General features: G+C 43.0%; 3 protein-coding genes across 7 annotated transcripts; 1 reads left to right on the top strand and 2 right to left on the bottom strand.

Annotated features, from left to right (window-relative positions):
• Positions 1 to 43,856: 43,856 nt before the first annotated feature.
• Positions 43,857 to 48,904, top strand: LOC127323153 (uncharacterized). 2 transcript variants are annotated; one of them, XM_051351341.1, is made up of 9 exons: positions 43,857 to 44,206; positions 44,304 to 44,413; positions 45,236 to 45,354; positions 45,444 to 45,541; positions 47,361 to 47,448; positions 47,527 to 47,661; positions 47,755 to 47,845; positions 48,096 to 48,199; positions 48,640 to 48,904. In XM_051351341.1, exons 1-9 carry the CDS (start codon positions 44,148 to 44,150, stop codon positions 48,685 to 48,687), a joined length of 852 nt encoding a protein of 283 aa, XP_051207301.1. In that variant the 5' UTR covers positions 43,857 to 44,147; the 3' UTR covers positions 48,688 to 48,904. The 2 variants fall into 2 exon arrangements, with proteins under 2 accessions (XP_051207301.1, XP_051207300.1); XM_051351340.1 differs by having other exon boundaries at positions 43,859 to 44,206; positions 48,087 to 48,199.
• A 1,904-nt stretch (positions 48,905 to 50,808) lies between these two features.
• On the bottom strand, positions 50,809 to 53,790 carry LOC127323152 (ubiquitin carboxyl-terminal hydrolase 21). Of its 4 annotated transcripts, none has more exons than XR_007865420.2 (8): positions 53,117 to 53,790; positions 52,900 to 53,020; positions 52,701 to 52,811; positions 52,441 to 52,613; positions 51,989 to 52,324; positions 51,797 to 51,913; positions 51,503 to 51,717; positions 50,809 to 51,382 (listed from the first exon to the last, which is right to left on the bottom strand). XR_007865420.2 is itself a non-coding variant. In XM_051351338.2 (8 exons), exons 2-8 carry the CDS (start codon positions 53,315 to 53,317, stop codon positions 51,574 to 51,576), a joined length of 1,203 nt encoding a protein of 400 aa, XP_051207298.1. In that variant the 5' UTR covers positions 53,318 to 53,508; positions 53,600 to 53,790; the 3' UTR covers positions 50,809 to 51,573. The 4 variants fall into 4 exon arrangements, 1 of the variants encoding a protein (XP_051207298.1); XR_007865419.2 differs by having other exon boundaries at positions 50,809 to 51,379; XR_007865421.2 differs by having other exon boundaries at positions 50,809 to 51,344.
• LOC139830135 (uncharacterized) lies at positions 53,790 to 56,586 on the bottom strand. The gene is made up of 4 exons (XM_071822621.1): positions 55,845 to 56,586; positions 55,445 to 55,529; positions 55,209 to 55,348; positions 53,790 to 55,124 (listed from the first exon to the last, which is right to left on the bottom strand). The coding sequence occupies exons 1-4, from the start codon at positions 55,942 to 55,944 to the stop codon at positions 54,595 to 54,597; spliced, it is 855 nt and encodes a 284-aa protein (XP_071678722.1). The 5' UTR covers positions 55,945 to 56,586; the 3' UTR covers positions 53,790 to 54,594.
• Between the last annotated feature and the right edge of the window lie 15,503 nt (positions 56,587 to 72,089).

The following is a 72,089-nucleotide window of genomic DNA, read 5'->3' as shown; positions in this document are numbered from 1 at the left end:
TAGCATTACTAGTAGTGGTAATAGTCCAAACTTTAGCTATATTATCTTCTTTTTCATTTTCTTCTCTTTCCCACCTAGCACGCAATTCGGCCATCAATCTTATATTCTCATTAATTCTAACTTGGATGGCATTTGCTGTAGTAACAATTTTATTATTATGATTTTCATGAGGCATAACTTTCGATTTCAAAAGATCAACATCAGCAGCAAGACTATCGACTTTAGAAGCAAGTATATCAATTTTCCCAAGCTTTTCTTCAACAGATTTGTTAAAAGCAGTTTGTGTACTAATAAATTCTTTAAGCGTAGCTTCAAGTCCAGGGGGTGTGTTACTATTATTGTTATAAGAATTCCCATAAGAATTACCATAGCTGTTGCCATTATTATAAGGATATGGCCTATAGTTGTTACTAGAATTGTTCCGGTAAGCATTGTTGTTGAAATTATTATTTTAATGAAGTTTACATCAACATGTTCTTCTTGAGCAACCAATGAAGCTAACGGAACATTATTAGGATCAATATTTGTCCTATCATTCACAAGCATAGACATAATAGCATCAATCTTATCACTCAAGGAAGAGGTTTCTTCGACAGAATTTACCTTCTTACCTTGTGGAGCTCTTTCCGTGTGCCATTCAGAGTAATTAATCATCATATTATCGAGAAGCTTTGTTGCTTCACCAAGAGTGATGGACATAAAGGTACCTCCAGCAGCTGAATCCAATAGGTTCCGCGAAGAAAAATTCAGTCCTGCATAAAAGGTTTGGATGATCATCCAAGTAGTCAGTCCATGGGTTGGGCAATTTTTAACCAAAGATTTCATTCTTTCCCATGCTTGTGCAACATGCTCATTATCCAATTGTTTAAAATTCATTATGATACTCCTCAAAGATATAATTTTAGCAGGGGGATAATATCTACCAATAAAAGCATCCTTGCATTTAGTTCATGAATCAATACTATTCTTAGGCAGAGATAGCAACCAATCTTTAGCTCTTCCTCTTAATGAGAAAGGGAACAATTTTAATTTTATAATGTCACCATCTACATCTTTATACTTTTGCATTTCACATAGTTCAACAAAATTATTAAGATGGGCAGCAGCATCATCAGAACTAACACCAGAAAATTGCTCTCGCATAACAAGATTTAGTAAAGCAGGTTTAATTTCAAAGAATTCTGCTGTAGTAGCAGGTGGAGCAATAGGTGTGCATAAGAAGTCATTATTATTTGTGGTTGTGAAGTCACACAACTTAGTATTTTCAGGAGTACCCATTTTAGCAATAGTAAATAAAACAAACTAGATAAAGTAAATGCAAGTAACTAATTTTTTGTGTGTTTTTGATATAGCAAACAAGATAGCAAATAAAGTAAAACTAGCAACTAATTTTTTTGTGTTTTGATTTAGTGCAGCAAACAAAGTAGTAAATAAAACTAAGCAAGACAAAAACAAAGTAAAGAGATTGGGATGTGGAGACTCCCCTTGCAGCGTGTCTTGATCTCCCCGGCAACGGCGCCAGAAAAAGAGCTTGATACGCGTACAACACGCGTCCGTTGGGAACCCCAAGAGGAAGGTGTGATGCGTACAACGACAAGTTTTCCCTCAGTATGAAAGCAAGGTTTATCGAACCAGTAGGAGCCAAGAAGCACGTTGAAGGTTGATGGCGGCGAGATGTAGTGCGGCGCAACACCAGGGATTCCGGCGCCAACGTGGAACCTGCACAACACAAACCAAGTACTTTGCCCCAACGAAACAGCGAGGTTGTCAATCTCACCGGCTTGCTGTAACAAAGGATTAGATGTATAGTGTGGAAGATGATTGTTTGCAGAAAACAGTAGAACAGTATTGCAGTCGATTGTATTTCAGTATAGAGAATTGGACCGGGGTCCACAGTTCACTAGAGGTGTCTCTCCCATAAGATAAACAGCATGTTGGGTGAACAAATTACAGTTGGGCAATTGACAAATAGAGAGGGCATGACCATGCACATACATATTATGATGAGTATTGTGAGATTTAATTGGGCATTACGACAAAGTACATAGACCGCTATCCAGCATGCATCTATGCCTAAAAAGTCCACCTTCAGGTTATCATCCGAACCCCCTCCAGTATTAACTAGCTAACAACAGACAATTGCATTAAGTATTGCGCGGACTGTAATCAATAACTCCATCCACGGATATAGCATCAATGTTTGATCCCTAGTGGCAACAAGCACATCCATAACCTTAGAGGTTTCTGTCACTCCCTGCATTCACGGAGACATGAACCCACTATCGAGCATAAATACCCCCTCTTGGAGTTACTAGCAAAAACTTGGCCAGAGCCTCTACTAATAACGGAGAGCATGCAAGATCATAAACAACACATAGACATGAATTGATAATCAACATAACATAGTATTCTCTATTCATCGGATCCCAACAAACACAACATATAGAATTACAGATAGATGATCTTGATCATGTTAGGCAGCTCACAAGATCCGACAATGAAGCATAATGAGGAGAAGACAACCATCTAGCTACTGTTATGGACCCATAGTCCAGGGGTGAACTACTCACACATCACTCCGGAGGCGACCATGGCGGCGTAGAGTCCTCCGGGAGATGATTCCCCTCTCCGGCAGGGTGCCGGAGGCGATCTCCTGAATCCCCCAAGATGGGATTGGCGGCGGCGGCATCTCTGGAAGGTTTTTCGTATCGTGGCTCTCGGTACTGGGGGTTTCGCGACGAAGGCTATTTGTAGGCGGAAGGGTAGGTCAGGGGGCGTCGCGAGGGGCCCAGGAGACAGGTCGGCGCGGCCAGGGCTTGGGCCGCGCCGCCCTACCTCCTGGCCACCTCGTGTCCCCACTTCGTTGACTCTTCGGTCTTCTGGAAGCTTCGTGGCAAAATAGGCCCCTGGGCGTTGATTTCGTCCAATTCCGAGAATATTTCCTTACTAGGATTTCTGAAACCAAAAACAACAGAAAACAGCAACTGGCTCTTCGGCATATTGTTAATAGGTTAGTTCCAGAAAATGCATAAATATGACATAAAGTATGCATAAAACATGTAGATATCATCAATAATGTGGCATGGAACATAAGAAATTATCGATACGTCGGAGACGTATCATGCATATGTGTGAAGCAATTTTTTTTTGAGAACTTGTAAAGATTCAAATTTATCAGTGCTAATGGAAACTAGTGCACATTAGAGGACCACCTCTTACACGTGTTGGCCATCTATGTATAGTTTGAATCCAAATAATGTTCATACATGATAGGCTATATGTGAATCAATTTTTTCTTCCAAGAACTTGTCAAGATTCAAATTTATCGGTGCTAATGGAGACTAGTGCGCACTAGACGAGCCCCTTGCATAAGTGCTGGCCATTACATATAGTTTAAAACTCAAGAATGTTCATACATGATAGGCCATATGTGCAAAGGAATTTTTTCCCCGTGAACTTGTCAAAATTCAAGTTTATCGGTGCAAATGGAAACTAGTCCAAAAAATTACATAGAGGTCCAAGAGAACTAGACAATAACTAATAGGACCTGCAACTTTACAAAAAGGACCCCAAAACATATAGAAGAAAATCAATCGAGTCCTTCTGGACCGCACATCAGATCTCTGCTCCGCATCCTTTCCAGCAACTCCGTCGCCGGGGACGTACCACTTGGGACGGTGTCGCCGGTAGTCGCCAGGACGAAGGAGAAGAAGGGCCTCAGCAACAGCACATTGGCTCTGAGAAGGGCCGCTGAAAGGCCAAGATGTTCACGGGCAAGACGGATGACGCTGTCGTATGCCCCGAGCTTGTGAACGTTAGCAGCTTGACTTCCCCATTGACCAGATCTGAAGCACTGACCAAAGCAAGCCTCACCGTTAGCGCCATCACCTTGATGGCACCAGATCGGGGTTTGGCCGGCAAGATCCGCCAGATTCACCGTAGGCCAGATCTGAAGCCGATGACGAGATCCCCGACTCCATTGCGCCATTCTGCTCATGGGAAACACTGGATCTAAGCTTACAACAACATGAACTCCCTCGGATCCAAATTAACTGACTCAACTTTGCTTATCTAAATATGGATGTATCCACACATGTTTTTACTCGAGATACATACACGTCTAAGGAAAGTTGAATCAATTAATTTAGTTCGGAGGGTGTACGATATACAGAGAGAAGTCGGCCTCGTCTCCGGCCGGCGAGGCTGCCGGAGAGAAGGGGGAGAGGAGCCAGGGGAGTGGGAGAGACTCGGGAGAGAAAGAGAAGAGGAAGAAATGAGAGCTCCCTGGGGAAGAACATTATTTTTGTCGTTCTGCTCGTAGCTTGAAACTGAAAATTTCGGCCGCACGCCAAATCATCCCGCCGCATCCATTCGAAAATCCCGTGACCAGTTTTACCCTTTTAACCCTGGTCCAGAAGCTACAACCCACCGACCATGGAGGGCTCATTCGGTAACAATGAAATATCTTGCCTAGATCCCGAACCCTCCCCACAGGCCCACACCCACCCACCAACCATTCGCCCCATTAGCTCAAAAATACTCTCACACGCCTAAGCTCGACTCTCTACGGTACTAGATCTCGCCGCCGCCGGCATACTCCTCCACAGCGTAGCCTTGATCATGTTGGCTGTCCACCCACCTGATCCACTCCCCCGCCACCCTCGCCACCGACGGATCTGCTTCACCGCCGACCTCGCCACCGACGGATCTGCTTCACCGCCGACCTCATCCACAGCGTAGCAATCAACGCCTTTCCTGTCGGCCTTGCGGATCCTCTCCAACGGAACCGTGTCTACTTCACCGCGCCCCCCCTCCACAGAAGCCGATCTATTCCACCGACTACCTCGGTGCAGCGGCTGTATCAACTTCACCGAATCCCTTGCCAGCCAACCAGATCTGCTTCACTAACGCCCGCTTCTACTAAAACAGGGTCGACTCATCGTCTCCCGCGTTCGCCGCCGCTGGAATGCAAGTTGCCGCCCCCGTCCACCCCGTCGCAGCTTGGTTAGTACGCTGGCCCGTTAGATCACGGTGTTTCTTTAGCCATGTTTTGTGTAGTTATTTGCAGATCTCATATGCCATTAAATTTCTTGATGTGTTACTTCGCATGAAGTTCGTTTAACTATTGTACAGTACCAAAGCATTATCCGGTCGCTACCATCCTGTTCATTCTACTGACACCTGTGTGCATCCACATATTTATAGGGGACCCATTCATTTGCTGCCAACTGTTTTTGTACTGCATGCTATTCCTTTTATAGTCATGCTATGGGCATTTCCAATCTGGTTGTTCTTATACCACGTCATTAGCTCACCGCTAGCCGCTAGCTGTTTTCTCGTGTCTGCTATTCTTTTACTGCTTTTATAATCATGCTATGTGCATTTCCAATCTGCTTGCTCTTATACCTCGTCTTTAGCTTATAGCTATTTTTTCCATGAATGCTCCTGTCGCACAGCTTGTATAGTTATTCTTTGCGTGCATGTCTGGTCTTTGTATTATCGTAGACTAACTTGTCAATGTTATTTTTCCTAGGGATTGATCATGCGAACCACTTATTAGAATATCCAACATTAACAGCGGGGACGCTAGGGAAGGTTGGAATCTGAGTTCTTGGTTGGTAACTTTGGCAGTTTACTTCCGTTATTATCTATAACCTATATGCATTGTTCCTTATGCAAGAGATAAACACTTGGAACCCTGCCATAGCAATGCCATCCATGCTTTACTATGTTTCTGCCTATTTGATATGCTTGTCTTGGAGCAACTGCGAAGGTGATTTGAACCTAACATTTGGTCATTCTTAATGCCAGTTTACTTTATGTGGAAAACCTTGGCATTACCCTACTCTAAATCTGAATGTCTGAAATTCGTATCTCATGCAAAGCAACATCTAGTTGGTTTTAATCTGATATCCGGTAAATATTGGCTTATTCATTTGGCAGCTCAAGTTTTTTGTTATTTGAAACCAGCTGACTTGGTCTTAAATGTGATATCTAAACACAGATTAAGGACAATGGAGCAGGAGGATTAGCATTTCACTTGATGGCTGAACCTAAAATGACAGCATGTCGACCACGACTAGTGCACGCAAGAGAAGGACCTGCAGCGAGCCGATATGTTACGCTACATGCTTTGTTATCTGATCTCTACATTGCGTAATACATGTTTGAATAGTTAATTGTTGTAACTATTTTTGCAATATTACCGAATGCGGTTTAGTGAAGCAGTCATCATTAGAAGATAGTCGCCAAAGCGACCTGTGCAACATTATGATGTAAAATGCTTAGTACAAGTTCCATACATTGTCTTATTTATGCAACTTGTTATTATCTTATATCTACATTGCATAATAAATATTTGAATAGTTCACTGTTGTAACTATGTTTGCAATATTACTAGAATGCAGTTGTAATGAAGAAGTCCTTAGTAGAAGATAGAGCACAAAAAAGGTTCCGGCGTGAGCCTATGCAACGATATAATGTAAGTCTGCGCTTAGTACTTGTGACTATCTCATATCGACAATGCTTAATACATGTTTGCATAGTTCATCGTTTAACTCTTTTTGCATTATTATCAGAATGCGGTTACGATGAAGCAATCTTCATTAGAAGAGAGGCCCACAAAAAGTTCGACCTTTGTTCGATGCATCCTCTCATAGCTAGTCAACCTAGACCATTCTTTTCATCAAACATTGAACATCTCAAGGTCGTACTTTATAAAAGACATGGTATTGCTTTGCTTTAAGATGCATGTAGCTGATATGTTGACCAAGAGTACACAAGATTCAATCAAGGCGATTGCCAAATGTCAACATGTTATGGATGATGCTAATAGAAGTCCTCAATGATTCTATGTAATTTTTTTTATTTGGGCACATTAATTGCCTTGTAATTTTCCTAGTTATTTTATTTGTGTATGTAATTGTGTGTATCATTGATATCAGATTTTAGGCTCATGTAATTTAATGCAAGTTGACTAGTCAAACAACCAGGACCCTATAACAGATTGGGCCGGCCCATTAACAGTAGTGTGGGACCCACTTTCATTTTGGGCCGCTCACTTACTTACCTTGGTAGGCCCGTTAACGAGAAAGTGGGACCCACTGTGCTTTTGGCCGACCTTTGTCTTGTTGGGCCGGCCCACTTGCTACATGACGGACCCCACATACTAAATGGGCCGGCCCTTTAAGAGGAAAGTGGGACCCACCTGCGTTTTTGGCCCGGCCCACTAGCTTGTTGGGCCGCCCCACTTGCTATATTGTGGACCCCACATACTAAATGGGCCGGCCCTTTAAGCGAAAGTGGGATCCACCTGTGCTTTTGGCCGGCACACTAGCTTGTTGGGCGGCCCACTTGCTATATGGTGGACCCCACATACTAAATGGGTCGGCCCTTTAAGCTGGAAAGTGGGACCCACTGTGTTTTTGGCCCGACCCACTATCTTGTTGGGCGACCCACTTGCTATATGGTGGACCCCACATACTAAATGGGTGGCCCATTAACGGGAAAGTGGGATCCACACTGTGCTTTTGGCCGACCCCGGCTTGGTGGGCGGCCCATTTGATCTAATGTGGACCCCACGCACTAAATTGGCTAGCCAGTTTAGCAGTATAGTGGTACCCACGTGCTTATTGGGCCGGCCCACTTGCTTGAAGGTGGACCCCACTTGGTAAATGGGCCGGCCCGATAACATGAAAGTGGGTCCCACATGTATTGTGGCCCGGCCATTGTGACTCTTGAATGGTCAAATCAGTGCATTCGGCCGGCCCACATGCTTAGTGGGCGGCCCATTAATGTTTTGACCGGTCAACCTTAGAGGTTAGGCCGGCCCACGTAACTAATGGACCAGCCCGGCTATATAGTTGACCGGTCAAACTAAGTCGGTGGCCCGGCGCAAACTTAATGGGCGGCCCGCTTAAGACGTGGCGAGCCTCGTGTGGGCCTACCATCTACCACGGGTTTCGGCGGTTAACGCCGTGCTTCACGATTAACGGCGTACGCCACGTGTCGGTTGCATGACGTCGGCGATCAACAGGCTCCCGGAAACACTTCTGCAACGGTCCGATTTTCTGTGGCGGAAGGGCACCCAAGCGCGACGGACCGGAAAAAACGTGGTAGGACTTTGCCTGGCGCAGTTTCGACAACAGAACCCATATCGTCGGGTTAGGCCCATAGGCGACGAAAAACACCCCTTAGCGGACGATTTTGGGACGTTGCCTATCAGAACTTTTCTTGTAGTGAACAACAACAAAAATAAACAAACATTCGATATGAACAATCATAGACATGCATGCATGCTATGCACCAATTTATTTCACAAGAGAGGTAGTGTGTATGTGTTGTATTGTGTGTTCTCTGATATGTGCAATAATAATAAAGCTTCCTAGGTATTTAATTTGGTTTAGAAAAACAATAATTGAGTATCTACTTAACATACACAACCTTATTAATTAGCTACCGCAAGATTTATGTTTAGTAAAAATATAAACTTGACTTCCCTGGATAGGTTACAGTAGTACAAGATTAGACCAATTGGAATTATTCAAAAATGAATTATAGAATTTAAATTATCATCAAATTACTGACTTGTATAGATTTTACTAAAGCAAGTTTGTGCACGTGTCAAAGTTGTACAACTCCTATATCATGTTGAAGTACATGACTTGAGAATTCCAGAAAGTACAAAAACATAAGATTTGGCCCAGTAGATTATTTTATACAAATTTTATAGTATGAAAGGCTTAACTTAACTATTTGAATTATGACGCAAAATCTAACACAAAACCTGATGTCTACGGGAGCTTCTATTCTTGTAGACAGTGTTGGGCCTCCAAGAGCAGAGGTTTGTAGAACAGCAGCAAGTTTCCCTTAAGTGGATCACCCAAGGTTTATCGATCTCAGGGAGGAAGAGGTCAAAGATATCCCTCTCATGCAACCCTGCAACCACAAAGCAAGAAGTCTCTTGTGTCCCCAACACACCTAATAGGTGCACTAGTTCGGCGAAGAGATAGTGAAATACAGGTGGTATGAATAAGTATGAGCAGTAGCAACGGCACCAGAAAAGTGCTTATTTGGCGTGTGGTTGATGGTGGTAATATTGCGGCGATAGAGATGCGATGAAAACGATAAACAAGCGACGATAGCGATATTTAGGAACAAGGCCTAGGGATTATACTTTCACTAGTGGACACTCTCAACATTGATCACATAACAGAATAAATAAATAGATGCTAGACTCTACACTCTCTTGTTGGATGATGAACACCACTAACTGTGTAGGATTACACGAACCCTCAATGCCGGAGTTAACAAGCTCCACAATATTCGATGTTCATATTTAAATAACCTTAGAGTGCATGATAGATCAACACAACCAAACCAAGTACTAACATAGCATGCACACTGTCACCTTCACGCTACGAAAGGAGGCATAGATCACATCAATACCATCATAGCAATAGTTAACTTCATAATCTACAAGAGATCACAATCATAATCTACGCCAAGTACTAACACGATGCACACACTGTCACCATTACACCGTGCAGGAGGAATAAACTACTTTAATAACATCACTAGAGTACCACATAGATAAATTGTGATACAAAACACATTGCAATCATAAAGAGATATAAATAAGCACTTCACTATGCCATTCATAACAGTGAATAAGTATTCTGTGAAATATAGCCTAAGAGACCCACACGGTGCACACACTGTCACCTTTACACACGTGGGACAAGGAGTCTCCGGAGATCACATAAGTAAAATCCACTTGACTAGCATAATGACATCTAGATTACAAGCATCATCATATGAATCCCAATCATGTAAGGCAGCTCATGAGATTATTGTATTGAAGTACATAGGAGAGAGATGAACCACATAGCTACCGGTACAGCCCCGAGCCTCGATGGAGAACTACTCCCTCCTCATGGGAGACAGCAGCGGTGGTGTCGATGGAGAAGCCTTCCGGGGGCACTTCCCCATCCCGGCGGCGTGCCGGAACAGAGAGTCCTGTCCCCCAGATCTTGGCTTCGCGATGGCGGCGGCTCTGGAAGGTTTCTCGTACCGTGGCTTTTTCGTATCGAAGTTTTAGGTCAGGGACCTTAAATAGGCGAAGAGGCGGCGTCGGAGGGTCGAAGAGGCGGTGTCACCATAAGGCGGCGCGGCCAGGGCCTGGGTCGCACCGGCCTACCTCCTGGGCCCCCTGTGGGTCCACTCTGGCGACTCTCGGGTGTTCTGGATGCTTCCGGGGATTCTAAGATGCTGGGCGTTGATTTCGTCCGATTCCGAGAATATTTCCTTACTAGGATTTCTGAAACCAAAAACAGCAGAAAACAGCAACTGGCCCTTCGGCATCTCGTCAATAGGTTAGTTCCGGAAAACGCATAAATATGACATAAAGTATGCATAAAACATGTAGATATCATCAGTAATGTGGCATGGAACATAAGAAATTATCGATACGTCGGAGACGTATCAGCATCCCCAAGCTTAGTTTCTGCTCGTCCCGAGCAGGTAAACGATAACAAAGATAATTTCTGGAGTGACATACCATCATAACCTTGATCATACTATTGTAAGCATATGTAATGAATGCAGCGATCCAAAACAATGGTAAATGACATGAGTAAACAAATGAATCGTATAGCAAAGACTTTTCATGAATAGTACTTTCAAGACAAGCATCAATAAGTCTTGCATAAGAGTTAACTCATAAAGCAATAATTCAAAGTAAAGGTATTGAAGCAACACAAAGGAAGATTAAGTTTCAGCGGTTGCTTTCAACTTGTAACATGTATATCTCATGGATATTGTCAACATAGAGTAATATAACAAGTGCAATATGCAAGTATGTAGGAATCAATGCACAGTTCACACAAGTGTTTGCTTCTTGAGGTGGAGAGAGATAAGTGAACTGACTCAACATAAAAGTAAAAGAATGGCCCTTCGCAGAGGAAAGCATCGATTGCTATATTTGTGCTAGAGCTTTGATTTTGAAAACAAGAAACAATTTTGTCAACGGTAGTAATAAAGCATATGTGTTATGTAAATTATATCCTACAAGTTGCAAGCCTCATGCATAGTATACTAATAGTGCCCGCACGTTGTCCTAATTAGCTCGGATTACCTGGATTATCATTGCAATGCACATGTTTTAACCAAGTGTCACAAAGGGGTACCTCTATGCCGCCTGTACAAAGGTCTAAGGAGAAAGCTCGCATCGGATTTCTCGCTATTGATTATTCTCAACTTAGACATCCATACCGGGACAACATAGACAACGGATAATGGACTCCTCTTTTATGCATAAGCATTCAACAACAATTAATTTTCTCATATGAGATTGAGGATGTTTGTCCAAAACTGAAACTTCCACCATGGATCATGGCTTTAGTTAGCGGCCCAATGTTCTTCTCTAACATTATGCATGCTCTAACCATTCTAGCGGTAAATCTCCCTTACTTCAGACAAGACGAACATGCATAGCAACTCACATGATATTCAACAAAGAGTAGTTGATGGCGTCCCCAGGAACATGGTTATCGCACAACAAGCAACTTAATAAGAGATAAAGTGCATAAGTACATATTCAATACCACAATAGTTTTTAGGCTATTTGTCCCATGAGCTATATATTGCAAAGGTGAAGGATAGAAATTTAAAGGCAGCACTCAAGCAATTTACTTTGGAATGGCGGAGAAATACCATGTAGTAGGTAGGTATGGTGGACACAAATGGCATAGTGGTTGGCTCAAGTATTTTGGATGCATGAGAAGTATTCCCTCTCGATACAAGGCTTAGGCTAGCAAGGTTTATTTGAAACAAACACAAGGATGAACCGGTGCAGTGATACGTCTCCGACGTATCGATAATTTCTTATGTTCCATGCCACATTATTGATGTTATCTACATGTTTTATGCACACTTTATGTCATATTCGTGCATTTTCTGGAACTAACCTATTAACAAGATGCCGAAGTGCCGATTCTTTGTTTTCTTGCTGTTTTTGGTTTCAGAAATCCTAGTAAGGAAATATTCTCGGAATTGGACGAAATCAAAGCCCAGGGGCCTATTTTCTCACGAAGCTTCCAGAAGTCCGAAGGAGAGACGAAGAGGGGCCACGGAGGGGCCACACCATAGGGCGGCGCGGCCCCCCTTGGCCGCGCGGCCCTGTGGTGTGGGGCCCCCGTGCCGCCTCTTGACCTGCCCTTCCGCCTATAAAAAGTCTCCGTGACGAAACCCCAGTGCGAGAACCACGATACGGAAAACCTTCCAGAGACGCCGCCGCCGCCGATCCCATCTCGGGGGATCCAGGAGATCGCCTCCGGCACCCTGCCGGAGAGGGGAATCATCTCCCGGAGGACTCTACGCCGCCATGGTCGCCTCCGGTGTGATGTGTGAGTAGTCTACCCCTGGACTATGGGTCCATAGCAGTAGCTAGATGGTTGTCTTCTCCCCATTGTGCTATCATTGTCGGATCTTGTGAGCTGCCTAACATGATCAAGATCATCTATCTGTAATTCTATATGTTGCGTTTGTTGGGATCCGATGAATAGAGAATACTTGTTATGTTGATTATCAAAGTTATGCTTATGTGTTGTTTATGATCTTGCATGCTCTCCGTTACTAGTAGATGCTCTGGCCAAGTAGATGCTTGTAACTCCAAGAGGGAGTACTTATGCTCGATAGTGGGTTCATGCCTGCATTGACACCTGGGACAGTGACAGAAAGTTCTAAGGTTGTGTTGTGCTGTTGCCACTAGGGATAAAACATTAGTGCTATGTTCAAGGATGTAGTCACTAGTTACATTACGCACCATACTTAATGCAATTGTCTGTTGTTTGCAACTTAATACTGGAGGGGGTTCGGATGATAACCTGAAGGTGGACTTTTTAGGCATAGATGCAGTTGGATGACGGTCTATGTACTTTGTCGTAATGCCCAATTAAATCTCACAATACTCATCATGATATGTATGTGCATGGTCATGCCCTCTTTATTTGTCAATTGCCCAACTGTAATTTGTTCACCCAACATGCTGTTCGTCTTATGGGAGAGACACCTCTAGTGAACTGTGGACCCCGGTCCAATTCTCTTTACTGAAATACAATCTACTGCAATACTTGTTCTACTATTTTCTGCAAACAATCATCTTCCACACAATACGGTTAACTCTTTGTTACAGCAAGCCGGTGAGATTGACAACCTCACTGTTTCGTTGGGGCAAAGTACTTTGGTTGTGTTGTGCAGGTTCCACGTTGGCGCCGGAATCCCTGGTGTTGCGCCGCACTACATCCCGCCGCCATCAACCTTCAACGTGCTTCTTGGCTCCTCCTGGTTCGATAAACCTTGGTTTCTTTCTGAGGGAAAACTTGCTGCTGTGCGCATCATACCTTCCTCTTGGGGTTGCCCAACGAACGTGTGAAATACACGCCATCAAGCATAGATTTCTGGCGCCGTTGCCGGGGAGATCAAGACACGCTGCAAGGGGAGTCTCCACTTCTCAATCTCTTTACTTTGTTTTTGTCTTGCTTAGTTTTATTTACTACTTTGTTTGCTGCACTAAATCAAAATACAAAAAAATTAGTTGCTAGTTTTACTTTATTTGCTATCTTGTTTGCTATATCTAAAACACAAAAAAATTAGTTTACTTGCATTTACTTTATCTAGTTTGCTTTATTTACTGTTGCTAAAATGGCCAACCCTGAAAATACTAAGTTGTGTGACTTCACAACCACAAATAATAATGATTTCTTATGCACACCTATTGCTCCACCTGCTACTACAGCAGAATTCTTTGAAATTAAACACTGCTTTACTGAATCTTGTTATGCGAGAGCAATTTTCTGGTGTTAGTTCTGATGATGCTGCTGCCCATCTTAATAATTTTGTTGAATTATGTGAAATGCAAAAATATAAAGATGTAGATGGTGATATTATTAAACTAAAATTGTTCCCTTTCTCATTAAGAGGAAGAGCTAAAGATTGGTTGCTATCTCTGCCTAAGAATAGTATTGATTCATGGACTAAATGCAAGGATGCTTTTATTGGTAGATATTATCCCCCTGCTAAAATTATATCTTTGAGGAGTAGCATAATGAATTTTAAACAATTAGATACTGAACATGTTGCTCAAGCTTGGGAAAGAATGAAATCTCTGGTTAAAAATTGCCCAACCCATGGACTGACTACTTGGATGATCATCCAAACCTTCTATGCAGGACTAAATTTTTCTTCACGGAATTTATTGGATTCAGCTGCTGGAGGTACCTTTATGTCCATCACTCTTGGTGAAGCAACAAAGCTTCTTGATAATATGATGATCAACTACTCTGAATGGCACACGGAAAGGGCTCCACAAGGTAAGAAGGTAAATTCTGTCGAAGAAACCTCTTCCTTGAGTGATAAGATTGATGCTATTATGTCTATGCTTGTGAATGATAGGACTAATATTGATCCTAATAATGTTCCGTTAGCTTCATTGGTTGCACAAGAAGAACATGTTGATGTAAACTTCATTAAAAATAATAATTTCAACAACAATGCTTACCGGAATAATTCTAGTAACAACTATAGACCATATCCTTATAATAATGGCAACGGCTATGGTAATTCTTATGGGAATTCTTACAACAATAATAGGAATTCACCCCCTGGACTTGAAGCCATGCTTAAAGAATTTATTAGTACACAAACCGCTTTTAACAAATCTGTTGAAGAAAAGCTTGGGAAAATTGATATACTTGCTTCTAAAGTCGATAGTCTTGCTGCTGATGTTGATCTTTTGAAATCAAAAGTTTTGCCTAATGAGAATCATCATAATAAAATTACTACTACAGCAAATGCCATTCAAGTTAGAATTAATGAGAATATAAGATTAATGGCTGAACTGCGTGCTAGGTGGGATAGAGAAGAAAATGAAAAACTAGCTAAAGAAAAGAATATAGTTAAAGTTTGGACTATTACCACCACTAGTAATGCTAATGCTACACATGTTGCTGCACCTCCCACTAATACTAATAAAAGAATTGGTGTTAGCAATGTTTCCACTTCTAATGCAAAGCGCGAAAAACTGCCTGAAACTGCTAAAACTGCTGAAACTGCCTGTGATAAAGCTGCTGAAATTTTTTCCAACATTGGGGATGATGATCCCATTGCTTTAGATTATAATGGTTTGAATTTTGATGATTGCCACATCTCTGAAGTTATAAAGTTTTTGCAAAAACTTGCTAAAAGTCCTAATGCTAGTGCTATAAATTTGGCTTTCACGCATCATATTACAAATGCTCTCATAAAAGCTAGAGAAGAGAAATTAGAGCGCGAAGCCTCTATTCCTAAAAAGCTAGAGGATGGTTGGGAGCCCATCATTAAGATGAAGGTTAAAGATTTTGATTGTAATGCTTTATGTGATCTTGGTGCAAGTATTTCTGTTATGCCTAAGAAAATTTATAATATGCTTGACTTGCCACCGCTGAAAAATTATTATTTGGATGTTAATCTTGCTGATCATTCTACAAAGAAACCTTTGGGTAAAGTTGATAATGTTCGCATTACCGTTAACAATAACCTTGTTCCCGTTGATTTTGTTGTCTTGGATATTGAATGCAATGCATCTTGTCCCATTATATTGGGAAGACCTTTTCTTCGAACTGTTGGTGCTGTTATTGATATGAAGGAAGGTAATATAAAATATCAATTTCCTCTCAAGAAAGGTATGGAACACTTCCCTAGAAAGAGAATGAAGGTACCTTTTGACTCTATTATGAGAACAAATTATGATGTTGACACTTCGTCTCTTGATAATACTTGATACACACTTTAGCGCCTAGCTGAAAGGCGTTAAAGAAAAGCGCTTATGGGAGACAACCCATGTTTTTACCTACAGTACTTTGTTTTTATTTTGTGTCTTGGAAGTTGTTTACTACTGTAGCAACCTCTCCTTATCTTAGTTTTGTGTTTTGTTGTGCCAAGTTAAGCCGTTGATAGAAAAGTAAGTACTAGATTTGGATTACTGCACAGTTCCAGATTTCTTTGCTGTCACGAATCTAGGTCCACCTCCCTGTAGGTAGCTCAGAAAATTAAGCCAATTTACGTGCATGATCCTCAGATATGTACGCAACTTTCATTCAATTTGAGCATTTTCATTTGAGCAAGTCTGGTGCCATTTTAAAATTCGTCAATACGAACTGTTCTGTTTTGACAGATTCTGCCTTTTATTTCGCATTGCCTCTTTCGCTATGTTGGATGAATTTCTTTGATCCATTAATGTCCAGTAGCATTATGCAATGTTCAGAAGTGTTAAGAATGATTGTGTCACCTCTGAATATGTCAATTTATATTGTGCACTAACCCTCTAATGAGTTGTTTCGAGTTTGGTGTGGAGGAAGTTTTCAAGGATCAAGAGAGGAGTATGATGCAACATGATCAAGGAGAGTGAAAGCTCTAAGCTTGGGGATGCACCCGGTGGTTCACCCCTGCATATATCAAGAAGACTCAAGCGTCTAAGCTTGGGGATGCCCAAGGCATCCCCTTCTTCATCGACAACATTATCAGGTTCCTCCCCTGAAACTATATTTTTATTCCATCACATCTTATGTGCTTTTTCTTGGAGCGTCGGTTTGTTTTTGTTTTTTGTTTTGTTTGAATAAAATGGATCCTAGCATTCACTTTATGGGAGAGAGACACGCTCCGCTGTAGCATATGGACAAGTATGTCCTTGGTTTCTACTCATAGTATTCATGGCGAAGTTTCTCCTTCGTTAAATTGTTATATGGTTGGAATTGGAAAATGATACATGTAGTAATTGCTATAAATGTCTTGGGTAATGTGATACTTGGCAATTGTTGTGCTCATGTTTAAGCTCTTGCATCATATGCTTTGCACCCATTAATGAAGAAATACATAGAGCATGCTAAAATTTGGTTTGCATATTTGGTTTCTCTAAGGTCTAGATAATTTCTAGTATTGAGTTTGAACAACAAGGAAGACGGTGTAGAGTCTTATAATGTTTTCGATATGTCTTTTATGTGAGTTTTGCTGCACCGGTTCATCCTTGTGTTTGTTTCAAATAAGCCTTGCTAGCCTAAACCTTGTATCGAGAGGGAATACTTCTCATGCATCCAAAATACTTGAGCCAACCACTATGCCATTTGTGTCCACCATACCTACCTATACTACATGGTATTTTCCGCCATTCCAAAGTAAATTGCTTGAGTGCTACCTTTAAAATTCCATCATTCACCTTTGCAATATATAGCTCATGGGACAAATAGCTTAAAAACTATTGTGGTATTGAATATGTGATTATGCACTTTATCTCTTATTAAGTTGCTTGTTGTGCGATAACCATGTTCACTGGGGACGCCATCAACTTTTCATTGTTGAATTTCATGTGAGTTGCTATGCATGTTCGTCTTGTCTGAAGTAAGAGAGATCTACCACCATATGGTTAAGCATGCATATGTTAGAGAAGAACATTGGGCCACTAACTAAAGCCATGATCCATGGTGGAAGTTTTGATTTTGGACAACAATCCTCAAATCTCAAATGAGAAAATTATTAATTGTTGTTATATGCTTATGCATAAAAGAGGAGTCCATTATCTGTTGTCTATGTTGTCCCAGTATGGATGTCTAAGTTGAAGAATAATCAATAGCGAGAAATCCAATGCGAGCTTTCTCCTTAGACCTTTGTACAGGCGGCATAGAGGTACCCCTTTGTGACACTTGGTAAAAACAATGCATTGTGATGACCCGGTAGTCCAAGCTAATTAGGACAAGGTGCGGGCACTATTAGTACGCTATGCATGAGGCTTGCAACTTATAAGATATAATTTACATGATGCATATGCTTTATTACTACCGTTGACAAAATTGTTTCATGTTTTTAAAATCAAAGCTCTAGCACAAATATAGCAATCGATGCTTTTCCTCTATGGAGGACCATTCTTTTACTTTCAATGTTGAGTCAGTTCACCTATTTCTCTCCACCTCAAGAAGCAAACACTTGTGTGAATTGTGCATTGATTCCTACATATTTGCTTATTGCACTTATTATATTACTCTATGTTGACAATGTCCATGAGATATACATGTTACAAGTTGAAAGCAACCGCTGAAACTTAATCTTCTTTTGTGTTGCTTCAATATCTTTACTTTGAATTATTGCTTTATGAGTTAACTCTTATGCAAGACTTATTGATGCTTGTCTTGAAGTGCCATTCATGAAAAGTCTTTGCTATATGATTCACTTGTTTACTCATGTCATATACATTGTTTTGATCGCTGCATTCACTACATATGCTTTACAAATAGTATGATCAAGATTATGATGGCATGTCACTCCAGAAATTATCTGTGTTATCGTTTTACCTGCTCGGGACGAGCAGAACTAAGCAGGGATGCTGATACGTCTCAGACGTATCGATAATTTCTTATGTTCCATGCCACATTATTGATGTTATCTACATGTTTTATGCACACTTTATGTCATATTCGTGCATTTTACGGAACTAACCTATTAACAAGATGCCGAAGTGCCGATTCTTTGTTCTGCTGTTTTTGGTTTCGTAAATCCTAGTAAGGAAATATTCTCGGAATTGGACGAAATCAAAGCCCAGGGGCCTATTTTCTCACGAAGCTTCCGAAGTCCGAAGGAGAGACGAAGAGGGGCCACGGAGGGGCCACACCATAGGGCGGCGCGGCCCCTTGGCCGCGCGGCCCTGTGGTGTGGGGCCCCGTGCCGCCTCTTGACCTGCCCTTCCGCCTATAAAAAGTCTCCGTGACGAAACCCCCGATCTGAGAACCACGATACGGAAAACCTTCCAGAGACGCCGCCGCCGATCCCATCTCGGGGGATCCCGGAGATCGCCTCCGGCACCCGGCCGGAGAGGGGACTCATCTCCCGGCGGCCTCTACGCCGCCATGGTCGCCTCCGGTGTGATGTGTGAGTAGTCTACCCCTGGACTATGGGTCCATAGCAGTAGCTAGATGGTTGTCTTCTCCCCATTGTGCTATCATTGTCGGATCTTGTGAGCTGCCTAACATGATCAAGATCATCTGATAGGGCAAAGGTGTCCGATCTTTCGATGAGATGGGGATAATTCGATTTGTTGGTGGAGTTCGTGCTTGACGATCCGACTACACGTGCAAAGCTCGTGCGCCAATGCAATCGCTAGGACAATCTCCGGAAGTTACTGATCTTGCGGGAGCACGATCAGCCTGACCAGCGAGGGTCTTAATTCCTACCTGAAATCGAGAACAAGTAAGAACTAATATTGCAATCAGAATATTGCGGATATAGATGAAAGCTTTATTGAAAAGGTGGGATTCCGAATAGTCGGTCTTGTTCTGGGCGTTGGCCTCAAAAGAAGTACACGAGAGTTGCAGCAATGGCTAACTTTTAGTCTAATCAAAATCCAAGTTCTAATGACGGCTACAGAGGGATATATATGGGGGAAGTGAAGGGATTTTCGTCCAACCAGCTAGGGTTGGCCAAAAACACCCCTAAATGGGCCTTCCTCCACTTATATGGCCTCTTAAAATTCCCTAAAATACCTAATCCGAAAATACATGGGCCTAGCCCATTAAATAAGGTGACGCAGCACCATAAATAACTCTTTGGACGAATTTTATGATGTAGTAACTTGTATAATTCATCCAAGCATCATTGCTTCACTATGGTGGCTTCAATGTTCTGAAATCCTCGCTTGCAACGCCATCCTGAATCCTTGCAGGTCTGATGCCATCTCCATGCACGTTCCTAATCCAATGCTTGGCGTCCATGCTAGATCCATTCCTAAATAATATAAATACATTTGATTTAGGCAGCATCATATTCGCATATTTATCAGGAAAGATTCCTAGTAACGACTCTACCTGAAATGTGGCTGTAGGAGTATTGGTTGTATCTATCATAGAGATGTCCTCATCATCCTCCCCTACTTGAATTGAAGTCGTCCTCGACGTAGTCTCATCTTTTTCACCAAGATATGCCTTCAAATCGGAGGTTGGGATGTCCTCATCATCATCTATCTGTAATTCTATATGTTGCGTTTGTTGGGATCCGATGAATAGAGAATACTTGTTATGTTGATTATCAAAGTTATGCTTATGTGTTGTTTATGATCTTGCATGCTCTCCGTTACTAGTAGATGCTCTGGCCAAGTAGATGCTTGTAACTCCAAGAGGGAGTACTTATGCTCGATAGTGGGTTCATGCACATTGACACAGGACAGTGACAGAAAGTTCTAAGGTTGTGTTGTGCTGTTGCCACTAGGGATAAAACATTAGTGCTATGTTCAAGGATGTAGTCACTAGTTACATTACGCACCATACTTAATGCAATTGTTTGTTGTTTGCAACTTAATACTGGAGGGGGTTCGGATGATAACCTGAAGGTGGACTTTTTAGGCATAGATGCAGTTGGATGACGGTCTATGTACTTTGTCGTAATGCCCAATTAAATCTCACAATACTCATCATGATATGTATGTGCATGGTCATGCCCTCTTTATTTGTCAATTGCCCAACTGTAATTTGTTCACCCAACATGCTGTTCGTCTTATGGGAGAGACACCTCTAGTGAACTGTGGACCCCGGTCCAATTCTCTTTACTGAAATACAATCTCTTGCAATCTTTGTTCTACTGTTTTCTGCAAACAATCATCTTCCACACAATACGGTTAACTCTTTGTTACAGCAAGCCGGTGAGATTGACAACCTCACTGTTTCGTTGGGGCAAAGTACTTTGGTTGTGTTGTGCAGGTTCCACGTTGGCGCCGGAATCCCTGGTGTTGCGCCGCACTACATCCCGCCGCCATCAACCTTCAACGTGCTTCTTGGCTCCTCCTGGTTCGATAAACCTTGGTTTCTTTCTGAGGGAAAACTTGCTGCTGTGCGCATCATACCTTCCTCTTGGGGTTGCCCAACGAACGTGTGAAATACACGCCATCATGCAGCAAGACTCACATAAAAGACATATTGTAAACATTATAAGACTCTACACCGTCTTCCTTGTTGTTCAAACTCAATACTAGAAATTATCTAGACCTTAGAGAGACCAATTATGCAAACCAAATTTTAGCAAGCTCTATGTATTTCTTCACTAATAGGTGCAAAGTATATGATGCAAGAGCTTAAACATGAGCATAACAATTGCCAAGTATCAAATTATCCAAGACATTTTACCAATTACTACATGTAGCATTTCCCGTTTCCAACCATATAACAATTAACGAAGCAGTTTCAACCTTCGCCATGAAAATTAAAAGCTAAGAACACATGTGTTCATATGAACCAGCGGAGCGTGTCTCTCTCCCACACAAGCATTTATTCAAACAAAAACAAAAACAAACAGACGCTCCAAGTAAAGTACATAAGATGTGACCGAATAAAAATATAGTTTCAAGGGAGGAACCTGATAATGTTGTCGATGAAGAAGGGGATGCCTTGGGCATCCCCAAGCTTAGATGCTTGAGTCTTCTTGAAATATGCAGGGATGAACCACCGGGGCATCCCCAAGCTTAGAGCTTTCACTCTCCTTGATCATAGTATATCATCCTCCTCTCTTGACCCTTGAAAACTTCCTCCACACCAAACTCGAAACAAACTCATTAGAGGGTTAGTGCATAATCAAAATTCACATGTTCAGAGGTGGCACAATCATTCTTAACACTTTTGGACATTGCCCAAAGCTACTGGAAGTTAATGGAACAAAGAAATCCATCCCACATAGCAAAAGAGGCAATGCGAAATAAAAGGCAGAATCTGTCAAAACAGAACAGTCCGTAAATACGAATTTTAAAGAGGCACCAGACTTGCTCAAATGAAAATGCTCAAATTGAATGAAAGTTGAGTACATATTTGAGGATCACTCACGTAAATTGGCATAATTTTTTGAGTTACCTACAGAGAATTTTGCCCAGATTCGTGACAGCAAAGAAATCTGTTTCTGCGCAGTAATCCAAATCTAGTATGAACCTTACTATCAACGACTTTACTTGGCACAACAATGCACAAAACTAAGATAAGGAGAGGTTGCTACAGTAGTAACAACTTCCAAGACTCAAATATAAAACAAAATTACTGTAGCAAAATAAACACATGGGTTATCTCCCAAGAAGTTCTTTCTTTATAGCCATTAAGATGGGCTCAGCAGTTTTAATGATGCACTCGCAAGAAATAGTATTTGAAGCAAAAGAGAGCATCAAGAAGCAAGTACGAAACAAATTTAAACCTAACATGCTTCCTATGAAATGGAATCTTGTAAATAAACAAGTTCATGAAGAGCAAAGTAACAAGCATAGGAAGATAAAACAAGTGTAGCTTCAAAAATTTCAGCACATAGAGAGGTGTTTTAGTAACATGAAAATTTCTACAACCATATTTTCCTCTCTCATAATAACTTTCAGTAGCATCATGAGCAAACTCAACAATATAACTATCACATAAAGCATTCTTATCATGAGTCTCATGCATAAAATTATTACTACTCCCAACATAAGCATAATCAATTTTATTAGTTGTAGTGGGAGCAAATTCGACAAAGTAGCTATCATTATTATTCTCATCATCAAATATAGGAGGCATATTGTAATCATAATCAAATTCATCCTCCATTACAGGCGGTACCAAAAGGCTACTATCATTATAATCATCATAAATAGGAGGCAAAGTATCATCAAAGTAAATTTTCTCCTCAATGCTTGGGGGACTAAAAAGATCATGCTCATCAAAACCAGCTTCCCCAAGCTTAGAATTTTCCATAGCATTGGCAACAATAGTGTTCAAAGCATTCATATTAATAACATTCCCATTAGCATGCATATAAAGTTCCATGGGTTTTTTAATTCTCTCTTCAAACACATCATGTCCTAATTCAAGATAAAGTTCATAAAGATCTCTCATATTTTTGTTGTTTTCCATTATGCCTAGCTAGTGTAAACAAGAAACAAAAAGATGCAATTGCAGGATCTAAAGGAAATAGCTTCGAGCACAAACACAATGGCGCCAGAAAAGTACTGTTACCTGGAACCGAAGTATGAGTGCCTTTTACCTTTCCTCCCCGGCAACGGCGCCAGAAAAGTGCTTGATGTCTACGGGAGCTTCTATTCTTGTAGACAGTGTTGGGCCTCAAAGAGCAGAGGTTTGTAGAACAGCAGCAAATTTCCCTTAAGTGGATCACCCAAGGTTTATCGATCTCAGGGAGGAAGAGGTCAAAGATATCCCTCTCATGCAACCCTGCAACCACAAAGCAAGAAGTCTCTTGTGTCCCCAACACACCTAATAGGTGCACTAGTTCGGCGAAGAGATAGTGAAATACAGGTGGTATGAATAAGTATGAGCAGTAGCAACGGCACCAGAAAAGTGCTTGCTGGCGTGTGGTTAATGGTGGTAATATTGCAGGCAGTAGAGATGCAGTAAAACAGTAAACAAGCAGCGATAGCAGTATTTAGGAACAAGGCCTAGGGATTATACTTTCACTAGTGGACACTCTCAATATTGATCACATAACAGAATAAATAAATAGATGCTAGACTCTACACTCTCTTGTTGGATGATGAACACCACTAACTGTGTAGGATTACACGAACCCTCAATGCCGGAGTTAACAAGCTCCACAATATTCGATGTTCATATTTAAATAACCTTAGAGTGCATGATAGATCAACACAACCAAACCAAGTACTAACATAGCATGCACACTGTCACCTTCACGCTATGAAAGGAGGCATAGATCACATCAATACCATCATAGCAATAGTTAACTTCATAATCTACAAGAGATCACAATCATAATCTACGCCAAGTACTAACACGATGCACACACTGTCACCATTACACCGTGCAGGAGGAATAAACTACTTTAATAACATCACTAGAGTACCACATAGATAAATTGTGATACAAAACACATTGCAATCATAAAGAGATATAAATATGCACTTCACTATGCCATTCATAACAGTGAATAAGTATTCTGTGAAATAAAGCCTAAGAGACCCACACGGTGCACACACTGTCACCTTTACACACGTGGGACAAGCATCATCATATGATGCACACACCGTCACCTTTACTTCACTATGCCATTCATAACAGTGAATAAGTATTCTGTGAAATATAGCCTAAGAGACCCACACGGTGCACACACTGTCACCTTTACACACGTGGGACAAGGAGTCTCCGGAGATCACATAAGTAAAATCCACTTGACTAGCATAATGACATCTAGATTACAAGCATCATCATATGAATCTCAATCATGTAAGGCAGCTCATGAGATTATTGTATTGAAGTACATAGGAGAGAGATGAACCACATAGCTACCGGTACAGCCCTGAGCCTCGATGGAGAACTACTCCCTCCTCATGGGAGACAACAGCGGTGATGAAGATGGCGGTGGTGTCGATGGAGAAGCCTTCCGGGGGCACTTCCCCGTCCCGGCGGCGTGCCGGAACAGAGAGTCATGTCCCTCAGATCTTGGCTTCGCGATGGCGGCGGCTCTGGAAGGTTTCTCGTACCGTGGCTTTTTCGTATCGAAGTTTTAGGTCAGGGACCTTAAATAGGCGAAGAGGCGGCGTCGGAGGGTCGAAGAGGCGGTGTCACCATAAGGCGGCGCGGCCAGGGCCTGGGACGCGCCGGCCTATCTCCTAGGCCCCCTGTGGGTCCACTCTAGCGACTCTCGGGTGTTCTGGATGCTTCCGGGGATTCTAAGATGCTGGGCGTTGATTTCGTCCGATTCCGAGAATATTTCCTTACTAGGATTTCTGAAACCAAAAACAGCAGAAAACAGCAACTGGCCCTTCGGCATCTCGTCAATAGGTTAGTTCCGGAAAACGCATAAATATGACATAAAGTATGCATAAAACATGTAGATATCATCAATAATGTGGCATGGAACATAAGAAATTATCGATACGTCGGAGACGTATCAAAACCTATACAGTATCATTTCATATTTGGATTCTACAGCTTATAAGCTTTCCAACGATATAAAATTTGCAAATTTTGGACCTCTGGATGATTTTATAATGAATTTCTAAATTGGACATATAATCTGATATTTAAAATTAAATTTAAAACGAGTTTGACCAAGTTTGACTGAGACGCTGATCAGATCTTGCTGATCTTCATTATCTGCTGATCTTTCTTGACTGTAGTTTGACTTTGACCAGACTGAGTTGACTATGCTCATGTCATGATGATGTCATAAATGTTGACAGAAAAAGTTGCTCAGATGGAAAAACTTTGTACATCAAAGTTGTATAGAATTAATAGATCTATTTAACGAACAAATTACTTTTCACAATGGTACAATTAGTTTGACAAGATCTGGGTTATACCTTATAAAATCTGAATCTTGTAACACGTTTTTCTCCTTGCTCGGTGAACGAAACAAGGTGAGACTCGCGGCAATGGAAAGATCTTGACGAGAGGAACAACTTCCGTGTTGAAGTCATGACGATTCGAGATAGTTTTGAAACTCGATTTGGCTCCAGTTGACTCGAAATGGATCTGTAGATGAGCGATAAATCCGTAAATCAAATCCAAAAACTTTCAACATGAAAGTTGTAGAGGATGATCAGATCTACATACTCACCAAAGGAATTTGGATTTCGTGGAACGAGCACGAACTAATTGAAGATTCCCTTTGTCAGACCTGACGCCTTGCGATGCGAAATTATCCGTGTATGGTGGACGAAAAGAGATGCGATTGGTCGGGATTGAAAGACCTTGACGAGATCTACAACTTTCGTGTAGAGCCCGAAGCGATTTGAGGTGGTTCTGGTGGTCAAAACAACGAGTTGAGATTTCGTTGATCTAGGTTTCGAGAGGAGAAAAGGGAAAACAAAACTGCGACGTGGTGGTGGCTTTATATAGAGTATAGGTCGGTGGAAAAGGTGGGCCTCGAAGTTAGGAACGCGTGGAAACAAACGGATCTAAATTTGGAGTTGCGTAGAAGGAGATTTTCGTATTTAAGTGAAGGTAAGTTCGGAAAAGGAAAATGGTGCCTGGCACGTACCTGGGCACGACCGACTTGGGTCTCGTCCGGCTGGTGCGGTCGGCTGCCGCTGGGCCGGTCGGTCCGGCTGGCCGGCCCACTTGTTTTTTTTTTCTTTTTTTTTCTTTTTATCTGTTACTTGTTTCTTTGATAAAATGAGTTTCGTAACTCCGATTTGAGTGAAACGAAATTCTACGAGTTTGTAAAATTATTTTGCTCAACATAGGACAATAAAAGGATTTAAATTTTATAAATTGTTATTTTATATTATTTTATTACTACTATACCATTATGGCTATGTGTGAATAGTTTTAACATACGCATACCAAACAAGTTTATAAAAATTTGTAAAAATCAAAATATGTTTGATTTTGAAAATACTTGAAACCAAAAGTATTTGGAAAACAATAGTTTGGAAAATGCATTTAAATAACTCCAAAAAGTTTTAATTCTTTGTGGATTTTCAATCAAGTTCAACCAATCAAGCATTAAATTTATTTTTATTTGACATTCCAAAATTTAGAAAAATTTCGGGATGTGACACGATTGCTCTGTCGACAGATACGTCTTCGGCAGCGTTTAGGAGCATGGTGAATCTCCCGATGTATACGCGCATCGATTCCTTCTGCTTTTGCTGGCAATGCCGTAGCTCCTCAATCCCGACGGGCCTTTTGTGCGTTGCTTGGAAATTGGCAACGAAGGCGTCTACTAGATCGTCCCATGATTTGATGGAACCCTTCGGCAGACCTCTTAACCAGGCTCGCGCTGAATCCTTTAGGTAAAGCTGCAAGCATTGCATTGCTGCTATTTGATTCCCCTTGTGCAGAATCACAGTCTGCAAGTAGTCGTCTATCCAGGACCTTGGCTCCTGCTGCCCATCATATTTGGCGGCGTCATTAGGGGTGGGTTTGAACTTTCTGGGTGGCATCGCCTCACGGATTTTGTAGCTTAAACAATCAGCTCCCCTTAGCTCGCCGTCGTTCTCCTGACTCTCATCCGAAGAGTCACTGTCATATTCCTCCCTAGCGGCGCGTCGTCGCCTTGCTTTGTCGATCCTGCTCTGGGTGATTTCATCCCGAGCGTCTCTCGCATGATGCTTTGAGCCACTAGCCTGCAACGTGGTCTTTTCCTTCCGCGGGACCAGATTGTCTCCCAGTATTGCGAGACTTTCTAGGGTACCTCGGTGGGCTTGGGCCATGGAACCTTCAGGGCGCTGATTGATGAGGTATGCAGCGTGGTTGGCGGTCGCTCCTGCGACGGTTTTTGGCCGCGGCATGCCTGCGGTGTCCGTGGTCATAAAGGACTTGGTCAGATTCGACGTCATTTCCCTGGCGTCGTCTTCCGAGAGCCTGGATAATCCTGATCGGTGCTTGCCTGCCCCTTGAGTGCTTCGAGAGGCGCTTACTTGCGAGCCTCTTCGTCGTTCACTGGATCGGTCTGCCGCGGATATGCGTCTCTCGAGGGTGGCTTGTTCTTTGGATATTCGTTCCAGGTTTTTCTCCAATATGGAGCGGCAAGCGTTGAGGGTGCCAACCCTGGTCCCTGCAGGGAGCGGTGTGTTGTTAAGCACGGCTGCCTTGGCTGCTTCCCACTCCTCCTCTGCGATGGTGTAATCGCTGTTGTTGTTACTGGCACTGTTTTCAAAACTTGCTCGCCTGCTGGAACGGGGGGTGCGATCTCCGTCTCCCCTATTCCTCGTGTTGTTGGTGACATAAACCTGGTGGTGCGCTGTTCCTCGGGTGACACTTCGAACGATGTTGTCGATACTGTCCTCTCCCGATGAGTACTGGGCATTGCAGATGAACGGTGTGTCGCTTGATCCTAGCCCGTGCTTGGTGTCGCAGTTTAGGTAGTAGTACGAAGTCATCTCCGAAGATGTGGGACTGTCGGATCCAACCGACATGGAAGACGTCGAACGAGGAGTCGATGGCGCGGGCGAGCTCGTTGAGCCTGTCAGACCAGCCGAAAGGTCGACTGATGACTACGTGCTTGGACCCGTCGATCCGGAGGTGGGTGATTCCAGTAGCTGAAGGACTCCTTCCGAGTTAACGTTGTAGTGGACGCTGCCGAAGGTCATCTCCATGTTTCCTTGTAGATCGGAAAAGGTCGAGCGAGACGAGTCGCTGTGCGGGGTGAATTCGTAGGAGCCGAAGCGAATCGGGCTTCCCAGATTTGGCGATGACGGTGTCTATGAAGCTGCTGATGACATGACTGGTTCTGCCGATGACCGATCTTGTGCCGACAGGGTTCCCACAGACGGCGCCAATTGTCGAGGGTACTCCTCGGCAATGCCCTCCGATTGGGGCTTAGGGTTGATGGAATCCTGTAAGCTGACTGGAGACATCGGTTCACAGACAAGCGGGGAGAGCGATTTACCCAGGTTCGGGGCCCTCGATGAGGTAAAACCCTTACATCCTGCCTGTCTGATCTTGATTATGAAGATATTGGGTTACAATGGGGTGCCGAATAGTTCGGCTGAGATCTCGTCGAGAGGCTAAGCGCTACGGTGAACTAGCTCTAGACTTTTGGTGGCTAAGATTGCTAAGATTGATTGTGTCCCTCGGCAGCCCCTCTCCTGGCCTTTATATAGGGGGCCAGGTCTCGAGAGGTCTAACCGAGTACGACTAGGTTTACAGTAGTTTTAAATCTAAACTTTCCTTGTTCGGCTGCTTCCTTGTCTTGCCCGCCAAGGAATCCTCTGGTGCGCCATCCAAGTGGCCCGCCTTGCCTTCAAGTGCCTTCATGGGCCTCCAACTAGATTACACAGGATAGGGCAATGTCGGTTACCCGAAGGGTAATGCCCACGTCAAAGTGACTATTGGAGGCGAGCTATGATGTTATGACTAACTCATATCTACTACATAACACCATTGCATCCGGGTAACAAGTATCAATCCCCTCATGCATGCTATCTTGTATCCAACCATGGGGTTATCCTTGGTATTTCATTTGGTGATACTTGTTTGCCTCTCTCAAAGCATCTCTACTATCTCCTTCTCTTGGTGATTCTTGTGATGTCTTTGAGGTGTTTTTGGCCGAAGTTGTTCAATGTACAATGAGATGAATATGAGCGTTTGGCCGTGCTATAAAGCAAATATCTCATTGGTATATTGTATTACTTCACCTTGGATATCTCGCTCTTATTCTCTTGTATCTATCTTGTGTGTGCAAGTTTCTTGATGGAGGAATATCTTTGTGATGTTGTCCACTTAGAGAAACTTATATACATGAGAGATGTTACATTCTCTTTTGATATCCATCTTTGTTGGAGTCCATTCCTTTATTATTGTTCATATCTTTGGTGGCTCCACAAATAATTTTATGAGTGCTCATTTTATCCTATTTGCATCTTCACGCACTCATACTTGTTTTTAGCACAAGCTTTGTTTTTTACTTGCTTCTTATTAAGCTTGTGTTTCTTTTTGGTTCGTGGATTGCTTGCTTCATTTGTCGAAACTTCCTCCCCTTCTTATCCTTTTGCAATCTTTGATCCTCAATATAGTTGGATTCCCTCCCGGTATTCGTCATTGAATACGTGCATTTGATTTCACTCACATTATGAGAAATGCACACCTTATGGAGGAATGCTCACTATATTGGCCTTCTAAACCTTTCGTCCATTTTGGCAATCGATGCCAATGGGGGAGAAGTTTGGAGGGTTTAAGGGAATTGCTTTTGGTTGGTTCTTAAGCATTTGCCTTTCATGCCTAGCATTTGTTGCTTTGCATGGTTGAATATTTAGAGGATACTCCGCTAGGCTTTAATTGCCGGTATATGCAATGAAATTCAAGTTCATTCACACATGCATATATTATGGGGGAGTTTGTTCTAAATATTCAACTTGGGTTGTTCGCTAAATTCCATATTTAAACCCTCTCAAAGACAATCCCTATGGACTAACGGTTGCATTGAGAATCAATCTTAGGACATGTCCATAGCCATATGATGGTCTCAAGGTTGCTAGATGGAGAAGATCGAGGACAATGAAGAAGACGAATGAAGATGGTGTTGAAGATGAAGAGAGATGAAGACGGCGTAGAAGATGGATGAAGACGGTGGCGTGCGTACAAGATCGAAGAAGACGGCGGCGTGTAAGTTGGAGGAAGACGGTGGCACGTACAATGATGAAGAGGGTGAAGACGGAGCTTGCTGACTCGAGAGGAAGAGGAACGCGCAAGGATAAGGTTTGTGCTCGATAGGATAGTAGGACGCATCATCGGAGAGAGCTCAAATCTTGCATGCATTGCATCGTGTTTCTTAGTTCTACTTGGTTCTTATCCATGAGATAAGTTAGAGCTTGTGTTCATTCTCATGACAAGCTCTAGCTCATCGGAAACGGATTCCGGATGCATCGCATGTTGCATGTGCAAGGGTGATGATTTTCCCGATATACCATATTGAGAGGTTACACCTCTATGACCATGAGAAAATCATCACTCACTCTTTTGCATGTTTTCACCTTGTGTAGTGGTAGCTCTCGTCGTCCTATTTCCGGCAAAATTGGTTTCACCTCAATCGGAGTTTCCTAGCTCGAGATATTGCCGTTTTCGTATCGCAGTTTAAATAAAAAGGGAAGGGCGGTAGTACCGGTCAGGTACCAGTTTGGTCTCTGTGAGACAATGGATCTGGTCCGGTATTGACCCGTTACCGACCCGGTAGTACCGCTCGAGCGGTAGTACCGCTTGTGGTACCGCTTTGGGCTGATTTTTGACCGTTTTCTGCACAGTTTTGCGCGCGAGCGGTAGTACCGCTCGGGCGCGAATCTGACCGTGTTTCTGCCTCCAACAGCTATATTTTGGGCCCCCTATTTATACCTCTCTTCCACCTCCGACCCAAACACTTATTCCCCTCCATTCTCTCTCCTCCATTGTTGACCTTGAGTTGTTTCTTCCTCCTCTTGATCCCCCCACTATTTCTTGCATATTTTTGGGGAAAAGGAGAGAGAAGATCTAGATCTAGAGATTCACCAATTGAATCCCTCTTGAAGTGAGGGGATCTTGCTAGATCTTGATCTTGGAGTTATTTGGTGTTTCTCCACATATTTGTTCTTCCTCCCTTATTCCCCCAATAGCTTTTGTAGCTTTGTTGGAATTTGGGAGAGAAGAACTTGGGCATCCTAGTAGTGTTCTTAGCCATTGCATTAGGTGCATCGGTTTGGGTTCTCTCCGGGGTTTCGATCTCGTAGAGGGCGTGTTTGACCTTAGTGATGTTGTTGCCTTAGTGGCCTTGTTGCCTTTGTGGTGTTCTTGCCTTTGTGGCCTTGTAGCCTTTGTGGCCTTGTCATCTTTGTGGCGTTGTAGCATTTGTGGCATTGTTGCCTTTGTGGAGTGTGGTAGCCTTTGTGGTTTTGGAGCCGGTTGTGGCGCGTTGGTGTCTTGGTGACTTTGTTGCCGGTGTGGCGTGTTGTATCCTCTTGTGGCCTTGTACTTGAGAGCCTCCGTGTTGTGGAGTCGCCTTAAGCTTGATACTTGGGAGTTTGTCCAAGCTTGTACGGGTTCGATGACCACCCTCAAGGGTCCCTTAGTGGATCGAGGTTTTCCTCCTTGGAGGAAAGACTCGAGGAGAATACGGTGGCCCTAGTGGCTCATTGGAGTGCCTCGTGCCTCCACACCGCTCCAACGGAGACGTAGCACCCTTGGATGTGAACTTCGGGATACATCGTCGTCTCCTCGTGCACCGGTTACTTCTCAACCCGAGCTCCTTTACCTATGCGCTTTACATTGTGATATATATCATGCTTGATGCTATACCTATCTTGTTATCACCTTGTTGCTTATCATGCTAGCATAGGTTGTTGGAGCACTTAGGCAAACCCCTAGTTGATAGGTTTTGAGCTAAACTAGTAAACACATGTGTAGTTTTATTCCGCCTAGTTTAGCTCTCAAGTAGAAGTTTTTATACACCGCTGATGACCCACAAGTATAGGGGGTGTATCGTAGTATCTTCGATAAGTAAGAATGTCGATCCCAACGAGGAGCAGAAGGTGTTGACAAGCAGTTTCGATGAAGGATTCACTGTAAATGCTCACAGACAAGTATTCAGGGGGCTTTGATGTAACAGTTGAATAAAGTACGAGTATGTAAAGTGCGAGAGTAACAATTGCAGCGAGTGGCCCAATCCTTTTTAGCACAAAGGACAAGCCGGTTTGTTTACTTATAATGACCAAACGTTCTCGAGGACACACGGGATTTTAGTCTAGTGCTTTCGCTACATACGGCTAAATAATCTTCATTGTTATGATAAGTGTTGTGTGGGTGAACCTATGCTAATGTACCACCCTTCCTAGGACTAATACATACTTGTGATTATACCCCTTGCAAGCATCCGCAACTACAAGAAAGTAATTAAGAATTAATTCTAACCACAGCCTTAAACTCTGAGATCCTGCGATCCCTCCTGCATCGATATACCAACGGGGGTTTAGGTTTCTGTCACTCCGGCAACCCCGCAATTGGCAAACGAGTACAAGATGCATTCCCCTAGGCCCATAAATGGTGAAGTGTCATGTAGTCGACGTTCACATGACACCACTAGAAGAATAACACCACAACTTAAATATCACACCATTGAATATTACTCAACCATAATTCACTACTAACATTTAGACTTCACCCATGTCCTCAAGAACTAAACGAACTACTCACGAGACATCATACGGAACATGATCAGAGGTGATATGATGATGAATAACAATCTGAACATAAACTTGGTTCAATGGTTTCACTCAATAGCATCAACAACAAGTAGAAATCGATACCGGGAGAGTTTCCCCTATCAAACAATCAAGATCAAACCCAAATTGCTACGGCGGTGACGGTGTCCAGCGGTGATGACGGCGGTGATGATGGTGGAGATGATGATGATGGTGATGGCGATGATGTCCAGCTCGATGACGGTGACGATGGCGTCGATTTCCCCCTCCGGAGGGAATTTCCCGGCCGGATTCCTGCCCGCCGGAGAGCTCTTTTCTCTCTGGTGTTCTCCGCCCCGCAGAGGCGGCTGTAACTCTTCGCGAGGTACCCTCTGTGGCTTAGGTCTTCGGGACGAAGGGTTTGGCGAAGAAAAGGAGGCGAAAGGGGCCGTGGGCCCTCCACACCACATGGCGGTGCGGCCAGGGCCTAGGCCGCGCCGCCCTAGGGTGTGGGCCCACCCTGGCTCCTCCTGGCTCCTCCTTCTGGCTTCCTTCGTCATCTTGAAAAATAGGATTTTTGGTATAATTTCCTCCCACAGTTGATCTTCCGAAATATTGCGTTCTGACGGTGCTTTTTCCAGCAGAATCCTGGCTCCGGTGCTTGATCCTCCAATAATGATGAAACATGCAAAATAGATGAAATAACATAAGTATTGTGTCCCAATATGAAATATATCAATGAATAACAGCAAATTATGATATAAAATAGTGATGCAAATTGGACGTATCAACTCCCCCCAAGCTTAGACTTCGCTTGTCCCCAAGCGAAACTGAGCTCGATAGACATGACCACATGTTTATGGAGTGAAGAGTCGATGAATAAGATACGGACAAGAAGCATCATATTCATTCACACAGGACATTATAGTAAACAACCTCTTATAACTCATATTGAAGCAAGTATAAGGTAATCACAAGTAAAGGTGCATGAGAAATCATGATTGGTGATGGCAAACTTCGTTCTTGGTCAGAGAACAATTAACAGATTATATTTATCTCATTGAGCAGCGCTCTCATGTTAAAGTTTATAAGACACAACTTGCATACTCAATCATAATGGTCTTCTCATGATCATTGATAACTTGCAAAGCTATATTCATTCAGATAAAACTTGTACTAAACAAAGAAGAATAAAAGACATGATGTAGCAAATCACAATATAATGGTTTGATCACAACTACTCAAATGCTTGCTTGAGATGGAGAGAAATAGGTTTACTGACTCAACATAAAGTAAAAGACAGGCCCTTCGCAGAGGGAAGCAGGGATTAAATCATGTGCTAGAGCTTTTTCAGTTTTGCAATCATATAAAGAGAATAAAAGTAACATTTTGAGAGGTGTTTGTTGTTGTCAACGACTGGTAGCGGATACTCTAACCCCCTTGCCAGACAACCTCCTAAGAGTGGCTCCCATATTATTTTCATTTTGTGTGGCACTCCTTCCAACCTTTCTTTCACAAACCATGGCTAACCGAATCCTCGGGTGCCTGCCAACAATCTCATACCATGAAGGAGTGCCTTTTTATTTTAGTTTTATTATGATGATGACACTCCCCCCAACCTTTGCTTACACAAGCCATGGCTAACCGAATCCTTCGGGTGCCGTCCATCAATCACATACCATGGAGGAGTGTCTATTTAGTTTAATTAATTTGGGACTGGGAATCCCATTGCCAGCTCTTTTTGCAAAGTTATTGGATAAGCGGATGAAGCCACTAGTCCATTGGTGGAAGTTGCCCAACAAGATTGAAAGATAAAACACCACATACTTCCTCATGAGCTATGAAACATTAACACAAATAAGAGATACTAAGTTTTGAATTGTTTAAAGGTAGCACATGAAGTATTTACTTGGAATGGCAGAAAATACCATGTAGTAGGTAGGTATGGTGGACACAGATGGCATAGGTTTGGGTTAAGGTTTGGATGCACGAGAAGTATTCCCTCTCAGTACAGGTCTTTGGCTAGCAAGGTTAATTAGCAAGCATGAGAGTCGAGGGAAACAAACAAACATACATATGATAGAAACAATCATGCATCTTCCTTGTAAGCACAAATAATCTTAACTTCAGAATAATAAGCTATGAGCTAACAAGAAAGACAATGAAACATCTACATGAATTTCTCTTTTCTATTTAAACCTCAAAGTGTTGTTGCTATTGACCAATGCTAAGTTTGCCAAAACCAAATAGATTTATTCAATGCTCCCAAAGTGATACCAATACTAACAACAAGGTGAATCATATAGTAGAGATTGCAAACTAAAATAAGATGTGCAATATGTAAATGATAAGACTTCTCATTAATATTCCATAACGATAACTCACACCAAGGGATACATAGATAACCAACTAAAGGAGAGATACTTCCAAACGCAACCCATCTTATATGATAACTTCCCTACTCATGATATGACACTACTTGACAATAAAAAGTAAAAGGTAGTGATAATGTGATACCGCGGCACTCCCCCAAGCTTGGAACAAACCAAGGGGATGCCAATACCGATGATGAATTACTCCTGCGGTGATGGTGGTGATGAACTCCCGTCATCAAACTTCCAAGGAAGAAGCTCTCCATCAAGAAACGACATCTTGGTCTCGGGAATCCTGAAACTAGCAGCACGGCTTATGTATTTAAACCTGTTTTCATACTCACAGTTCTGATTCTGAACGTCATAGAGTTGTGCTTGGAGCTTGTTGGTGGTGTCGTGAAGTGAGAGGATGTCGCTCCAAAGCTTTGCAGTTTCCTTCTCATGTTCAACAATGAGTTCAGACACAATCCTGTGGAAGATATCCACCTCGCGCTCAGCCATCTTCTTGTACTTGAAAACCTCTTGTTCTAGCTTCTCCATCCTGTCTTCCAGGCTTCCTTCTCCTTTAGGACCCTGGACATCCTTGACCTGCAGTTCTCCTTCAACGAGCAGCAACTCCTTGGGGTGCATCCTCAGCTCCTCCATGCACAAGTTGCCAACATCCTTGCTGGAGCTGCCCTTCGGAGTTTCCGACGAAGACATGATGGCTCTAGATCCGAAGCAAATCCTGGCAGAAAACAGCTCGAAACAAAACACGTCGAAAACACGATATACGGACCTCCAGGGGTCCGGGGGATTATATAGCAAAATTTTTCACGACAAACGGAAAGTACCAGATCGAACCAGAGTCGGAAAGGGGCGACGGGGCGGCCAGACCATAGGTCGGCGCGGGCCCAGGTCAGGCCGCGCCGGCCTATGGTGGCGCCCCCTCGTGCGTCCTTTCCACTCCGTTTCGAACTCGTAATTTTTCATATTTTCCAAAAACAGCAAAAATATTATTCGGAAAGTAAATTGCGTACTTTTCATTACCAATACTGTTACCTATTCAAAGTTGAGTTCTGGCGGACTGTCAATTTGCCCTTTGATGAAAGCCTCCGGTGTTTCCATTTGAATAATATCAACATCAACATTATAAGAATCACCCGAGATATAATGCTTGAGTCTTTGTCCATTCACCACTTGCGTAGCATTGCCTTGGAGAGAGCTAATTTTGATTGCTCCTGAACGATACACCTCCTCGACAACGTATGGTCCTTCCCATTTCGAGAGTAATTTCCCTGCAAAGAATTTGAGACGAGACCGATACAATAGGACTTTATCCCCAATATTAAATTCTCTTTTGATAATCCTTCTATCATGCCATTTTTTAACTTTCTCTTTAAAGAGTTTAGCATTTTCATAAGCTTCACTTCTCCATTCATCTAGAGAACTTAATTGCAACAACCTCTTATCACCGGCAAGTTTAGGATCTTTATTTAATTCTCTAACAGCCCAATAAGCTTTGTGCTCTAGTTCTAAAGGTAAATGACAAGCTTTCCCATAAACCATTTTATAAGGTGACATTCCCATGGGATTTTTATAAGCAGTTCTATAAGCCCATAGTGCATCCTTCAATTTACTAGCCCAATTCTTTCTAGTTTTATTAACAGTCTTTTGCAAGATAGATTTAATCTCTCTATTTGATAATTCTACTTGACCACTAGTTTGAGGATGATAAGCGGAAGCAATTCTATGATTAATACCATACTTAGCAAGAGTTTTTCTAAAACCTCCATGAATAAAATGAGAACCTCCATCAGTCATAATATATCTAGGTACTCCAAATCTAGGGAAAATAATATCTAAGAGCATTCTTAAAGAGGTCTCACCATCAGCACTTTTTGTAGGTATAGCTTCCACCCATTTAGTAACATAATCAACAGCAACAAGTATATGAGTGTTACCTTCCGAAGACGGAAAAGGTCCCATGAAGTCAAATCCCCAACAATCAAACGGTTCAATAACAAGAGTATAATTCATTGGCATTTCATTACGTCTGGAGATATTACCAACCCTTTGGCATTCATCACAAGATAAAATAAACTTTCTCGCATCTTTGAAGAGAGTTGGCCAATAAAAACCTGATTGTAGAACCTTTTGCGCGGTTCTTTCTCCGGCGTGATGTCCTCCATAAGCACTACCATGACATTTACTCAATATCTCCTGTTGTTCATATTCGGGGACACATCTTCGCATAATACCATCCACTCCTTCTTTATATAAGTGTGGGTCATCCCAGAAATAATGCCTCAAATCATAAAAGAATTTCCTCCTTTCTTGAGCTGAAAAGGTTGGAGGCAAGTACTTGGAAACAATAAAGTTAGCATAATCAGCATACCAAGGACTGTCTCGCGAGCTCACCTTTATTACAGCCAATTGTTCATTTGGAAAACTATCATTAACAGGAACAGGGTCATAAGCAATATTTTCCAATCTAGACAAATTATCGGCAACAGGATTATCAGCACCTTTCCTATCTACAATATGTAAATCAAATTCTTGCAAAAGAAGTACCCATCTAATAAGCCTCGGCTTAGCATCTTTCTTTGTCATTAGGTATCTAATTGCAGCATGATTAGTATGAATAGTAACTTTTGAATCAACAATATAAGATCTAAATTTATCACAAGCAAAGACTACAGCTAATAATTCTTTTTCAGTTGTAGCATAATTTCTTTGAGCAGCATCAAGAGTTTTACTAGCATAATGAATAACATTCAGTTTTTTATCTACTCGCTGTCCAAGAACAGCGCCTACAGCAAAATCACTAGCATCACACATAATTTCAAAGGGTAAATTCCAATCAGGGGGTTCAACTATAGGAGCAGTTGTTAAGGCTTTCTTAAGAGTATCAAAAGCTTCCTTACAATCATCATCAAAAACAAATGGTACATCTTTTTGAAGAAGATTAGTAAGAGGCTTTGAAATCTTGGAGAAATCTTTAATAAATCTCCTATAAAACCCAGCATGACCAAGAACACTACGAATACCTTTTACATCCCTCGGATAGGGCATCTTCTCGATTGCTTCAACTTTAGCTCTATCAACTTCAATACCTCTCTCAGAAATTTTATGTCCCAATACAATTCCTTCATTAACCATAAAGTGGCATTTCTCCCAATTAAGAACAAGGTTAGTTTCTTCACATCTCTGCAAAACTTTATCAAGGTTTCGCAAGCAACTATCAAAAGAATTCCCATAGACGGAAAAATCATCCATGAATACCTCTACAATGCTTTCACAAAAACCATGAAAAATAGCAGACATGCATCTTTGAAAAGTAGCAGGAGCATTACATAAACCAAAAGGCATGCGTCTATAAGCATAAGTTCCATAAGGACAGGTAAAAGTGGTTTTCTCTTGATCTTTAGCTTTAACAGCAATTTGTGAAAACCCAGAATAACCATCAAGAAAGCAAAAATGAGTATTTTTAGACAATCTTTCTAGCATTTGATCAATAAATGGTAAAGGGTAATGATCTTTCTTAGTAACTTCGTTAACTTTTCGAAAATCAATGCACATTCTATACCCTACAACTACTCTTTGAGGAATGAGCTCATCATTATCATTAGGCACAACAGTCATACCTCCTTTCTTGGGAACGCAGTGCACAGGACTAACCCATCTACTATCAGCAATAGGATATATAATACCAGCTTCAAGAAGTCGTAATACCTCATTCCTTACCACTTCCTTCATCTTTGGAATTAGACGACGCTGAGGTTCAACAACAGGCTTTGCATCATCTTCCATATTAATAGCATGTTGGCAAATAGACGGAGAAATCCCCTTCAAATCATCAAGAGTGTAGCCAATAGCGCCTCGGTGCTTCTTCAATATTTCCAATAACCTTTCTTCCTCAATCTCTGAAAGCTTAGAACTAATAATAACAGGATATATTTTCTTATCATCAATATGAGCATATTTAAGATTATCAGGTAAAGGCTTTAAATCAAAAACAGGATCTTCCTTTGGTGGCGGTGTTGTACCCAAATCTTCCACCGGTAAATCATGCTTGAGAATAGGTTGGCGAAGAAAAATTTCCTCAAGCTCATCTCTTTCTTTCCTAAAAATTTCGCTCTCGCTATCCTCCAAATGTTGCTGCAAAGGATTGTTAGGAACAAGAACAATAGATGCACACTGCTCCATTTTAAAATCATTACTAGGCAAATCAGCTTTATAAGGAGTTTTAGCAAATTTAGAGAAGTTAAACTCATAAGATTCACCAGCAAATTTAGTCAAAATTTTCTCTTTCTTGCAATCTATAATAGCTCCACAAGTATTTAGAAAAGGTCTACCAAAAATAATAGGACAATAATCACTAGCAGCAGAACCAAGTACCAAAACGTCACAGGATATTTAATCTTACCGCATAAAACTTCCACATCTCGAACAATACCAATTGGAGAAATAGTTTCTCTATTAGCCAGCTGAATAACCACATCAATATCTTCAAGTTCACAAGAATCAATTTCGTGCATAATCTCCGTGTAAAGCTCATACGGAATAGCACTAACACTTGCACCAATATCACATAATCCATAATAGCAATGATCACCAATTTTAACAGATAGCATAGGAACACTAGCTTGTTTGGGTTTATTAGGATGTGAAACAATATTAGAAGCATCTTCACAGAAAATAATATGACCATCCTCCACATTTTCAGTCACAAGATCTTTAACTATTGCAACAACAGGTTCAACTTTTATTTGTTCTTCAGGTTCTACAGGTTTCTTTTCACTTTTATGAACCGCACTATTTATAACAGAGTACTCTTTCATTTTAGCAGGGAAAGGAGTTTTTTCAATATAAGCTTCAGGAATAACATGATCGCGAGTTTCAACTACAACGCATTTATTAATAGATGAATCAATTTTATCTTTATACGGTTCATGATACTTATCAAAATTCTTCTTTGGCAATTCATAATGAGAGGCAAAAGCTTTATAAAGATTTACAAACAACTTGAGAATCAAGACCATATGTAGCACTCATATTACGAAATTTATCAGTATCCATAAAAGCTTCAATGCATTTATAATCATAAATTATACCTGATTCTCTATCCTTGTCGTTCTCCCATCCTTCAGTATTTTCTTGGATCCGATCAAGGAGGTCCCTTTTAAACTCTTCTTTGTTGCGTGTAAATGATCCAGAACAAGAAGTATCCAGCAAGGTCTTGTCTTGAAAAGAAAGTCTTGCATAGAAATTATCAATAATAACATTACCAGGAAGCTCATGAATGGGGCATTTGAGCATTAAAGACTTCAATCTCCCCAAGCTTGGGCAATACTCTCTCCATCATGAGGCCAAAAATTATATATGCGATTCCGATCCTTATGAATTTCACTTGGAGGATAGAACTTAGAATAAAACCGGGGCACAATATCATTCCATTCAAGAGAATCCCCATTATCTAGTAATTTATACCAATGCGCCGCCTTACCAGACAGCGATAAAGAGAATAGTTTCTTCCTCACTTCATCCATAGCAATACCTGCACATTTGAATAACCCGCATAATTCATGCAAAAACAGTAAATGATCACCGGGGTGGACAGTTCCATCCCCTTCATAGCGGTTATCCATGACACGTTCAATAATTTTCATAGGTATTTTATATGGTATTACTTCCTCACCTGGCGCTTCATCCACTACCGTTGCAGTAGTAGTAGATTTTCCAAATAAAAATTGAAGAGAAGATCTCTCCATAATGACTTATAGCAAAGAGTGTAAATAAAATCAGCACAACAGTAAAGGTTTCCTTACCAATTCCACTTACCAATAGCGCTTCACTCCCCGGCAACGGCGCCAGAAAATAGTCTTGATGACCCACAAGTATAGGGGGTGTATCGTAGTATCTTCGATAAGTAAGAATGTCGATCCCAACGAGGAGCAGAAGGTGTTGACAAGCAGTTTCGATGAAGGATTCACTGTAAATGCTCACAGACAAGTATTCAGGGGGCTTTGATGTAACAGTTGAATAAAGTACGAGTATGTAAAGTGCGAGAGTAACAATTGCAGCGAGTGGCCCAATCCTTTTTAGCACAAAGGACAAGCCGGTTTGTTTACTTATAATGACCAAACGTTCTCGAGGACACACGGGATTTTAGTCTAGTGCTTTCGCTACATACGGCTAAATAATCTTCATTGTTATGATAAGTGTTGTGTGGGTGAACCTATGCTAATGTACCGCCCTTCCTAGGACTAATACATACTTGTGATTATACCCCTTGCAAGCATCCGCAACTACAAGAAAGTAATTAAGAATTAATTCTAACCACAAACCTTAAACTCGAGATCCTGCGATCCCTCCTGCATCGATATACCAACGGGGGTTTAGGTTTCTGTCACTCCGGCAACCCCGCAATTGGCAAACGAGTACAAGATGCATTCCCCTAGGCCCATAAATGGTGAAGTGTCATGTAGTCGACGTTCACATGACACCACTAGAAGAATAACACCACAACTTAAATATCACACCATTGAATATTACTCAACCATAATTCACTACTAACATTTAGACTTCACCCATGTCCTCAAGAACTAAACGAACTACTCACGAGACATCATACGGAACATGATCAGAGGTGATATGATGATGAATAACAATCTGAACATAAACTTGGTTCAATGGTTTCACTCAATAGCATCAACAACAAGTAGAAATCGATACCGGGAGAGTTTCCCCTATCAAACAATCAAGATCAAACCCAAATTGCTACGGCGGTGACGGTGTCCAGCGGTGATGACGGCGGTGATGATGGTGGAGATGATGATGATGGTGATGGCGATGATGTCCAGCTCGATGACGGTGACGATGGCGTCGATTTCCCCCTCCCGGAGGGAATTTCCCCGGCGGATTCCTGCCCGCCGGAGAGCTCTTTTCTCTCTGGTGTTCTCCGCCCCGCAGAGGCGGCTGTAACTCTTCGCGAGGTACCCTCTGTGGCTTAGGTCTTCGGGACGAAGGGTTTGACGAAGAAAAGGAGGCGAAAGGGGCCGTGGGCCCTCCACACCACATGGCGGCGCGGCCAGGGCCTGGGCCGCGCCGCCCTAGGGTGTGGGTCCACCCTGGTTCCTCCTGGCTCCTCCTTCTGGCTTCCTTCGTCATCTTAAAAAATAGGATTTTTGGTATAATTTCCTCCCACAGTTGATCTTCTGAAATATTGCGTTCTGACGGTGTTTTTTCCAGCAGAATCCTGGCTCCGGTGCTTGATCCTCCAATAATGATGAAACATGCAAAATAGATGAAATAACATAAGTATTGTGTCCCAATATGAAATATATCAATGAATAACAGCAAATTATGATATAAAACAGTGATGCAAATTGGACGTATCAACCGCCTATTCACCCCCCTCTAGGCGACGTCCTAGTACATTCATCCGAACTTGGATCTGAGCCTGACGGGGATTTGGTTGATCCCTGTGCTCCACCCAATCCCTTCGGGGATCAATTATCCTAATCCATGCATTACTTTTTTCATTCGATTATCCCAGATCCCGCAGCAAACCCCCGCATGGAAACAACACAAACGGAGCGTCATTTTTGGGGTACCACTAGATAAAGACCGACCTTCGTAAAGGGAAACTAGACCCACCACAAAACCACACGTGGCAGCTCGCGCGTACGTCGTCCCTCCACACGCGTACATCGTCCCGCGCGCGTGTCCCGCGCCCCGCGCGTAATTCATCCCGGGCCGGTCGTACTTCGCCTTGCGCGTACGTCTCCCGCGCCGCCCGTACGTTGCCGCGTAAGTGCCTGTGCCTCCTTCCACGCGAATTCGATCATGCACATGGCTGGTAGCTCATGAGCGTGCACCCTACACATGCATGCTAGCATATTCTTTCCGACACGCGAGCACAGTTACAAGTTACATACAAGTACACTTACACATAACATATAATTATAATTGTAAATAAGACACACGAGTACAATTACGTACACACACGAGTACAGTTGTGTATAACACAAGAGTACAGTTGCATACAACACACGAGTACAGTTGCGCAGACAGGCGAGTACAAGTACAAAAACGCACACGAGCATGTACAGTTGCGCACACAATCAAGTACATGTACATAAGTACAGTAGCACACAGCGAGTACGGTTACCGAGTAAAGGGAAAAACTGAACCAAATACACTAAAAACAGAAGTACTTATCAGTTTAACCACGAGTGCAGTTAGGTACACACCTCGAGTACAATCACACTAGTATTGGAAGTACGAAAAAAAGTATCTCAAAATCTATCAACATGGGATCTAGTTTTGAAGATCTCGATGCGAGGATCTCAAAAGTGAAAACGGTTCATCATTTGAACTTACTGTTCGAATCTACAAAATAAAGGAAAACTGGACTCTCCCCTGTCCTTCTCTCTCCTCTCCTATCCCACTTTGCATCTTCTTACGACACTTGGCAAGCAGAGAGACCACTTCGCACTAAAATTCTGGCACCACAATGTGCCACGTGTCGCACGCAGAGAGACTTTTGGACCTTCGCGAAGGTTGGCCGAAAAAATTCCACGCCTTGCGTGGGGAGATAATTTTTCCAGATAGAGAAAATTTCACGGGATTGGCCGATAAAGGAAGAGCTTATGTTTTCTGGGCTGGAAAATTTACCCCGCCGGGCTGGACAGTCGGGATTGGGCCGCAATCCAAACCAATCCAGGCGGATCCATGCCTTTAGGGAATAAACAAACAAGGCCTAAAGTGATCGATAGGGCATGGTCCAAAGAATGAACGCCAACCCAGACCGGTTCGGCCCACAGGCGCCGCAAAGAGCCCAAACCTCGCGTAACCCTAGAACCTCCACCATTCTAACCCATCGGTTCGACCACAGGGCCGTGCCGCCGCCTCCTTCCTCTGTAAACCCCCTCCTCCCTCCTCCTCCCACCGCTGGCCGGTGCAAAGAGGGCTTTCACGACCGGAGCTCGCCGTCGCCCTCCTGTCCCCAACCTCCTCGCATAGCCAGCGCGCACTTATCTTGTCTATAGCTCTGGCAGTGCCCAACTTCTGGCAGGCCGGCTACTGTAGCGACAAAACTTAATCTAGCGCGTGCAGAGCAAGGGCTAGTCCAAGCATCGGCTTGCAAGATGAGCGACGACGTGATATGGCACTGCATCCGCCACAACCACTGCAGCTTCATGGCAAAGTACCACTGCAGTAGCCAGCCTTCTTTTTCTTGCCTCATTTTCATTTTGCTTTTCTCTCTCATGCTAAGTCGGTTGCTATGCTGCTGATTTGCGCAGGATCACGACAGGCATATTTTGCCGGAATCCGTACAACGCCACGGGCATATGCAACCGGAGCTCCTGCCCGCTCGCTAACAGCCGCTACGCCACCATCCGGGACCACGATGGTGATTACCACACACCGCCCTCCTCTCTTTTAAATTATAAGGATTTTGATTCAACAGCTTTTTTTATGTGGTCTGCATGGTTTAGTTATTGTGCTTGTAGTTATGTTCAGAAGGGAAGCTATGCTTATCATTAGAAACTCGGTAGATCGTGTTTGGGTCGTCACTTTTTTTGGCCCCTTATCAGATTACACCATAATTTGAAAATCGTACATAAGTTTCGTTCACTTGAACTGTAATCGGGTCCCATGCAGTCCAATTACATCATTATTCACAGCTGCAGCACCTTCCCCCCACCCCCACTGGAATCTGAAACCGTTACCAGACCTACCGACCGATGGCTGTCGGGTTCTATCGAGCACACAATGCACCCCCTTCTTTGTCCTGTGGCCCACAAATCATGATAGCCTTGATCTCTCCACACTGGCGAGATACGTGGTGTCTGGTTCGTCTCGGAACCAGGGAAGCTATCGGTGAGGAGCTGCTGGGTCTGGGCCCAAGAACATCGATTAGCTGGTCCATATGGCCAGCGAGGAGGTGGATCTTTATTACGATATTGAGAAATTTCCATGCGCACTACGGCTCTACCTCTTGTGTGCAGTTTTGCTCTTTGTCATCTGTGTTCGATTTGTATGCATTGTTCAAGATGATGCAGAGTTGCTATTCAATTTTTTTGGTCTGATCGTATATGCTTACTGCTAACAAAACAAACAAAGTTGACTTCATCTCATTCCGTTTCAATCACCAGCTTATTCTGATTTCATTGCCCTATGCATTACATATTCTGAACCAAACACTGCTGTTCTTATTTTATCTGGCATGCAGGTATTTTCTACTTATATATGAAAACTGCTGAAAGAGCTCATCAGCCAAACAGATTATGGGAGAGAGTCAAACTACCTAGGAATTATGAGAAAGCAATGGAAGTCATCAACAAGCATCTCGTATGCATTTTTAGCTGCTGGGCTTTTTTCAGTACATCTGCATGTGAGTCTAGTTAGTCTTATCACATACCTGTTTTTTCATTATATAGGAGTTTTGGCCCAAGCTACTTGTGCACAAGATCAAGCAGCGCCTGACAAAAATGACTCAGTATCGGATAAGGATGAGGAAACTTCAACTTAAAGTGAGGTAAGTACTTCTTGTGTCAGTATCTGCAGCACATTGTTTCCTAACAGTTATCTGCTCCTGACTTCTGAGTGTGACCTGATAGTAGGAGCTGGTATATATTCCTTTTAATGTTACATCATAAATGACTGGTGTAAGATAATATAGTAATTAATCCATGTTAAGTTTTATGTTGGTGGTATTGTTCCATTTACTTTCTCACTTGATTTGCTAAAACAGTGGAAAAACACTTCCGAGGTCGTTATTGAGGACATAAAATATGATCATCGGCATTGATCATATGACGGGGCTGGTTAAGATGCTAAAGGTTGTCATTTAGGGCACATTGTTTCCTGCTCTGGCAACTATCCCATGCCCAAAGGATCTCTTTAGTGTTCCCTCATGCGAACCTAGCCTAATACAATGTTACCTTGTCGAATCCTATGGAACAGATCATCGTGTAGCCACCCTCTGTTGTCCCATGCGATCAATCGTGTGATTTGTCCCGTGCAGTTGGCAGACCAGGGGCTAGTGGCCCTGGAGGAGGCAATGGCCTAAATTGATGCAAGCAGTTGACGAAGTCTTGATTTGTTACTTCCCCTATGATGATCTTAAGTTATTTGTGAATCATTCAATGAGACTTTTGCACATGGGAGCAGCAGATTGTGCTTTGTGGCTGCATGTGACTTGTGCGCTCTTAACTGTAACGCTGAACGTGTCCAATGCACCCTTTTTACATCTGTGCAATGATGTAAAGTGATGGCTCAAGCATTTAATGGGAGTTCTGCGTGTGATCTTCGTAAGTGGCCGTATATGGACGATTGGATCGGTACTTGCTGCGCGGCTGCTTTGTTCGACAGCAAGGACCATGACCACATGCTATAAGCAGCAGAGTTGTCTAGGTACCATTTGTCCCAATAAGGCTCTTAAGTCTTTGAACCGTGCAATATTTTTTGCATGACGATTATTCTACCCATTACAGGCGTACGAGCTGCCTATATGAAGAATAGTGACCTATGCAACGCAAACAAAGAGAAGTGTCCATGTACATTGTGGCAGTCTCTTCACTCTCTCGTCATGGCAGTCTCGTCATGGCATTCTGGCCGCAACTGCCCCCCATCCCATTCGCCCTCCTTCTCACACTTGTCCCCTCCTTGATCGTCCTACAACAGTCTTGTCCTCTTCCTTGTCATCTTCCTGCTCCACTGTCGTTGTCACCGAAGGCCAGCGTCCTCCTCCTGTTCCCTGCTTCTGCCCTACTCCTGCTTCACTGCTCCAGCAGCCATCACAATCTCTCTAGTGAGCAACTTTGTGGAATTGACCAGCCTCGCCAGCGCTGCTCATCAGTCCCACTGCTGCGGCTCCACCCAGCTCCATGCTTCTTTTCCCCCTTCAGCCCCTTCCTTGCCTGCATAGCTCAGCAAGACTAAAGCCAAAAGTGTCTTCAAATTACACGCCTCTTTTATTCAAAATACTACACCTTCCGTCCCAAAATAAGTGATTTCAACATTTCCTAGATACCGAGTTATCGACAAATAAAATGCTTCTAGAATCATCCGTATCTACATAAACCGAGCCACTAATTTTGGGACAGAGGTAGTATATTTTTTGTGGGGACGATATACTAAAAATATTATAGTGACAACAAACCTTTTTGTGACAGTACAGAAAAAACAAAGAATTGACTAGTGATGATGTGACAGACTTGGTGGTATGACATTTGTGTCATTAAGATGTAACCAAGTTCAATAACATGCTGATTCTTCTTGTTAATATACATACTTTTACTGTTAAATTCTATGTCACGTGAAAAGCTCCTTAACATATTCTTGTGCGCTGTTAGAGAGAAGATAATTACAGTACCCAGGAAGAAGACTCAGCGTGAGATCAGAAGATCGGAGAAAGCTGAAAAGGCTGCTCAACTGGATAAGGTTTTTTTTCCCTGATAATCCTCATCAACTTGTCTATTTCAGATTGCTGTTCTCTAACATCTGCCTACTATTGGTCAGAGCATTGAAAGTGAACTGAAGGAACGTCTGAGAAAAGGTGTATATGGTGACATTTATAATTACCCTTTCAGTCAGTTTGATACTATCGTTCAAATGGAAAAAGATGACTTGGCTCCTGAGATAGAAGAGGAAGAAGTAAGCACAGTACTGAGTATGAGAATTAAGCCAACTTTGAAATGCTCTATTGTTCTCACTGCTCAAATTCTTTCAATTCACATGCCAACACAGGAAGGTGAGATAGAGTATGTTGAAGGTGATGATATCGAGATGGGTGACATGGATGATATGGAAGACTTTGAAGGCCTTGTTGGTGAAGATGGTAAACCTTTCCTTTGTTTCTGCTGATTTTTATTGGGCATGTTACTTAGTGCTCTGACTTGCGAAGACATTTCGCTATTTTTCGTTCACTAGTTAATGTGGAGAGACCTTACAATTTATGGCCATTTTGATTTTTCTAATATGTATGAGACGCAGAAACATTTATTTGGACAAAATTGTTATTTAGTATAGCAGTTACGGCAAATCTAACCTCCTTTCAAAAAAATATAAAATGGTTGCAGTTGACGCAGATGAAGATGATGGTTTTGATGAGCCAGTAACAAAGAAACCCAAGGGATCATCCTTCAATTTGAGATCAAAGATTGGGAGAAAGTCTACCAAGGTTATCACCGAGGTAAATCAATCATTTCTGTATGAATATTTTTGATGTCATGTTACAGTGTGTTGCATCAGTTAAAATGATTCCATTGTCGCAAAATACAAGATGCTTTGGTAGGCTAAAACAGCCAACTGAAACGTCTGATGTATTTTGGGATGTAGGTAGTTCATTGTATAACCTAAAAGCATATAGATAGTATAAAACACATCTTAAATAATCCTGCATTACATATTAGATGTTAGTGTGTCCGAAGTTTTAGTGGGAAATTAAGTATTACGTGGTTCTCTTTATTTACATTGCTGGAAGTTCTTTGGATGATTTTTTCAATGGAGAAGTTTTTCCAAAGCAAGCATCTTGGGCATAGTCTTAACTACTCTTTTCAAAGTGATTTCATTCCTCCTGAAGTTGATTTTCAATTCTTGGTTGATATTTGTTTCTCGCTTGTCTCCCAACAGGTGGATCAAGATGAAGACATGAATAGCAGACAGATGACGCAAAAGTGAGGTCACCCAAGCATGTAGTAATATGGTCGGTGTTGATCTTTTTTGCTCTATGCTAGATGATCTACCTTTATCTTCTCATGATAACCTCCTGAATTCATATGATGTTTTTTTGGTGTGCTGAGAAGATGGAAACTGACATTGTTGTACTTCTGGGTACCCGGTCACATGGAAACTGGCATGACTTGTGGCTTATATCATAAAACAGTAATATTGTACTTGGGGGTATTCGGTCGATCTGTGATCTAAATAGTTTCTGTAATTTCCCTTTCCAATGTTGTGGCGGACACAACTTTTGAAGGCCATGTTGTGTAATGGATGCTTTTAAATTCAGTTGGGTCATCGACCAGAAAACTACCTCACTCCAGTTAATGCATACCCCCCACGCGCTTATAGAAAAAAAGACCCCCCTTAGGTCAAAACTAGTCTGGTTTTTTCTGTCCTTGACCAAAGAATTATTTTGTCATGAATTGTTCAACAATTAGAAATACGGAGTACAAGGGATAAATTGACTTGAATACTATGTATTATCAACTCGAATTTTAGTGATAATCAAGTCAGAATACAACTGAAATGAACACTATTAATTCTTTGCCGAAGCATCAAATCCTGTCCCACGATCATTCACATATTGGTCGACATTTGCAATCACATAACCAGTTGGTTTTAAACCTTTTGAGAAAACAACAGTAGTGGCAATGTCCTCAAATACATTATTATCCAGGGAGTTTTGTGAAAGTATCTTTACTACTCTCTCCGTCCATATTTAAACGCCAAACTGGTAGTTTTGCAGAAACATCCTTCATGTTTTTCTGACCGAACTCTCGGTCCACTCCGTCCTCTTCCCCAATCCTCTCCCTCGCGATCCCGCCAGCCAGCGCCGCTCCATCCCCGCCGGCAGCCACGGCCGCTCCATCCCTCCGGCAGACACCGCATCCCCGATCCCTCCGGCAGCCGCCGCCGCTCCTCCCGCAACCCCCGCTCCCTTCTGCATCCCTGCAGCCTCCTTCGTCGCCTCCCCCGGCGCCCTAAGAAAGAGGGCCGTAGCTTCCCCGGCGGCACAGCGAAGAGGAGGTCTACGCCGTCATTGATCTCGAGCTCTCCGATCCGTCGTCTTCGCCATGACAGGGAACCGTGCGCCACAACTGCGAACCTGATTTGAAGGCAGATCCTTGCCACCATGGGGGACGACCTCCCAGACCCAAAGTTCCAAAATTTGTCCTTCGAGGTGGCTGTGCTGGTGCACCAGAATCGGAGCCAAACTGCAAGGTGGAGAACCATCATGGGGGAGGCAAATTTCTAGTCAAGGCTGCTGTCGCTTCTTGATGGAGTTCAAAGTCTGAAACAACTTCCTCTTTGTCTGTTGGGTGGAGAAGTTGAATCCAATGTGCTCTGCATGTGGAACAAAGAAGATGTCGATCAAGCCGAAGCTGCATAATCCAGGCTGCAAAGGTCTTTCAAGAAACGTACTCCAGGCTGAACAGCTCCCTGACTTCCTAAACTTAAGTGACACAACACCTGTGAAGCATGTGCTTGGCTCAAGCCAGCTTGTAAGGATGAGAGGACGGTGCACTGGGCACTCCTGTATAATCCAAACATAATCAACATTCTGTTGTACTCCTGTATGCAAACTGAGTCTGATGCTGGGAAAATTTTGTGCTATTCCTGTATGCAAACTGAGTTTCAGTATCTCAATAAAAAAAGTGATTTTGTAAACCTCCTGCATAGATTCTGTATGTTGGGAACATTTTGTGCTACACATGTATGCATACTGAGTTTCAGTATCTCAATAAAAAAGTGATTTTGTAAATCTCCGGTTGCTCAAAGTGAAGAACACCTCAAAAAGTAAATTCAATTAACTGGAGTATTAGCATTCTCCCCGTTGTTGTTAGCATGTACATTTGCAACTGAAAAGAGAAGTTCTGATTGAGATGTAGCTCAGTGGTTATTACCAGAAAATAATACAGTATGGATCAAATGAAAATAAAGCCAAGAGTTAACTAGTCATTCCACTAGTTCATCAGAAGATGTTAGTAACGTTCAGCTAAATCCATCACTATAATTTGAACCTTGAAATTAATCAAATGAAAATAATATGGAGTGAATTCCAAAAGCACCATCATGTTTGTTTCCTAGGTGCCCTTAGCACCTGCAGGTATAGGTAGAGGAATTTAGATAGTGCACAAATGGTGTACAGGCTGAATTCAAGGATGACATACTGAATGTCTCCCTCACTGATTCAAGGATGATTCACAACTGATGCTTTACACAAATGATGGATGAAGCATGCTCACATTGATGCTTTACACACATTGCAGACAAATGGTCTTTGACTCATAATATTCCAGTAACTTTTTCTGAACATTCAACATATCAATCTGTGTCGAGAAGCAATGACATCCAGTGCATCGGATAGACGTAAGAAGCAACATGAGAGTTCACCAGATGCATGACTAGTGCATATTGTTTCCTGGGCCACTGCATGGTCACTTTGAGGGCCACTGTAGGACTCATGCTCATTGCGTTGTGTGATAATGCAGTCCAGAAAACCTTGCCTTCGTGCCGACGGCATGTCCATCATCAACCTTGATACACTCTGATCTAGGAAAGAGCCTTTCACAGATTTTGACGCAGATTTAGTCTTTGGTTTCTTCACCTTCCTTTGATGTTCAGTCACAGGCATCAAGCGAGTATCCTCCTCATTTGTAATGAGACATGTAAAAATAAATCCTTACATAATTCTATACTACTACATATTATACATTGTTAAACAGATAGTAAGCCAACCCGATTTTACATTGTGGAAATAAATCCTTACCTAATTTCTCAAAGGCAAACACATCATGGTCCGATGTTCTCCGAGTTGAGGGTCTCTCCGGGTTGTTGATTTCATCTTCGACAGATGTTCTTTGTTGACTTTGTCTTAGTAGCTTCGTCTATCAAACTTGAGAACCACGGGAACATACCCTGCCTAACATAGAAGAGAACATATGCTTCATGTCGTAGTGCACTTGTCTTCGTAATGGAATTAACCTGCAGCAAATGCATGAGTATTACAAGGTGAAAATATCCGTGTCATGGAAGGCAGAGCAAGTGACTTTGTGACACCTACACGCGAGTCATCCATCAAGTGCCAACTGCTTGGTGAAGAACGAATGGCGCACACATAATGGCCAAAGTTAGGTAAGCCAGAATGTTCAACGACACCATAAAGATCATATTTCAGCTCCTGATGCAGTTGAAAATACAAACAAAACATCAAAATTTGTCTTCATGGTAAGCCGAGAAGAGTACAAAAACTCACCTCCGTCTCTGGATTACTGTGGAATGGCTTCAAATCAAGTTCTGATGGGTATGCCACATGTTTGTCAATCTTTTCAACTGAACTATCAAGTGTGGTGAAGCGCTTCAGTTGAAGTGTCAAAACATCAGGTACTTTATCAAGCATAAGCCGCTTGTCCTTACAAACTTCAACATTACATCTTTCACATGTTAGCTTGTTCTCAACATCACCGATTTGCTCCACCTTAGTAAAAGATTCTAGCGCAACAATAAGGTCATCGACCTGGTCAATCTCCAAGCTAAGATCAAGGAAGGGCTCAAATGTCTCGCAGCAGTGACCACAATCGCGACATGTCAACTACGGAGTAAATGAAAAGAGTTGCAGTTGTAAGATCTCCAAACACGTGCTTGACAATACTTTCCGGCATGTGAATTCTGCTGATATGAAAAATAAGAATGACAAAGTATACATACCCGGCTTTTTAGTCGACCTCCAAACACGTGCTTGACAATACTTTCCTCATCAAAAGATGAGGGCTTCCCCTTTGATTTGGGATCAAGGGTACAATGATGCAAATTATCCAACAAGCAACGAAGGAACTCATGTGCATCCTCTTGTTGTCCTGGTATAAAATGTGAAGATAATTCTAGCAAATCTTGTCAAGGAACACGACATAACTGAATGGAAATACATAATTAAAGAGACATGGTATAAATCTCAATCCAAAGGATACTGCTTAAATTGTCTTTGAACCTTGCTGGAACTAAAGCAAACCCAGGCCTTTGAATCGATTCTTCCATAAGTTCTTTAAGGGCACATAAGGAACAGAACCCATCTTGATCATCTATATGGTAACAATAGAACAAATCATGCAAAGCAAAGCAAGAAAGAAGGATTTCAAACAAAAATCTATAAATTGAAAGAATACATACATGAGCATGGAGTGGAGTGTTTAGTGCAGCGGAGCTTCTTAAAAAGTGGGACAGTATGAATGATGCATTGAAGACTTGCATTTAAAAAGCACGTGTTACCCATATTCCGAAGACCAACACCCTGCAAAAAGCGATTATTACAATATAACCTCAACAAAATGGGGTTTCCTGAATGAAATGGAAAATTCCTTATTTCCCTTAGCAAACTGCTACATACCACTAAAGAGGGTTTCCTGAATGAAATGGAAAATTCCTTATTTCCCTTGTCTTTGGAGCTGCAGTTCTTACTAGTAGGAAGGGGCGGTGAGTGCTTCTTAGTTTCCACCTCTGCTGCTCGTATGAGGTCTCGGGTTGTTATAAGTAGGTTCACCGAGATAGTTAAGAGCGATTCCAAGATTTCCTTGTGCCTCAAGTTCATCTTTATTCATGTGGAGTATATCATATCCTATCCCTCCTCTTTGATTCATTACCCCAATCATGCATGATTGTAGTGTGAGGAAGCTTCGAGACAGTTTGTTGACCTCGTAGTTCCTGTATTCTTCCTCCACGCCATGTATCAACTCCCTAATATTGTTTGGTGCTCTGGTATCAGTGAGGGACTGCAAAGACCTGAAGAAGCATAGATCGAGCACATTCAGGTCTGGGCTATTTGGAGGTTGCTGCAGCAATTTAATGTCCAAATCAGTTTTTGTGCTACGACCTGTCGGAAACCTTCATCGTGAGGGAGGACGGACGTGAGGTTTGGCATTATCCTGTTGGATAAAGATTGTTCTTCCTTCATCCTCGTCAGGCCACTTGTCCTGGATAGCTGGAATCACTAGCTCACAGAGATAGTTCCTCATGACATCTCGGGTAACTTTAACAGGTTTTATCTCTATTGTCCATTTTTCTCTTTTTAACCGCTGGAGTTTCCTTAATAAACGCCCATGTGCCAATCTTGCCATCAAATGTGACTAAGCCATCTTTACCATACCTTGGCCTGGGAACCGCGGTTAGGAACATCACTTTTCCAATGTTGTTCTTATTCTTCACTGTGCGCAAAGGTTTAGGTTCTTGAGGGTGTAGATAGTACGTGTTCCTCTCCCTAGTCATAATGAACCATTTCTCGTCTATGTGGACCATGTTGTCCATATCCTTGAATGTTGGCTGGGAAGATGTCAGGGAGTTCTCATCGAACATATCGAGGCAGAATTTTAATCTCTGGATCTTGTTACCTTCTGTTAGCAACGGCTTCAGGCTGTTAGTGTGTCGCTTCAACCCTCCCCACTTAAACCTTAAGTGTAAGGTTGAGCGCTTAACAACCAAAGACTTTGCTAGAGATCGAATCGTTCTCCTTTTATTCAGTGGGATTGTTGTTACCCTCGAGAGTTCCAAATCTTATCTCTTACGTCCAACATGTCCCTTCCTTTGGTTTGATACATCAACTCTTAGCCCTTTTTCAATCTGCTCCTGGGCTGTTGTCCAAATCCTCCCAATTGTCCGTATGCTTGTGTTCAACATGCTTGCTATGAGTAGTTTATCCTTTCTTTGAAACCCTCCATCTCTTCTTTTGATCACTTCCAAGGCAAAATAGGCACCATATCTTTCCTCAGTTGTCAGTTCCTTTTTTGAATGCCGAGGGACACTATCCAAGCCTGTCTGCTGCTCTTGCATCTCTTCATCTGGTCGATCGGGGACATCATCCAAGCATGTCTGCTACTCTTGCATCTCTTCATCGGGTCGATCAGGGACATCATCCAAGCCTATCTGCTGCTCTTGCATCTCTTCATCAGGTCGATCGGGGACATCATCCAAGACTGTCTTATGCTCTTGCATATCTTCATCGGGTCGATCGGGGACATCATCCAAGACTGTCTTCTGCTCTTGCATCTCTTCATTGCGTCGATCGGGGACGTCATCCAAGACTCTCTGTTCTGATGGATTTAAGTTGAGATCAAGTACACCATCCAACCCTCTCATCTGTGTTGGGCTGAAGTTGAGATCAAGTACACCATTCATTCCTCTCGGCAGTGCTGGACTCAAGTTGAGATCAACTACACCATGCATTCCTGTCCGCTGTGCTGGACTGAAGTTGAGATCAAGTACACCATGCATGCCTCTCAACTGCTCTAGCATCTCTTCATCAGGTTGATCATGGACACCATCTCGAGCTTCATCAATCTCAGTATGTTCTCTCATCCGAGGGAATTCAGCCATGTAGGTACCATGTAGATCAGTACACATGCCTGTAATAGAGTGAGATTGGGGCATGACATGGTTTATTTCTTGGATGCAATAATAAACCATTTGAATCGAGCTTACTAGCTTACCGTGTACCAAAGGTTCCGAGAAGATATCATTTTTGCGCATCCGGTTATATTTCCACACATCCAATGCTTCAAGGGGTAGTTTCTTCCTCCTGGAAACAATCTGATGTAGTTTGCCGCCAGCAATTTCCTCCAACAAATAGCTGTGTATTCATAAGAAGAAATGAAATTCACCGCCATCCTTTACAAATCACATCTATAATTGCTCAAGGCAAAAGTAGAAATAAATTGAAACATACGCATTGGAGAGCACTATTTGCTCATCAATTTTGAGACTTCTCTTGTTCTCTCGTACTTCCAACATTCTCATTCTCTTGCTATTGCCTGTCAAAGTAAGCACAAAAACATTAAACAATAGAAGAAGGGCACCGTTTAAGAAGGGAATAGTTTATTGCTACTCTAGGTACTAACAGTAAACACACAAACAGTACTAACACTGGAGTAGTTCAATATACTCTGAAGCATGAGATGAGCAAATAGTTCAAACTATTTTAATGGAATAGTTCAATGTACGGTGAAACATCGGATGAGCAAATAGTTCAAACAATTTTTATGGAGTAGTTCAATATACTGTGACTTTTCTACAGAAGTAGAAAAAAGACCATGACTACTGTTAAATTCAGTATCTTCATACTGTACCTGATGCTGTAGTAGGTACAAGTGTGTGTAGTTTCTCTGAATCTTGAGTGGGATGCCTTGAAGTGTCATAAACTATGGATTTCTTGAACAATTTATTCATTCTCAGAATCTTTAACAGGGGTGGAGCACCAGCAGCGACCTACACCGGCGCAGGGGAAAATCAAACAAGTGCTCAGACTAGGAGACACTTCAGTGGCCGCGCCGCTGGTTTTTGGTCACTCCGGCAGAGGCGAGCGGAGGACCACGATGGCCGGGCAAAACAAAAGCCCAGCGCGAGGGGAAACGGCTCGTGGATGATCTGTATTTCAGCATGACGTTGTTGAAGCCTCTGGGAAGCCTGAGGATGCGCGACGGCGGCGAGCTCGAGCAGGGCCGGAGTTGGAGCGGGGCCAGAGTTGGAGGGAGGCCGGACTTGGAGCGGGGCCCGAGGAGTTAGCTCTAGGTGTGAAGGCCGTGACGGAGTTCCTGCGCGTGGCCGCCGTCAAGCTCCAGCCCGTGCCCGCCGTGGAGCTCCAGCCCGTGTCCGCCGTGGAGCTCCAGCGCATGGAGCTCGAGCTCGAGCGCGCCCTTCAAGTGGAGACGGAGAACACGGACCTGGAAGGGCACGAAGGACGCTGAAGGGCGCGGAGGGCAGGGAGCTCCTTCCTCGCCCCCGTCGACGGCGGACGGCGGGGATGACGGCACAAGATGTGATTTTGGAATCCACAGATTAAGACTAAAATTTAGACGTTTTAGATATACCGGGGGGTTATTTGCAAAAATGAATAGGTACTGCGGGTTGGCGTTTAATTATCGACGGAGGGAGTAGTATAACCAGCTGCGGACTACACTATTGTTCTTGCTCTTACATTCTCTCTCCTCTTCTCTCTCCTCCAACTAGACATAAATATATTATTTTAATCCTTGTAGTCAGCTAACTAAGTCTTATTGTACCAAGAGCAAGTACAATAAGTCCTAGTCAGCTGGCTATAAGGATTAAAATAGTATATTATTGTTTAGTTGGAGGAGAGAGAGGAGGAGAGAGAAGGAGAGTGGACTCTTATGCAAGAGCCAGCTCTAGCACGTGCTCCTACTCCTAGGCACTTTGTGAGAGTGAAAGGTGGGCCACACATTGATTAAGTACTACATTTTTATAGCTCACTATTGTATATGTTGGCTCTAAGTTGGCTATAGATGACATGACACTTGATTTATAGCCAGCAGCTGGCTATACTATTGGAATTGCTCTTACTATTACTAGTCCTCTGTCACGTAAAACATGTAACGAAAGAATTCTATATAACCCCCACAAGTTTTGGAGTTGGGACCCTAGACCCCCTCAACTTTAAACTAGCACACTTAGCCCCCTTAAGCTTACAAAACAGGGCAATTGACCCCCCAGTCCTTGTACGCTGTTTTGCAGGCTGGTTTTGGCGACGTGTCACTCTATTATTCGCCCAATGTGGCAGTGGGTTGCTAAAAGAATAGTCAACAGGCATGTGTGCCGCTCGCGTTCTGTCGCCGGCGGTGCAAGCTCGGCTCTCACCTCCACCGTATGACGCCGACGAGTCCATGAGAATGACAGAGTTTTAAATTGGTGGTCGCGTCACCTGGCTGTACCAAGCATATGAGGCACCCAAGCCGAAACAGAGTACAAAGCGGGAGGACTAAGGGTCTGTTTGTTTGGGCTGCAGCTTTTGAGAAGCAGCTGTAGCTGTTGCAGCTGTGAGAAGCAGCTATGAGAAGCAGAGATTTGTTGTTTGGCAGGAGAGCTTTTTGTGACTGCTGTTGTTGGTTGTAGGAATGAAATGTCTGAAATGCCCTGAGTGCTGAAGATATTGTATAAATACTGATTTGCCTCCATTTACCCATTCTGCGGCAAAATACTTGTAAAAAGACTTTTACCAAAATAATTTTAGCTTTTGGCTTATAAGAAGTCAGAATTTTTTGAGTTTTTGTAATAATTGTAAACCATATTACGGGTGAATTAGTTCACCCAATCGACTCATTTTTTTCCGGGAAATCGATTCAGTGAGGCATCTGCATATGCTCGTGCATACAAGCAGGCCGATGCATAGCCACAGTGGCCGGAGATGGGCGACTGCAAAGGGAAGAGCGGGAGCAGCCTTGACCGTGTGGGGATGGGGCAGCAGCGTCCGGCGATATGGGCGGGGAAGTCGCACGGGACGGCGGCGGGGAAATCGCAGGGGACAGCGGCGCCTCAAGCAACTTCCAACGCCGGCGACGAGCGCGACCTTCACGGGCTGGACAACGACAGGATGCGGGCGACGGGCGCGAGCTGGAAGACGGCGGGATTCGGGTGGGGACGGGGGGGGGGCGGGCGCTGGCGGCGGGGCCGGGAGCTAGCTGCGGGGCTCAGCCCTCTGTCTCCGGCGCGCGAACGAAGCGGGTCTTGGCGGCGGACGGGGCGGAGGCTGGCGACAGTGGCAGCGGGGCAGAGGGGCGGCGAAGCGGCGTACGAAGGGCGAACGCTGCCGGACGAAGCAGCGGGCCGGGAGAGCTGGCGGCGGGGCGGCGAACAGGGCGGACGCTGGCGTCGGGAAGGGCGGCGAGAGGAGAGAAGAGCTCGAGGAGGCGGGGTATCGGGCTGGGGGCTGTGTGGCCGTTCGGTGGTACTTCTTTTGTAATTAATCGTCCGGGCCGTTCGGAAGCCCGGGAAGCAGGCAAAAGCACCTCCGGGGCTGCTTCCGCGCGCGCAGTGCAATTTCCCAAAGCGCTTTTAGAATCGGTTTTGGTGAAGTTGGCTGTTTGTTTGGGCTTCCGTTTTTGGGGGTCTAAAAGCAGCAAAAGCAGAAGCAGAAGCCCAAACAAACGGAGCCTAAGGGTCTGTTTGTTTGGGCTGCAGCTTTTGAAAAGCAGATGTAGCTGGTGGGCTGTGAAGAAGCAGCTGTGAGAAAGAACTGTTGGAAAAAGAGTTTTGATGTTTGGCAGTCTAGCTTTTTATAGCTGCTGCTGTTTGTTTTATGAGTAAAAATGTCTGAAATGCCCCTAAGTGTTGAAGATGTTGTATAAATGCTCATTTGAAATGAATAAGCTATATTTGGTTGTTTTGTTATATAATTATTGTGTTTAAGAACAAAATTACGCTAATTTACTTTTTAGCTAAAATAATTGCTTTTTTAATACTTAATTAAGAAGAAAGTGTCCAGACCTTTTACCAAAGTAATTGTATAGGTGCCTTTCAAAGAAATGATTTTAGATTTTGACATATAAGTAAACAATATATGAATTTTCGTAATCACTGTAAACAATATCCATATATACATATATGAACCAGGGTATGTCCGTATGGTCAAAGTGAAAACAACATATATGAATCAATATTTTACTCCCACCGGTGTAGGAAGTGAATCAATATATACACTCAGCAAATGCATCAATTCCACTTTAAAAGATACATCAAATCCACAAGGAGCGACAAATCCGGAGCATCTTCACAAGCTTTGTGCTGCCCAAACTGCTGCAGATCGGATTGACGAACCGGATGGGGAGCGTCGAATCTGGACGGGGACGAGCTCTTCCCGATGGTGCCCGTGTCCGACGACCGACAGGGAGGCGGAGAACGGCGTCGGGGCGTACGAAGGCCAGGCAGAGAACGTCGCTGGGCGGCCGATGGCGAGGCAGAGAACGTCGCTGGGCGGCCGATGGCGAGGCAGAGAACGGCGGCTGGGTGGCCGATGACGAGGCGGCCACCGGCGGCTGGGCGGCCACCGGCGGCGGGGCGGCCGATGGCGAGGCGGCCACCGGCGGCTGGGCGGCCGATGGCGAGGCGGCTACCGGCGGCGGGGCCGCGGGCGGCGGCAAACCCTTACCCTAGCTGGCCATGGCAGTGAGATGGTGGGACTTGGGAGGAGGGGAAAATGATTCTCGGGGTGGTCGGGCTGGACCGATTGAACTGGGCCGGGTGGGTTATAAGGAGTGGCAAAAATTTCGTAAAGAAGAAAAAATACAGAGGGCAGTTCGGTCCTATGGCACTCGGGAAGCAGGCAAAAGCTCGGGAAGCAGCTCCCGAGCTGCTTTGAGATCTGACAAGCGTTTTTCAATTATTGGGTGTTTGTTTGGGCTTCCGCTTTTGGACCCTAGAAGCAGAAGCCTAAACAAACAGAGCCTAAGCACGGCCGGGTGCGCACTCTCCGGTCAGACAAGCACGCACGGGGCGTGCTCTGGCAAGCGCACCACCTCCGGCTCTTCCTACATGTCAATCACATCCTGCGAGCTGTGGAGGCCGGCGACCAGGCGCAGGTCCGTGGTAGGGTCTTGCTGCTGCAAGCCCCATGAGGCGCCTAGGACTCGATCCTCGTGGCCACAATCGAACATCATGGCGACGTTCAACAGAAACTTAGCAGCGGGTTGTGTTGATGCGTGAATTCAGCAAGCTAGTTTGGATCCATCAACATGTGTGCTTGCATAATTTTCTACGTGCGTGTGTTGCTCCCAGCCAAAAACACAGCCGGATCAATCAACTTCGGCAAGCCAACAGCTTTTGTTGAGAACACTCTTCGGCAAGATCGCATCGGTTGCCGGGACCTGCGCCAAAGGCACGAGAGGCAGACGTGGGCGACATAGAACGACAGCGTGATAGGCAGCCCCGTATGTGCACTTGCCGCTGGTTTGCCGCCCGGCACAGGCTGGAGAGAGGGGAAAGAAGACTCGTTGGCACAAAATCACTGTCCACGTCGAGCTATCAGGGGATGAGGGGGTCAATTGCCCGGTTTTGTGAACTTATGGGGGTTAAGTGTGCTACTTTGAAGTTAAATGGGTATAGTGTCCAAACTCTGAAACTTGTGGGGGTTATATAGACTTCTTTCAAAAAAAACCTTGACGAATTTCTGACCAAACCTCTCCGTCGCACGGACACATCCCTCTCCGTCGCTCGCTTCCGCTCGTCCTCTCAATCGCTCAGCTGACCGCTACTGGACACCGCCCTCCTCCCCTCGCCACCCATTGCTTCTGCCTTCCCCTTGCTTCCGGCGTCCCCTTCCTTCTGCCGCTCCGCGCTGACGCCGCACCAAGCTCCTAACTCTGACGACGCGCTGACGGCGAAGCCTGCTCCTGCGAGGCGCAAGGTGGTATTTTTCCTCACTGGTGCCTGGGCGCAAGGTGGCCGTCGCCTGAGCCTGGATCTGCGAGCATCTCTTCTTGATCTACTCCCCTACGGCAACCAGAAGCAGTGTAGCGGGGATGGCGGGCGGCCCTCGCCTTCTAACTCAACCCAACCCTAGCATGGAGTCAGGCGACGGCAGCGAGGTGCGGTACTGGAGCGCGGAGGTCAACGGCGCATAACTCCCTCCACGTCGCGAATCAGATCCACGCCGCCTGCCCGGTGGTGCTCCTCCTCCACGGCTTCCCGAAGGTACTGAAATATTTCACAAACCGCCTATAGAAAGTTGCAAGGCCATGGAAACTTCTCACCTCGGAAATAGTCTTTGGAGTTGGCCATTCTATGATTGCTTTAACTTTAGAGTCATCAACATGAATGCCCTCACTTGTTATGACAAAGCCTAAGAAAATAAGTTTTGTTTGAAGGAAAACACACTTCTTAAGGTTGACATAGAGTTTGTTCTCCTTTAGTACACATAGTACCTTACGGATGTGATGCAAGTGTTCATCTTCATCCTTGCTATATATCAGGATGTCATCAAAATAAACCACAACAAAGTGGGATAAGAAGGGTCGAAGTACCTGGTTCATTAAGTGCATAAAGGTTCTTGGTGCATTAGAGAGTCCAAATGGCATCACCATCCACTCAAACAACCCTTCCTTTGTCTTAAAAGCTATTTTCCATTCGTCTCCGGGTCTAATGCGAATTTGATGATATCCACTCTTTAAATCGAGCTTTGTGAATACTCTTGCACCACTAAGCTGATCTAGCATATCATCCAAACGAGGAATAGGAAATATGTACCTTATGGTGATCTTGTTGATAGCTCTACTATCTGCACACATGCGCATAGATCCATCTTTCTTTGGTGTGATCAAAGCTGGTACGTCGCATGGACTAATACTCTCTCTCGAATGTGCCCTTTATGGAGCAACTCATCCACCTTTTCCTTGAGTATATCATGTTCTTTTGGGCTCATTCGGTAGTGTGGAAGATTAGGAAGACTTGCTCCCGGAATGAAGTCAATTCGATGTTGAATTCCTCTCATTGGCGGTAGGCCTTCTGGCTCTCCAAGTATATGCTCTGAAATTCAGCTAGTAGGTCATGTACCTTTGCTGGAATTTCAACCTCCGATTGCACTTCTCCTTTCACAACAAGTGCAACACACAAATTTTCCTCCTTCAAGTCTCCCATAAACTCATTAGAGGTGTGAGAAATAGTTAACATACTTCTCCCCTCCTCTTTAGAGCTATTACAATCTAATTGGTAGGGTAGAATGATGATCTTTCGCTTGTTCCAAGTAAAGGAGTATGAATTTTATTTCCCTCTATGTGTGGTATCCACATCAAACTGCCAAGGCCTCCCAAGAAGAACATGGATGGCATCCATGTCAACCACATCACATAATACATTTGAGCGGTAGTACTTTCCCAAAGAGAGTGGTAGGTTGCATTGTTTGGTGACCCTCATATTCACCCCTTTCTTGATCCATCCAATAGTGTATGGGCTTGGGTGATCATGAGTCTCAAGTTTTAAATGGTTCACCAAATTTTGGGAGATAAGATTCTCGCAGCTGCAACTATCAATTACTAATTTGCATACCTTGCCTTTCACTGTGCATTTGCTCACAAATATTTTCTGCCTTTGTGTGTTGTCGGGCTGCGGTGTTGAGCACAAGAGGCGTTGAATCACACATACCAATTCTTCTCCCTCTTCTTCACAAATATCTTGTCCTTCTACATCTTCAGATTCATATTCTTCATCATCTTCACCATCATGGATTGTGGTGTTGACAAATTTCCTCAATTGGCAGTTGCTAGATACATGTCCCTCTTCACCACATTTATAACACTTTATCACAGGTTTAGCCCTGCTCTTACCACCAACTTGTTTTGGGGCATGTTGTTTTTCCGTGGGCTGAGCGGTCTTTTCTTCCGCTTTATGGGAGTTACTCCTAGGCGAGGCTTCTGTATGAGAATATGGAGCCTTACTTGCCTTTCTTGTTTTTAAGAACCTCTAGGCCTTTAAGGCTAGAGCTTGTGCTTGATCAAGGGACCAAATTTGCTGCATCATTAAACGATCATGTATAACATCATTGAGACCATTGATGTACCTTGCAACTTGTTGATCTTCTGTTTCAGCAAGGTTGCACCTCACTTGTAGCCTTAGAAACTCCTCTGTATATTCTGAAACAGTCCTATTTCTTTGGACACTATTCTGAAACTGACTAAATCAGATCAGATCATAATCTGCAGGAAAAAATCTCCCCTTTAAAAGATTCTTCATTTGCCGCCAAGATCGCACACGAGGTTCTCCTCTTAGCATGCAGTCTTCTTGAAGGCGATGCCACCATGCACCAGCGCCTCCTTTCAGCTTGTATGCTACCAAAGAGACTCTACGGTATTCTGGAATATTCATGACTTCAAAGAAAATCTCGACCTCGTACAACCAATCAAGGCACCCTTCAATATCAACATTTCCATTAAAAGTAGGGATCTCAGCTTTCACCTTGTATGTATCCCTCGCATACGTAGTGTTGGGTACTCTTGGATGTGCATAGAGGTCAGGTTCTTCAAGGCCCTCATCATTTTCTTCATCTTTGGAAGTTTCATCATAAGTTGGCCTTCTTGAGGTACGCCGAATAACATGTGGTTGATGTGTTTTTGCTCCAAGATGACCTCCTTTCTTCTCCGCTGAGCATCTTCTCCATCCTTTGATGATTCTTTTGGCAGTAAGAGGAACACCCTTTATGATCATCTCAACTAGCTGATCAAATCTCCGGTTAAGATCTTCACGCAACACTTGGATTTGTAGTTCTGCAGCATCCATTCTCTTTCCCAACTCCTCCATTGCCTGCTGCAGCTTGCTCTCAACGAGGGAACCAACAACTTGAACGGATCAGCAGGGCTCTGATACCACCTGAAGCAGCACAAGGTTGTGGAGGAACAACTCCACCGTGTTGCTACAATGTGGACAACACAAGTGTTGAAGGAACCGCTTCAACGTGCTGCGCTATATATCGCTCTAGGGGCGGGGGCTGTCAAGAGTTCAATCCAAACTCTCAACACAAGATCTAATCCAAGATCTTAAAACAAGAACAAAAAGTTCTCTTTATTGATAGGTAGATGGTACATAGTCTCGGTACATATGTAGAGGCTGAACCTCTATTTATAGGCTGCATGAGCCTTCACTCCTTAGCTCTACCCACAACTAGAGTGTTCTAGAGAACACTACATAAGCTAGGAAAGAGATAGAAATATTCTAGTTACAACATATAGCTAGAACATGCTAGAAACTACTACAACACATGTGACTGAAGGATTCTATTTCCTAGAATAAGTAGAAGTGTGTAGAAGCTAGTACTGGACCTTTCTTCTATTTTATTTTAATTTATTTTCTGTCCGTCCAGCAAATGCATATCATTAGGCTCAGTATCAGTACCAACTAGGAGGAGTTTTATGAGTACTCCTGAAACTGCTGGGCTGCTTCTTGACCGGTCACCTCGTTTATTTGAACCTCGTGGGGTCGATCTGAGTCAACATATCCCAGTCACTGTAGGGATATTCGTACCACACACAAAGGCACCTGAGGTACCACAACATACTTTTCTTTCACATTTACTCTTTGTAATTCTACATGGAAAGAGTTTCCTGAATCTGTCCATTCTACGTGGAAGTGTTTCCCGAATCTGTCCATTTAATCTCTTAACACACAGCTATATTTTCCACTCAGGTGCCACCAATGGCTGAACCGAAACCATGCACGAGACCAGAAGGTTTTTCAGCTGGAGAGCTTAGTGAGACATGAAGTGGAGCAGCAAAAATTAATGGAAGAAAGAGAGAGGATAGCGAAGGAAGAGGCACAACCGATACTGAAGGAGTGAGTACCATATGCAATTTCTTGTTCTAAGGCCTCTTAGATTTATCTTGAAGGAGCTCACCTGTGCTATGGCGTCCTGCTCGACGAAGAAGAGGGCTCGAGGTCGGGGCCAAGCGCAGCTGGCGCAATGGCGAGGTCGGGAATCTGGCCGGTACGGTGAGGCCGCGCGCAACGCCTCCTCAGGCCACGCGGCGAGGCCTCTGGCGCGGTGGCAAGGCAGGGCCCAAACACGATGAGGAATTTCACCACTATAGATGATATCTCCTGATGATTTGCATTTAATATCATGAAGCAAATTGAGATAATTGCGTAGAAAAACTTTGGAGCTTTCCATCGATGGAAGTGGCTTATCATGAGTTGCTTCATTCCGTGCATACTAAGCACGCCAAGTAACTAGCAGAGTAGTATCTACCATGTGAGCAGGGCTACGTAGTAGTAGATTCTGGAACCAAGAAGATGACGGATTTACAAGATCATCATCAGTAGGTAGACACCATATCAGTCTCATTGCCTCCCATAGTGTGTTCGCATGAGGGCATTTAAATAAAGCATGAGCAACATCTTCAATGTCTGCATCGCAGATCTTGCACCGGGCGCTCACACGCATATTGCGTCGAAGCTTGTTCTCCGCCGCTTTCCAAGCAAAAAAATTAACCCTTGAAGGCACAGAAGCTTGCCAGATTTTGGTCCAGCAAGGATGCTTACCATCTGGATATGAGCTGATCGTAGCTATGTCACACTGCTCAAGGTGAGCATTTAGTGCCAACCTGTATGCACTTCGGACAGAGAAAGTCCGACTTCTCAGGTTGCCAGGCAAGAACATCTTCCTCAAGTCGCCGAGAAGGTTTTATTTTTAGAATGGCATTTGCATCAATAGGATAAAAAATATTCCGTATTAGTTCTGTTTTCCATATGCCGTTGTCATCAACAAGATTAGACACTTTGCAGATACGCCTATTCCTTTGAGGCATGAGAGTTTTACAGTAGGAATCTTTTGGGATCCAGCTACCCCTCCAGAATTCTAACACTTCGGCCATTGCCAATTCTCCATATTAGACCTTTTTTCAACAGCTCTCTCCATACGAGATTGTGATGTCTACGGGAGCTTCTATTCTTGTAGACAGTGTTGGGCCTCCAAGAGCAGAGGTTTGTAGAATAGCAGCAAGTTTCCCTTAAGTGGATCACCCAAGGTTTATCGATCTCAGGGAGGAAGAGGTCAAAGATATCCCTCTCATGCAACCCTGCAACCACAAAGCAAGAAGTCTCTTGTGTCCCCAACACACCTAATAGGTGCACTAGTTCGGCGAAGAGATAGTGAAATACAGGTGGTATGAATGTATATGAGCACTAGCAACGGCACCAGAAAAGTGCTTGCTGGCGTGTAGTTGATGGTGGTAATATTGCAGGCAGTAGAAACGCAGTAAAACAGTAAACAAGCAGCGATAGCAGTATTTGCGAACAAGGCCTAGGGATCATACTTTCACTAGTGGACACTCTCAACATTGATCACATAACAGAATAAATAGATAGATGCTAGACTCTACACCCTCTTGTTGGATGATGAACACCACTAACTGTGTAGGATTACACGAACCCTCAATGCCGGAGTTAACAAGCTCCACAATATTCGATGTCCATATTTAAATAACCTTAGAGTGCATGACAGATCAACATAACTAAACCAAGTACTAACATAGCATGCACACTGTCACCTTCACGCTACGAAAGGAGGCATAGATCACATCAATACCATCATAGCAATAGTTAACTTCATAATCTACAAGAGATCACAATCATAGCCTACGCCAAGTACTACACGATGCACACACTGTCACCATTACACCGTGCAGGAGGAATAAACTACTTTAATAACATCACTAGAGTAGCACACAGATATATTGTGATACAAAACACATTGCAATCATAAAGAGATATAAATAAGCACTTCACTATGCCATTCATAACAGTGAATAAGTATTCTGTGAAATATAGCCTAAGAGACCCACACGGTGCACACACTGTCACCTTTACACACGTGGGACAAGGAGTCTCCGGAGATCACATAAGTAAAATCCACTTGACTAGCATAATGACATCTAGATTACAAGCATCATCATATGAATCTCAATCATGTAAGGCAGCTCATGAGATTATTGTATTGAAGTACATAAGAGAGAGATGAACCACATAGCTACCGGTACAACCCCTTAGCCTCGATGGAGAACTACTCCCTCCTCATGGGAGACATCAGCGGTGATGAAGATGGCGGTGGAGATGGCAGCGGTGTCGATGGAGAAGCCATCCGGGGGCACTTCCCCGTCCCGGCGGCGTGCCGGAACAGAGACTCCTGTCCCCCAGATCTTGGCTTCGCGATGGCGGCGGCTCTCAGGTGTTCTGGATGCTTCCGGGGATTCTAAGATGCTAGGCGTTGATTTCGTCCGATTCCGAGAATATTTCCTTACTAGGATTTCTGAAACCAAAAACAGCAGAAAACAGCAACTGGCCCTTCGGCATCTCGTCAATAGGTTAGTTCCGGAAAACGCATAAATATGACATAAAGTATGCATAAAACATGTAGATTTCATCAATAATGTGGCATGGAACATAAGAAATTATCGATACGTCGGAGACGTATCAGCATCCCCAAGCTTAGTTTCTGCTCGTCCCGAGCAGGTAAACGATAACAAAGATAATTTCTGGAGTGACATGCCATCATAACCTTGATCATACTATTGTAAGCATATGTAATGAATGCAGCGATCAAAACAATGGTAATGCAATGAGTAAACAGTTGAATCATAAAGCAAAGACTTTTCATGAATAGTACTTTAAGACAAGCATCAATAAGTCTTGCATAAGAGTTAACTCATAAAGCAATAATTCAAAGTAAAGGCATTGAAACAACATAAAGGAAGATTAAGTTTCAGCGGTTGCTTTCAACTTATAACATGTATATCTCATGGATAGTTTTCAATGCAAAATAATATAACAAGTGCAATATGCAAATATGTAGGAATCAATGCACAGTTCACACAAGTATTTGCTTCTTGAGATGGAGAGAAATAGGTGAACTGACTCAACATAAAAGTAAAAGAATGGCCCTTCGCAGAGGGAAGCATTGATTGCTATGTTTGTGCTAGAGCTTTGATTTTGAAAACAAGAAACAATTTTGTCAACGGTAGTAATAAAGCATATGTGTTATGTAAATTATATCCTACAAGTTGCAAGCCTCATGCATAGTATACTAATAGTGCCCGCACCTTGTCCTAATTAGCTCGGATTACCTGGATTATCATCGCAATGCACACGTTTTAACCAAGTGTCACAAAGGGGTACCTCTATGCCGCCTGTACAAAGGTCTAAGGAGAAAGCTCGCATCGGATTTCTCGCTATTGATTATTCTCAACTTAGACATCCATACCGGGACAACATAGACAACAGATAATGGACTCCTCTTTTATGCATAAGCATGTAGCAACAATTAATTTTCTCATATGAGATTGAGGATATTTGTCCAAAACTGAAACTTCCACCATGGATCATGGCTTTAGTTAGCGGCCCAATGTTCTTCTCTAACATTATGCAATGCTCTAACCATTTTAGTGGTAAATCTCCCTTACTTCAGACAAGACGAACATGCATAGCAACTCACATGATATTCAACAAAGAGTAGTTGATGGCGTCCCCAGGAACATGGTTATCGCACAACAAGCAACTTAATAAGAGATAAAGTGCATACGTACATATTCAATACCACAATAGTTTTTAGGCTATTTGTCCCATGAGCTATATATTGCAAAGATAGAGAATAGAAATTTAAAGGTAGCACTCAAGCAATTTACTTTGGAATGGCGGAGAAATACCATGTAGTAGGTAGGTATGGTGGACACAAATGGCATAGTGGTTGGCTCAAGGATTTTGGATGCATGAGAAGTATTCCCTCTCGATACAAGGCTTAGGCTAGCAAGGTTTATTTGAAACAAACACAAGGATGAACCGGTGCAGCAAAACTCACATAAAAGACATATTGTAAACATTATAAGACTCTACACCGTCTTCCTTGTTGTTCAAACTCAATACTAGAAATTATCTAGACCTTAGAGAGACCAATTATGCAAACCAAATTTTAGCAAGCTCTATGTATTTCTTCATTAATAGGTGCAAAGTATATGATGCAAGAGCTTAAACATGAGCACAACAATTGCCAAGTATCACATTATCCAAGACATTTTACAAATTACTACATGTAGCATTTCCCGATTCCAACCATATAACAAATTAACGAAGCAGTTTCAACCTTCGCCATGAAAATTAAAAGCTAAGAATACATGTGTTCATACGAACCAGCGGAGCATGTCTCTCTCCCACACAAGCATTTATTCAAACAAAAACAAAAAAAAACAAACAGACGCTCCAAGTAAAGTATATATGATGTGACCGAATAAAAATATAGTTTCAAGAGAAGGAACCTGATAATTTGTCGATGAAGAAGGGGATGCCTTGGGCATCCCCAAGCTTAGATGCTTGAGTCTTCTTGAAATATGCAGGGATGAACCACCGGGGCATCCCCAAGCTTAGAGCTTTCACTCTTCTTGATCGTAGTATATCATCCTCCTCTCTTGACCCTTGAAAACTTCCTCCACACCAAACTCAAAACAACTCATTAGAGGGTTAGTGCATAATCAAAAACTCACATGTTCAGAGGTGACACAATCATTCTTAACACTTCTGGACATTGCTCAAAGCTACTGGAAGTTAATGGAACAAAGAAATCCATCCCACATAGCAAAAGAAGCAATGCGAAATAAAAGGCAGAATCTGTCAAAACAGAACAGTCCGTAAAGACGAATTTTATTGAGGCACCAGACTTGCTCAAATGAAAATGCTCAAATTGAATGAAAGTTGCGTACATATCTGAGGATCACTCACGTAAATTGGCATAATTTTCTGAGTTACCTACAGAGAATTAGGCCCAGATTCGTGACAGCAAGAAATCTGTTTCTGCGCAGTAATCCAAATCTAGTATGAACCTTACTATCAAAGACTTTACTTGGCACAACAATGCAACAAAATTAAGATAAGGAGAGGTTGCTACAGTAGTAACAACTTCCAAGACACAAATATAAAACAAAACTACTGTAGCAAAATAAACACATGGGTTATCTCCCAAGAAGTTCTTTCTTTATAGCCATTAAGATGGGCTCAGCAGTTTCAATGATGCACTCGCAAGAAATAGTATTTGAAGCAAAAGAGAGCATCAAGAGGCAAATTCAAAACACATTTAAGTCTAACATGCTTCCTATGAAAAGGAATCTTGTACACAAATAAATTCATGAAGAGCAAAGTGACAAGACCAGGAAGATAGAACAAGTGTAGCTTCAAAAATTTCAGCACATAGAGAGGTGTTTTAGTAACATGAAAATTTCTACAACCAGATTTTCCTCTCTCATAATAATATCCAGTAGTATCATGAGCAAACTCAACAATATAACTATCAAATGAAACATTCTTATCATGAGTCTCATGCATAAAATTATTACTCTCCATATAAGCATAGTCATTCTTATCAATTGTAGTGGGAGCAAATTCAACAAAGTAGCTATCATTATTATTCTCATCATCAAATATAGGAGGCATATTGTAATCATAATCAAATTTATCCTCCATAATAGGTGGTACTAAAAGACTACTATCATTACAATCATCATAAATAGGAGGCATATCATAATCAACATAAACTTTCTCCTCAATACCCGGAGGGCTAAAGAGATCATTTTCATCAAAACCGACCTCCCCAAGCTTAGAATTTTCCATAGCATTAGCAACAATAGTGTTCAAAGCGTTCATACTAACATGTTCCATGGGTTTTTTAATTTTCGGATCAAACCATCCATGTCTTAAATCAGGAAATTGAATAAGAAGCTCATTGTTGTCCATTATGCCTTACTAGTGTAAACAAGAAACAAAAAGATGCAATTGCAGGATCTAAAGGAAATAGCTTCGAGCACACACACAATGGCGCCAGAAAAGTACTGTTACCTGGAACCGGAGTATGAGTGCCTTTTACCTTTCCTCCCCGGCAACGGCGCCAGAAAAGTGCTTGATGTCTACGGGAGCTTCTATTCTTGTAGACAGTGTTGGGCCTCCAAGAGCAGAGGTTTGTAGAATAGCAGCAAGTTTCCCTTAAGTGGATCACCCAAGGTTTATCGATCTCAGGGAGGAAGAGGTCAAAGATATCCCTCTCATGCAACCCTGCAACCACAAAGCAAGAAGTCTCTTGTGTCCCCAACACACCTAATAGGTGCACTAGTTCGGCGAAGAGATAGTGAAATACAGGTGGTATGAATGTATATGAGCAGTAGCAACGGCACCAGAAAAGTGCTTGCTGGCGTGTAGTTGATGGTGGTAATATTGCAGCGATAGAAACGATAAAACAGTAAACAAGCAGCGATAGCAGTATTTGCGAACAAGGCCTAGGGATCATACTTTCACTAGTGGACACTCTCAACATTGATCACATAACAGAATAAATAGATAGATGCTAGACTCTACACCCTCTTGTTGGATGATGAACACCACTAACTGTGTAGGATTACACGAACCCTCAATGCCGGAGTTAACAAGCTCCACAATATTCGATGTTCATATTTAAATAACCTTAGAGTGCATGACAGATCAACATAACTAAACCAGGTACTAACATAGCATGCACACTGTCACCTTCATGCTACGAAAGGAGGCATAGATCACATCAATACCATCATAGCAATAGTTAACTTCATAATCTACAAGAGATCACAATCATAGCCTACGCCAAGTACTACACGATGCACACACTGTCACCATTACACCGTGCAGGAGGAATAAACTACTTTAATAACATCACTAGAGTAGCACACAGATATATTGTGATACAAAACACATTGCAATCATAAAGAGATATAAATAAGCACTTCACTATGCCATTCATAACAGTGAATAAGTATTCTGTGAAATATAGCCTAAGAGACCCACACGGTGCACACACTGTCACCTTTACACACGTGGGACAAGGAGTCTCCGGAGATCACATAAGTAAAATCCACTTGACTAGCATAATGACATCTAGATTACAAGCATCATCATATGAATCTCAATCATGTAAGGCAGCTCATGAGATTATTGTATTGAAGTACATAAGAGAGAGATGAACCACATAGCTACCGGTACAGCCCCTTAGCCTCGATGGAGAACTACTCTCTCCTCATGGGAGACAACAGCGGTGA

Source organism: Lolium perenne, chromosome 6 (assembly GCF_019359855.2).
Source record: "Lolium perenne isolate Kyuss_39 chromosome 6, Kyuss_2.0, whole genome shotgun sequence".
In the NCBI taxonomy this organism is placed as follows: Eukaryota; Viridiplantae; Streptophyta; class Magnoliopsida; order Poales; family Poaceae; genus Lolium; species Lolium perenne.
This window is presented reverse-complemented; position numbering and strand designations above follow the sequence as displayed.

What these genes read in the sequence shown, in the direction of transcription:
- LOC127323153 (XM_051351340.1), top strand. Translation starts at nt 44,148, where the DNA reads ATGAGCGACGACGTGATATGGCACTGCATCCGCCACAACCACTGCAGC. An exon ending in AAGTCATCAACAAGCATCTC is followed by an intron (nt 45,355 to 45,443) that starts GTATGCATTTTT and finishes TTCATTATATAG; the next exon opens with GAGTTTTGGCCCAAGCTACT. An exon ending in AGGCTGCTCAACTGGATAAG is followed by an intron (nt 47,449 to 47,526) that starts GTTTTTTTTCCC and finishes ACTATTGGTCAG; the next exon opens with AGCATTGAAAGTGAACTGAA.
- LOC127323152 (XM_051351338.2), bottom strand. Translation starts at nt 53,317, where the DNA reads ATGAACTTGAGGCACAAGGAAATCTTGGAATCGCTCTTAACTATCTCG. An exon ending in ACAGTAATCCAGAGACGGAG is followed by an intron (nt 51,914 to 51,988) that starts GTGAGTTTTTGT and finishes CAACTGCATCAG; the next exon opens with GAGCTGAAATATGATCTTTA. An exon ending in ACTTGATGGATGACTCGCGT is followed by an intron (nt 51,718 to 51,796) that starts GTAGGTGTCACA and finishes CATTTGCTGCAG; the next exon opens with GTTAATTCCATTACGAAGAC.
- LOC139830135 (XM_071822621.1), bottom strand. Translation starts at nt 55,944, where the DNA reads ATGAATAAATTGTTCAAGAAATCCATAGTTTATGACACTTCAAGGCAT. An exon ending in CAAATAGTGCTCTCCAATGC is followed by an intron (nt 55,349 to 55,444) that starts GTATGTTTCAAT and finishes ATGAATACACAG; the next exon opens with CTATTTGTTGGAGGAAATTG. An exon ending in CTCGGAACCTTTGGTACACG is followed by an intron (nt 55,125 to 55,208) that starts GTAAGCTAGTAA and finishes ACTCTATTACAG; the next exon opens with GCATGTGTACTGATCTACAT.